The sequence below is a fragment of the Borostomias antarcticus genome, assembly GCF_949987555.1.
Source record: "Borostomias antarcticus genome assembly, chromosome: 1".
Lineage (NCBI taxonomy): Eukaryota > Metazoa > Chordata > Actinopteri > Stomiiformes > Stomiidae > Borostomias > Borostomias antarcticus.
In genome coordinates, this window is record NC_140234.1 from 48,525,610 (window position 1) to 48,597,698 (window position 72,089).

Consider the following 72,089-nt stretch of genomic DNA (forward strand, 5'->3'; position numbering starts at 1 on the left):
AAACTGGACCTCCGCAACGCCTACCACCTGGTGCGCATATGGGAAGGAGACGAGTGGAAGACGGGTTTCAGCACTCACCTAGGGCACCTCGAATACCTGGTCATGCCCTTCGGCCTCACGAATGCCCCGGCCGTCTTCCAAACGTTGGTCAACGACGTGCTCCGGGACATGCTGAACATTTTCCTGGTGGTTTACCTGGACGATATCTTTGTGTTTTCCAGGACGGAGGAGGAACACCGCCAACACATCCGTCTGGTCCTCCAAAGGCTGCTGGAGAACCGGTTGTTCATGAAGGCCGAGAAGTGCGTGTTCCATTCCGCCTCCGTGGAGTTTCTAGGCCACATCGTGGAGAAGGGGCACGTCCGGGCTGATCCCAAGAAGATCCAAGCGGTGGAGGAGCCTCAGCCCACTGACCGGACCCAGCTCTGGCGTTTCCTAGGCTTTGCAAATTTCTCTCGGCGCTTCATCCGGGGGTTCAGCCGGGAAGCCGCCTCCCTCACCGCTCTCTCTCCACCATTCGCCCCTTCTCCTGAGCATTCTCGACCTTGAAGACCCTGTTCACGAAGGCCCCAGTGCTCGCTCACCCCGACCCGTCCAGGCAGTTCATAGTGGAGGTGGACGTGTCGGACACGGACGTCAGGGCCATCCTCTCCCAGTGGTCAGAAGAGGACCAGAAGGTCTACCCCTGCACTTTCCTCTCCTGACGTTTCTCGCCTGCTGAACACAACTACGACATCGGCAACAGGGAGCTGCTGGCGGTCCATGCCGCCCTGGAGTAGTGGCGGCATTGGTTGGAGGGGGCGAAGACTCTTGACGTTTGTGGTTTGGTCCACCCTAACCTACCGCCCGGGCTCCAAGAACGCCAGGGCGGATGCCCTCTCCCACCTGGGCCCTGAGGGGTCCCCCGATACCCCTGAACCCCCGGACACCATCCTTCCACCGGCCTGGGTGGTGGGTGTTGTCATCTGGGCAATTGAGACGGTGGTGAGAAGAGCCCAGCCCGACCCGGGCAATGGTCCCCGGAATCGCCTGTTCATGCCTGCCGCTGTTCGGCCCCAGGTGCTGGAGTGAGGTCACAACAGTCGCTTCGTCTGCCATCCTGGCGCTCACCGAACCGCGGCCTTCATCCGCAGGCGTTTCTGGTGGCCATCCTTGGAGGCGGACACCAGAGAGTTCGTAGCGGCCTGCGACATCGTCCTCCGGCAGGTCTCCTACGTCCCCTCCCAGTCAGCCATGGTCACACATGGCCTTGGATTTTGTGACAGGACTCCCCCTATCGCAAGGTAATGAAAAATGACATAATCCCGCACACATTTTTTCTCTGCTTTTAATCTGCCAACGTTTCGGTTAGAAACTTGAAAATCTGTCCTGATGAAGGTCTAACCGAAACGTTGGCAGATTAAAAGCAGAGAAAAAGTGTGTGCTGGAGTATGTCATTTTTCATTTGAAACTTGTAAGGGGATTTACTCCCAGCACCACAACATTGTGAGAGTGTGCATGTTGGTATTTTCACAATGATGCTATCCTGACCATTGTTGACCGCTTCTCTAAAGCCGCCCATTATGTCGCCCTCCCCAAGCTCCCGACAGCGGCTGAACCAACAACCCGTGTCCTGGAGCAAGTATTTGCCCTGGGTGGAGTATGCATGTAACACCCTGGAGAGTTCCACTACTGGTTTGTCTACTTTTGAGTGTTCCCTGGACTACCAACCCCATTGTTCCCCAGCCAAGAGGTGGAGGTGGAGGTGGTGGTCCCGTCCAGCAGGGCCCATCTCTGTCGTTGCCGACACATCTGAAGGGCATCTGGGCAGTCCCAGTGGGCGGCCAACCAATGGAGAACGCCGGCCCCGGCCTACCAAACAGGACAGAGGGTATGGCTGCTGGCCCGGGACCTGCCCCTCCCCACTACGTCCCAAAAGATGGCCCCCTGCTACGTTGGGCCCTACATCAGCATCATGTTTTCTTCATTAAGAATATGTAAGGATGAGGTTAAAAAAACAAAACCATTTGAACATTCGAAATGGGTTTTAAATGGATGTTAGACGGGGAGATACATTCAGAGAATGTTAAGAGGTGCACATCAACAGGAGGAGAGAGGAGGTGGGAGGGAAGATTTAAACAGATATTAATGAGTAACCAGTCTTCCAGAGTATTGACCCCGATTCAGAGAAGAAGCTTCTACAGGTTCACAGGTTCATACAGCTTGTCAGCCTGTTTTTATGGTTTTGGCCTCTGAAGCAAGCCAGGCATCTACAGCTTCTGGAGACCGTGTGGATGTCTGAAAATGACACAACTACAAAAGCATGTATTTGGTTTGGAAGGTAAATTGAAACAACTTCCCTTTTGTTGACTTTATGGGAACTTGTTCCAGATGAAGTATGATGTCTTCATACAGTATGCAGGTATCAGTGCATTATTAAATAGATTCACCAGATTCAGAATTTGAATAGAAAAGTAATTATTTTAATTGACATTAGGCTTTGAAAACAAGTGAAAGACTTTTCCCCAGACATGCATGACAAAATGTGTTTTAAAAAGAACACGCTGGAAGCATCAAACTGTTTAAATATTTTGTTTTTTGTTTATTTTGTGACACCTGCAGAAAAAACACAAATGGCAGGTGGCACAAATGGAAGCCAACTAAAAGGCCAGGTGGTAATATTTCCTTTTCAAGTCCAATGCCAACTATTCCATCAGGCTAACAATTTAGATGAACTATCCCTTATAGTTAATGGATCATTCACAAACGGTTAGTCAATGACTTATTATGATGTGTTAAACGTTTGTTAATCATCTAATCAGATCTAATCATCTAAATTGATGAACTAATTCATAATCTAAACTGATCAACTAACCAGTGATCTATTATGTGTATTTATAAGGGATGTAAATCATTAATTGCCTATTAACAAATGTTTAACACATCATTAATAACTCATTAACTAAACATTGCGAATGATCCATTAACTATTGATAAGGGGTAGTTATTCTAAAGTGTTACCTAGTGAAATAAAGCATACAATGAGTTTTCAAGTCATCCACCCAGACCATGTATGATGCTCACATGCAAAGGAAGAAAGTTGGTGTCAGTGAAGGGTATAAACACACACACACACTCACATGAGCAAGCACACAAACACACACACACACACACACTTGTTCTCACCAGCCCACCAAAGGGAAGAAATGTTACATAACTTCAGTAATGGACCCCAGTATGGTCAAAATCACAGTGTAATTCCGTAAGGAGGTGTGATCCAAGCAGCAGTGGTAGAGATCACAGCCAGGGGAGTGCCCAGCAGATGTTGGCTGAATCTGCCATCACTGGCCATGCACACTACAGCACACCAGAGGTTGCATCCGAGGGACCATCAAAATGCATCAAACATCTGAGCATCTGAGTATTTCACTAATCATAGGTCTGGGTGGCTGATGGATATGGAGCCAATAGCTTCAATTGTTGCTGAAGCATAACAATCCTAGCAATGCCACTGTTATGTGGTCGGACTATGGGGTTTGTATGGATAATGGTATATTGTATTCTGAGGACTTGCATTAGAGACAATGAATGGCCTAAATGCAGGGTCAGTGGTGGCCCAAGTCTCATACCGTCCATACCTGTCTTCCTCCCTCTCCATCTCTCGTTCATACTGAAACCAGTCAGCCGGTAACGTGATTAGGGTAAAGCATCGTGTGGCACATGATCTGGCCTTGTCAAATTGTGTCTCTAATTATAAAACCAAGTGGCGTACGCATTTTATTCTCCTGCTCAAATGAGTAAACTGCATTTTCTCCGTAATACACGGCAGGAAGGTTAACCTTCCAGCCCAACACAGTTCTATATGCATTCACTGACATACACATACACACAGTAATACCACAGAGAACATCTGTACACCAAAATAATGCAAGTTATGTGCTCCATCTTAAATATATTGTGGGTAAATCAACAGAGGCTCACTACACATTGAACTGCCAACTTTGGACTGTACTGTAGTTCCCAATGTACAACAAGTTCATTATTCCATCCAAGTCATGCATAAGCTGGATATTAACAGTATATCCTTTCTTTCAAAGATAACTTTGTTTGTTTTGTGTGGAAAGCAGCCAACTATGTTGCATAACACCTTTCCATAAGCAAGCTAGGTCAATGTTTCCTAATAACAAGTCAATGTGACAAAACAGAGATTCAGGGGCATGTTCGCATTTGAATAGCAATGTAGTAATAGCCTTCACGGTTCTGTTGTGGATTTTAGGTAGTTCGATATAAGAGCTGTCCACAAAATTCCACTGTTGCTTGATATAATATTATGAGGAGGAATCTACTGTACGGTGCAATGTGCACATCATTCTAGGGCAGATAGTAGGATAGTAGGCTAAGTGTAGAGACGGCTGAGGAACACACCACACAGCTCTTTATTTATTTTGTCTCTCTTTTTTTACACCACTGACGTTGTGTTCATGCCATGCTGGGTTTACTCACCCCCTCACAGCATAATTTTGGTATACAGTACAGTAGGCTAGCTGTTTGCTGGTCCTCCTGGACCATAAATTATTGGTGACATTTATACTGATGTTGTAATGTTATGCTTTGTGGCATGGAAGTTCTCCAATAAATGCCACTCCCTCTGGTCTAACCTCCTAATCTTGAGGCCCTGGGGTGGCCTGCGGTGAGTTTTACTCCACCTTTTTGACTTGCTCCCAGACTTATTTTGGCAGGTAAGAGGCAGCTGGCTGGAATGTTTACAAATATGGAACCAGGTTTGGTTTGAACTTTACTCTCTTGTAGAGCGAGGACTAGGATTGCATTGCATATCCTCCATTTAGACCAAAGCATAACGTTGCTCTGTACTGTAATCACAGATTAGGCCCTTTGTTTCTCATCTTCTTATTGGCAGTTACTAGAACTGTGCATATCTGGGATGTGTAAATGTGATAAATTAATCGTTTGCAGAGAGTTTTTACAATCACAGTCATTTTTGGCTTTGGTGAAAATAAACTGAGACAGTACGGCGCGAGGACAAGTAAAGCACCTTTCGCTCTGACAGAAACTCGTCACGTGAAAAAGTAGTGACGGGGCGGGTTTAAATGACGTACCTACACATCAGCCAATCACAGTCTCTGTTATGAGGCTTCTCATTCGATAATAAACACTCTGACCTGTCGTGCTGGGGTTCAGTGAAGCGAGGCGAGCGAATGCGAGTTAGGCCGAAGGAGTGTGGGTGGGTTTCTGCGTGATTTGGATATATTCGCCCTCAAATATATACACAACGCCTGAATATTGTATTCTGTAAGAGATAGGAAACTTCAAAGTGTAGCCGCAAGGTTTCCAGCGGTGGAGCGCAACGTTCAGCCTAGCGTGCTAGCTGGCTAGCTAACGGGAGCTAGCTAGCCTTACATATACTCGTCTTTGCTAGCAACTGACCTCAACAACACGGGGCACGTTGGAGTACTGATAAGCGAGCTAGCTATCCATTCCTTCTCACCAGCAGCCCCCTTCCCCAACCCTGGTGTCTTGTGTACGGTCCTGAGAATATGAGACAGAATGAGCCAGAGAGACACCCTGGTTCATCTGTTTGCTGGAGGGTGAGTAGAACTTACTGCACAATTCACGGGAAACCATTCCCAGTTCGCATATGCTTGCTTGCAACTAGCTAGCGAGGAAGATGACAAGCGGTGTTACTATGAATCAGCTAGCAACGCATCCCCACAGTATTTGATTGCCGATGTAAGCTAGCTTGCTAGCTACATAACACAAGTCACTGCAGAGTTAGCTAGCAAACAAGCTACTGTAGCTAGTGATAGTTGACAAAGGCTAGCTAGCTAGCAAGCGAGCAGTAAATTCTGCAAGATAGCTAGAGCTAGATATCGTGCTCATGCATGTGTGGTGCTCAATGTCAAAAGTGACGACGCCTCCAGTTGCTAGCTTTTTACGTGGTTTGGTCGAATGAAAACCTATCGTCGGTGCACCGTGGTAGTACTGTTAGCTGGCTAGCAAGTATAATGTTAACGTTAGTGTCTCGAGCCAATTGAACGCCTGTATAACGTTACATAGTTAGCTAGCTAATGTCAGACACCCTTAACACTGTGGCTAGCTAGCTTGCGAAGACCCCAATTCAAATATCCAGCTATGCTAATCAAATATCAAGTTGCCGTTACTGAATAACTCTCGTTTCTGGCTCGGGTGGTCCGTCGTCTTATCTGATCAATAACGAACACGGGGATTGAAACTCATTCCCCCAGTCAGACGTTGGCGGTCACACAAACCAAACTGTGTCCGTTATCCAGCCTAAAACTTGCGGAAGCAAATCCGGCGTCAAGTCACAAGCTAGTTATGTGGTTTTCTTGGTTGGGAATGGAAAGACCTAGCCATTCCCTTCCCACACTTATAATCTAGTACAATGCATCTTCTCTCTAAGGAGAATAATGTATTTGTATGTTGTCCCTGAAATAAACTTCTAAATAAATCAAACTGTTAAAGTACAAAAGACTGTAGCAGACCTATTTCTGAAGTTAAACCATGTTGATGAAATACAAATAAACAAAAACGAACACACCTTTTTGGTACTGAGCCATTTATACACCTGTTATAACTACCCCCATCTCCATGGCAGGTAAGCCTTCGTGGTACTTACTCTGAGGTCGTTAAGTGACAAGATAGATTAGTGTATCCCTGTATGCACTAGGGAAGTGTGATGTGGTGGTGTTGTCTGCTCCTCTATGTGAATGCAAATCATACCTTGCATCTCCTTTATTTGTTTGTGCAGAATTAGCAATAACTGGTCTCATTTGCCACAGATCAAAAATGACTTAATAGTTGCTGCTGGTGTAAGCAGTGTACTGGGAACCTGTCTTCCTATTTAAGTAGGCTACATTATCAGTGGGTTTTTGAGCTGTGCTTGTAGTTATGGACAGTGGACACATGGTTTAGTGCTGTGATCTGTACACAATGCAGGATAGAGCTTCACAGGTACATACAATTCCAATGACGGTAGGTATTGTTTTGAGTAAAAACACAGTAGGCCTATATAAACTCATGTGGGTGTGCAAAGCAGTGACAGTATTAGCTAGATATGATGGTAGCCTGTTACTAGGTTACTGGTCCTTGTTGAGAAGAAAGGCTGAGCGCCTTCCATTGTTTGCCTTTTCCTAACCTACATGAAGGCATGTGTTGGTATGCTGGTGTTTCAGCACACAGACACACGTTTACCAGTTCAATGTACCTCTGCCTGCCTCTGCTTGCAGTGGGTATCTCTAACTCTCTCTCTCTCTCTCTCTCTCTCTCTCTCTCTCTCAGCCTCAACCTAAATAGAGGTATTGATCAATCATCAACTCTCTTATCAAAGATAACTGGTGATGCCCTCTCTTTTGATTGACACAGGGCTCACCCAAGTTCTCCATCTCCATTCTGTAACTATGGGCTAGGCTGATCTTAGAGCGGCTTGACATTAGAGATACCAGCACTATTACTGTCATTGTCTTATTATCTTATCTTTGGTACCTTATCTCTTCTTCTGTGGCAGATTATTGGCTGGGCCTCTGATTGGACTCAAATTGGCATACTGTAGTCAGTCTCTAAGGCAACTACCTAGTTACCTTCGTATGCTTCAAGACACATTTAACTCTTAACTACCTTAAAAACGTAAGAAGAGACACACATCAAGGGGTCAACACAGTGCACACACGCACACACACATGCACTGCAAGAACACATTAATGTCCTCAAAGAGGCAATGTATTGTACAGCACACATTAAAACACAGACATATAAAAGCAACAAAAACAACAGTAATCCAAAATCATATATAGCCGCCATCATAAATATCACCACAGTTCAGTTCAGGCAAAGTGCATGTCAGCCTAAGCTAAGCCTAAGTGAAGTGTGCCAGCCTATATCAGCGCCTCATGAGCTGCTACTGTTCTACGAGCCTGACATCCTCTGAATTCCGCATGGCATACTTCCCTGATGGAACACACAGGCACCATTCTCACCCACATGTTCTGTTTGTGTGGCAGCGCACTGCCTGTGCAAACAGGAGCCATTTTGTGCTGACACCTCAGAAGGAAAGCACACAAAAATCTACCACTGTACCTCACCTCAGTCTAACCTAGTTGTTTGTGTGTGTGTGCTGTTTTTTCCTCTCTTACCCTCTTTCTCCCCTCCATCTCTCTCGCTTTCTCCGCCAGGTGTGGGGGAACGGTGGGAGCCATCCTGACCTGTCCCCTGGAGGTGGTGAAGACCCGTCTACAGTCGTCCTCCATCACGCTTTATGTGTCTGAGGTGCAGCTCAGCACCGTCAACGGGCCGAGTGTGGCCCGCATGACACCCCCGGGACCCCTGCACTTCCTCAAGTGTGTACTCACTTCACAGTGTATCCGCTACTGAGATAATGTTCAGATGTTTTTTTTTCACAGTTTAGTACATTTACTCAGCAGGTAGCTCTGTTTACTCTTACGTTTCTTTTCTCATGAGAGTTGCCTGACAGACAGTTTCAATTCACTTTCTTACAAGGCCCTTCAGTTTCAAAGATTTAGATCTAGGCACGCTGTCCACCGTCTATTGATGACACAGCTTGAATACAAAAAAACGTAGAGCTGTACTTCAGTCCAATGTAGGCCTAAATCATACTCTGATGTAAACAATCACTGCTGTCCCTGGAATGTTCGTGATTGGTGGCCAATGTTGGCTTTTTTCACAAGAAACTGTCAGGGGCCCCAACGCTTTTTATGTAGAACTACTTCATATGATCGTGAACATGGGAGATGTTCAGGCAGAGAGTCCAAAGGAGCTTGTATATTCTGGGTACATACACCTCTCCTCCCTTCCCAGTGAGGTCTAGCTGCAGGGTGTCTCCCTCCCTCTCCTTCTCTCTCTGTTGCCAGCGTCATTTTTTTTCTGGCACATGTCGCCCTGGCAGACCCTCCAGGACTGGCACGCTCTGCAACCCAACTCCACCAGCTCACCCAGAGGAACATCTGCAAACTTTAGCCTAGCCAGGAAACCTCCAAACAACATTGTATCCAACTCATCGTCTTTTGGAGACTGTTTTTCGCCGTTTGTTCACTTTTGTTGGACTTTCCCTCAGGATATAGCTGAGGTTTTATGTACAGTCATTTCGTAAAAAGAATACACACCACCCTTCTGGATTAGAAGGGAATGGTGCAGTCTCTCCTGACGTTGTTAAAGCAAGGCTGTACTGGGATGCACTGTCAATGGTGGCACTACGCCATCCACTTAATCCCTTGATTGAATTAGCTTGTTTGGTGTGAACTTAACTAAATGATATTTTAGCAATAAACTGAGAAAATGTAGTAATTGAACACATGGATGATTAAGAATTGTAGTGCATAGCCATTAATGCCACTGAAAGACTTCTAGATAGTATTCTAGATGCAGTCTCCATTTTAACCACAACTCTGAAGAGGAATGTAGTCTGTTGCGTAGCTTTGTCTTCCAGCAGTCACTTATTGTTGGACAGTTGATGTTCTTGGTTGGAGAGTCAGTGTTGTTCTTGTTGTCTTTCAGGTTGATTCTGGAGAAGGAAGGACCCCGTTCTCTATTCAGGGGTTTGGGGCCTAACTTGATAGGCGTGGCCCCCTCCAGGTGAGCACCTCCGCACTTCATGATTACTGAATAAGATTATATCGTCACTCTCAAACAGATCAAGTTGTAAGCGTGTGAACGGTCAATCATGAGTCAGCCAGCATATAGCCCTACAAAGTTTTGCACTCACTCTAAGTTAATACTCACACACCCACTTAAGTCTGGCAGTCTGCACACCCACTTAAGTCTGGCAGTCTGCAGTTGAAGTGTACACTTGCAGCAGTATGTAAGCTGACATGAGCTACTGTTCTATTATCTGTCAAGGACACCAAAGGACAACGTCAGTACTCTACTTGTGACCTTAGGCCTATATGCGCATGCATGCACGCACACACACATACACACACACACACACACACACGTTCCCCCCGCCTTTAGGTGATGAAAGGCGTTGAAGTACTTAACCTCTCTCGTTGTCCATAGTAAAGTATTGTGGGGTAATGATAGAACCAGGTAATTATTGACTGAAATAGGCAAATCATGATATGAGCAAACCATTAGCCTATTTCTGACCAGATAAAGTTCCGTGTTGAGGTAAATATTACATCCAGGTGTTGAACTAAGCGGAACAATAGACCAATGGTATTGGTCTATATCTTATGCTACAAACTGACACACGGATAGACAGACCCACACGTCATGTATAGAAGCAGCTGCACCTCTTAAAAATTCCAGGATCTTGAAAACCCAATGGTTGGAAATGCATTATCTTTCCACTTCCATCGGAGGAGAGGTTCCTACCATGGGACTAGGGATGTGCGCAGCGACTATTTTCACTGACGACTAGATGGTGGTTTTGTAACCGACTATACGACTAGTCTTACTCTAACTCGTATTGTATTGTTTTATTTTTATATGGACCTGTGTCTGCAATAAAGTTGATCTATCTAATAGTGGTGTAAGGGAATATAGCCCAGTTGATCCGTGATCCTGTTCATCGATGATCCATATGGATCGCCCCCCACGGTTTGGCATGGGCCGCAGATTAATTGCAAAATTTAACTAAGTAACTAAAATCTCGATGCCGCAGTGAAATGATAGGCATGACAGATGCTCGTGGTGCGTTTTACTCAGTGCAACGATTAGTTTATTATGCAAAAAGCCCTTGTGTGTTCACATGGAGGGTGCATGTGGAATCCCAATTGCACTTCACATTGCGTTGTTTTCGCGTTTGGAAATACATGGGAGTGAATGCAGCTATGGCTCATTCACCTCCATGTATTTCCAAACGCGAAAACAATGGCAGTTTGGAAATACATGGGAGTGAATGCAGCTATGGCTCATTCACCACCGCCTGACTAGTGTGGATTGAACATGCGCCCTACGTGACCACGTCGCCTACATCCTTTTTTGTTTTATTATTTTTTATAAACCTATCCGCGGACCACGTGCGAACCGTAGAGATTTTCTGTAACTAGATGTCAGAACCATCTAGCCTAGATCTGCACCCCCCACCTCTTGTCCTCCCAACGTTTATTTCCATTCTCTCCCTCCTCATCTCTTCTTTCTCTTCCTCTTCTGTCGTTTTTTTTCATTATTATTTTTAGACCTGTCACTTCTTTCATCCAGTCTCCTGCCATAGAAGCGCAGCATCAGAGATCAGACCTGGGCTCTCTGCTCAGCCTCTTTCCCTCTTCTTCTCACTGCTCAACACACCATCTATACCAGGGGTGTCCAAACTTTTTTCACAGAGGGCCACATACGGAAAAAAGTACAAAGGGCTGGGCCACTCAATAAAGGCATTATATATATATATATATATATATATATATATACAGTAGGACCCCACTTATCCGAACCCAACGGGACCGAAGGTCGTTCGTATCTCTGAAATGTCCGGATGACTGAAACTTATGTTAAAATGCACCAAATTCAATAAGTGGTATACTTGTTTCATATAGACTCCTAATAGACCAATAAATACCCTAATTACTTGTGAAAAAGCATCAAAATTGCAATCAAATAGCCAACTAAACTCATATAGCCTAGCCTATAATAGACCTACAGTAGCCTATAATAAAATAGCCGAATTTCCACTTGAGTGCGTGCTTTGATCAAATACAGTACTTTATTCTCAAATGAGGCGCTGCATCGATATGCTACTGTATTCGCAGAACAAAATGGTATAGCCTAAAAACAACCCAACATTAGAACAATTAGAGCAAATGATAATCAATAAATAAATAAATGAAATGACAGACAAGTTGTCGTGTCTTAGGCTATTGTAGCCTAAAAGAAAGTCTCTAAAACAACCGATGTAGCCTAACGTGGGCTGTAGGCTATTATTTAACAAATACAGTAGGTCTAGTAGGCTACATGCCCACAACACGTCTGTGTTCCTGAAGTCCATTAACTAGGAACGAAAAATGACTCGATGCTGCTTCAGGTTGCTGACGCGCTTTCTGGCTACCAAGGAATGCAGCTCTCGCGCAGCAGACTCATTTGCGTTTTGTGCTCGACATAAGAGTAACAAAGAAATGAAACGTGACAGTAGGCTACAGCCTACAGGCAACATGTAGGTCTACATACAGTTCTGTTTTTTTTCACAGTAGGATACAGTACTGTAATGAAAATCCCACCAGTAACCAGATAGCAGGCTAAAAAAAGGTGATATATTAAAATTGGCAAAATCAATCAAATGTAGGTATATTTCAAGCTTGTTATGCAAATATGTTATTGGGCTTGTTAACAGATTGATGTTTGTTGGAAAATGTTATCAACTTAAATTGACTGAATTTATCAATTAATTTGACTTATTTACACATGAATACTGTGTAATGCTGTGTTTTTAACTCGCCTATAATGGGAACAATGTTGCACTCAGTGGGAGCAGTGATGCTGTGCTTTGGACTGAAGGATGGCTGGCAGGTCAGGAGGAAATTTAGTGGTTGAGATGCGCAGGACATCACAGAGATGGCTGTCGGTCATTTTGGTTCTCAGTTTGCTTTTGTTCAGAGTTAATAGTGAAAATGTTTGCTCACATATGTATGTGGAGCCAAACAGACTCATCATTCTTTTTGCATGGTGTCTCATCAGAGGAAACTTGTCCTTTTCCAAGCTCCGGTAGAAGTCAGGTAGGGAGAGAAGCTGATGTTGATTTTTCAGAGAATCATCACACTGCATTTCGATAAGTTCTAACTGCAGACTCTCTTCCACTTCTTCTGCATCCACCAGGAAGGGAGTCGAGAACAGCTTGATCTCTTTCTCAATGATGGAGAAATCTTGGAAGCGCCGACTAAATTCTGTTATGAGAGATGTGATCACAGACACATTTCCCTTTTTTAGCAGAAATATTGGCCTCTGGAAAAGCACGTCTGATTTCGGACAGCGTGGGGAAGTGCGCAACATTGAAGTTACATAGCTGTGTCTCAAAGAGACGGAGTTTCACACAGAATGCTTTCATCTGCGCATAAAGTTGTGGCACAAGCTGGTCTTTGCCTTGTAGGCTCTTGTTCAGTGAGTTAAGATGACCAGTAAAATCAACAAAAAATGCTAGGTCGGCCAACCATAGAGGGTCACTCAGCTCATGAAGAGGTCGGTTCTTTAACTTCTTTTCTTTCAAAAACTGGTCGATTTCGGACTTCAGGGCATAAAACCGCTGCAGCACGGAGCCGCGACTTAGCCAGCGCACTTCACAATGGTACAATAGGTCCCCGTATTCAGCATCGACGTCAGATAGGAAAGCTTGAAATTCTCTGTGGTAAAGCCCTCGGGCTCGAATTACGTTTACCGTTTTCACAACAGTGTTCATCACATCACCAAGTTGGACTGTCTTGGCACAGAGGGCTTCTTGGTGGATGATACAGTGCATTTTCACAACCTCACCTCCACTCTCCTGCACCTTGGCGCACAGCATAGCGGTCATTCCTTTGCGCTCTCCGGTCATAGCTGGAGCTCCATCCGTTGTCACTCTTGTCAACTGCATCTGACACAGCTTCAATATCCTTATCCGTTGTTGTGCCCTTTAGACTCCTAAGATCAAGCAGCTCCTCCGTGATGCCAAAGTTATCATAAACTCCCCGCAAAAAAATTAACAGCTGTGCGGTGTCTGTGGCATCTGTGCTCTCATCACATGCAATCGAGTAAAAATCAAAAGCACAAGCTTTATCTGACAGTTGGTGTTTTACGTTAGCTGACAAGTCTTCGATTCGGCGCACAACTGTGTTTCTGGACATGCTCACGCTGCTGAATTCCTGCAGTTTTTCCGGGCAAATTATTCCTGCAACTTTAGTGAGGCACTGTTTAACGAAGTCGCCATCTGAGAAAGGTTTCCCGTGCTGGGCAATGAGTTGAGCTACCTCGTAGCTAGCTATTGTGTCATTTTCTTGTGCTTTGTTAGCACGGACAAAATACTGTTGTTGAGATAGCAGGCTAGTTGCCATTTGCTTAACTTTCTGTTCTCGTTCGGCGCCAGTGTAGGACGCGTAGGTTTGATGTTTGGTTTCATAGTGTCGTCGGACATTATACTATTTCATCACTGCAACAGTTTCGTTGCAAATCAAGCAGACACACTTCCCTTTCACTTCTTTGAAAAAGTATTCATTTTCCCACCGTGTCTGAAATTTTTTGCACTCGCTCGCTACCTTGCGTTTCTTTGATTCTGCCATTTTTGGTCACCGCTGGTACTTTTTGGGGGGATTAATCTTGTTTTGTGGAGACGCTGCCTTGTTCAAGCTTGCTCCGCCTAGTGTTAGAACTAAGAAGTGCAGTACAGTCAAGCACACGTTTCATGTTTGGGCCATAGTCCATTATATTTTTTTAATTTGCTGCGGGCCAATTAAAAATGGACAGCGGGCCGCAGTTGGCCCGCGGGCCGTAGTTTGGACACCCCTGATCTATACCCACCCTCCTCTATCACTGCTCAACACACCATCTATACCCACAGACCTCCTCTATCACTGCTCAACACACCATCTATACCCACAGACCTCCTCTATCACTGCTCAACACACCATCTATACCCACAGACCTCCTCTATCACTACTGAATAATGGTGCAACGGATCATCGTTGATCCGTGATTGTAAGGAAAGCAGAAGCACTTTAAATTAAAAGAAAAAAAACTGTACACATCAGAAATGTGTTTAATAAATGCTATGGTGTTGTTTCCAAAGTACAAATCTTCTTCCTCTTTAAATTTTGTGTTTTAAAACTGTGTTTAATACCGTGATATACCGTACCGTGGACCTTGATACCATGATGTTACCGTACCGTGAGTTTTTGATACCGTTACATGCTTAGTAACAAATCTAAGGGTGGAGTGGTAGACCGAATCTAGGGACCTCAGGATTGCAGCAGAGGCATGCCTATAGATTGTATCACCATTAGGGCTGCACGATTATGACAAAACATAATAATTGCGATTATTTGCTTCAAAATGGTAATTGCGATTAATGTTTAATATATAATATTAATATATAATAACCAAATTGCTCCCAAATCACAGACGTTGATCCTTTCTTGTTATTAACTCGCTGACCTCGTTTTCGCTCATTTTTTTCACTACTCACGGCTGCAGGTACTCGTGACACTTGTCTTGACCTACTACTATCTGTCTTCCCAGTAAAATTGCTGCGCACAGCGCATTCAGCGGGTACGCATGTGATTGGTCAGACAGCATAAGCGCCTGTGATTCGTCCGTGTATTCCTAGCACACTCAATTCAAAGCAAAATGATTAATCACAATAATTGCGGCCTTTTGCGATTAGTTAATCGCGGAGGTCATAATCGCGATTTCGATTAATTCATGATTAATTGTGCAGCCCTAATCACCATAGTCCATCATCTTCTTCATCCGCTTATCCAGGGTCGGGTCGCGGAGGCAGCAGCTCCAGCAGGGAGCCCCAGACATCCCTTTCCCTAGCAGCATCAACCAGCTCTGCCTGGGGAATCTTTAGCCGCTCACAGGCCAGTGCGGAGATGTAGTCCCGCCACCTGGTCCTGGGTCTACCCCGCGGCCTCCTCCCAGCCGGACACGCCTGGAACACCTCCCTAGGGAGGCGCCCAGGAGGCATCCTCACTAGATGCCCGAACCACCTCAGCTGGCTCCTTTCGACGCAAAGGAGCAGCGGCTCTACTCCGAGTCTCTCCCGGATGACTGAACTTCTCACCCGATCTCTCAGGGAGACCCCAGCCACCCTCCGGAGAAAACTCATTTCGGCCGCTTGTATCCGTGATCTCGTTCTTTCGGTCATGACCCATCCTTCATGACCATAGGTGAGGGTGGGGACGAAGATAGACCGGTAGATCGAGAGCTTTGCCTTTTGGCTCAGCTCTCTTTTCGTCACAACAGTGCGGTATAGCGACTGCAGAACCGCACCAGCTGCTCCGATTCTCCGGCCAAACTCCCTCTCCATGGTTCCCTCACTCGTGAACAAGACCCCCAGATACTTGAACTCCTTCACTTGGGGTAAGGACTCATTTCCTACTCGGAGCGGACAGGCCACCGGTTTCCTGCTGAGAACCATGGCCTCAGATTTAGAAGTGCTTATTCTCATCCCAGCCGCTTCACACTCAGTTGCGAACCTATCCAGAGAGTGCTGGAGGTCGCAGGCAGCTGATGCCATCAGGACCACATCATCTGCAAAAAGCAGTGACGTGATCCCCAGCTCACCGAACTGCAAACCCACCTCCCCCCGGCTACGCCTCGATATCCTGTCCATGAAAATCACAAACAGGATTGGTGACAAAGCGCAGCCCTGGCGGAGGCCAACACCCACCGGAAAGGCAGACGACTTACTGCCGAGGACCCGGACACAGCTCTCGCTCTGGGTGTACAGGGATTGGATGGCCCTAAGTAGGGACCCCCTCACCCCATACTCCCGCATAACTCTCCACAAGACCTCTCGGGGGACCCGGTCGTAAGCCTTCTCCAAGTCCACAAAACACATGTAGACAGGTTGGGCAAACTCCCAAGCCCCCTCCAAGATCCTTGCGAGAGTGAAGAGCTGGTCGGTAGTTCCACGGCCAGGACGAAATCCGCATTGTTCCTCTTCGATCTGAGGTTCGACTATCGGCCGGACCCTCCTTTCCAGCACCTTGGAGTAAACTTTCCCTGGGAGGCTGAGTAATGTGATGCCTCTATAATTCGCACACACCCTCTGGTCCCCTTTTTTGAATATTGGGACCACCACCCCAGTCTGCCACTCCTTCGGCACTGACCCAGACTTCCACGCAGTGTTACAGAGGCGTGTCAACCAAGACAGCCCCTCTACACCCAGCGCCTTCAGCATTTCTGGACGGATCTCATCAGTCCCTGGGGCTCTGCCACTGTGGAGTTGTTTGACTACCTCAGTGACCTCCTCCAAGGACATTGACGACCCCCCATCATCTTCCAGCTCTGCCTCGATCGTAGAGGGTGGATTAGTCGGGTTCAGGAGTTCCTCAAAGTGCTCCTTCCAACGCTCAACAACCTCCTCAGTTGAGGTCAGCAGTGTCCCCTCCTTGCTGTATACAGCTTGGATGGTCCCCCGCTTTCCCTTCCTGAGGTGTCTGATGGTCTTCCAGAAACACTTTGGTGCCGACCGAAAGTCCTTCTCCATGGTTTCTCCGAACTCCTCCCACACCCGCTGCTTTGCCTTGGTCACGGCCAAAGCCGCAGCCCTCCGGGCCAGTCGATACCCTGCAACTGTTTCTGGGGTCTCCCGGGCTAACATAACCCGGAAGGCCTCCTTCTTCAGTCGGACGGCTTCCCTCACCACCGCTGTCCACCACGGTGTCCGAGGGTTACCGCCCCTTGAGGTACCTATGGCCCTCAGGCCACAGCTCCCAGCCGCAGCTTCAGCAATGGAGGCTTTGAACACCGACCACTCATGCTCGATGTCCCCAACCTCCACAGGGATGCCTGAGAAGCTCCGCCGGAGGTGGCAATTGAAATCTCTCCGGACAGGCTCTTCCTCCAGACGTTCCCAGTTCACCCTCACTACACGCTTGGGTTTTCCAGGTCTGTCCAGAAGTTTCCCCCGCCATCGAAACCAGCTCACCACCAGATGGTGATCAGTGGACAGCTCTGCCCCTCTCTTTACCCGAGTGTCCAAAACGCATGGCCTCAGATCAGATGATACGATAACGAAATCGATCATCGACCTTCGGCCTAAGGTGTTCTGATGCCAGGTGTACTTGTGGGCATCCTTGTGTTCGAACATGGTGTTTGTTATGGACAAACCGTGACTAGCACAGAAGTCCAACAACAGAACACCACTCGGGTTCAGATCGTGGTGGCCATGCCTCCCAATCACGCCCCTCCAAGTTTCTCCATCATTGCCTACGTGCGCATTGAAGTCCCCCAGTAGGACACTGGAGTCCCCTGCAGGAGCCCCCAAAAGGACTCCACTCAGGGTCTGCAGGAAGGCTGAGTACTCTGAACTGCTGTTCGGTGCATAAGCACAAACCACAGTCAGAGTCCCCCCCCCCACAGTCCTAAGGCGCAGGGAGGCGACCCTCTCGTCCACTGGGGTGAACTCCAGCACAGAGGCGCTCAGCTGGGGGCTAGCTAGTATAGCCACACCTGCCTTGCGCCTCATACCGTGAGCAACTCCGGAGAAGAACAGGGTCCAACCCCTATCCAGGAGTTTGGTTCCGGCGCCGGTGCTGTGCGTGGAGGTTAGCCCCACCAGGTGTAATTGGTGTCGCTCCACCTCCCTCACAAGCTCCGGCTCCTTCCCCCCCAGCGAGGTCACGTTCCATGTCCCCAGAGCCAGCCTTTGCCGCCCGGGTCCGGTCCGTCGGTGTCCCCCGCCTTCACCGCCACCTAGTTGGCAGCGCACCCGACCCCGACAATTTCTCCCGCGGGTGGTGGGTCCACGGGGTCACCATAGTCCAATACCGATAAAAACACTGCCTGAACAACTCTCTTCCTACAGAGCATAGGATAGCTTGAACGATTTCTGTACAAAACTCCTACCCTCTGCCGCAGCTTCGCTGCCAGGTTATCTACATGACACTTGAAAGAGAGTTTGTCATCTAGCCATAGACCAAGATATTTATATTCAGTGACTCTCTCAATACGCAAGCCATTAGCCGTTGACAGATGGATCATATCATAATCAATGGACCTAGCTTTAGAGAACAGCATATATTTAGTTTTGTTGGAATTAAGCACTAGTTTAAGATTAGTGAGAGCTTCTTGAAGCACATTAAAGTAAAGAAAGCTGTAGATTCTCAATGGCCACCCGAACGGAGTCCGCAATACAGTAGACAATAGTGTCATCAGCATATAGATGAACATGGCAACCAGTGAGTGAAGACACAATGTCATTAATATAGATGGTAAAAAGGACAGGACCCAACACTGAACCTTGGGGCACACCTTTAGCAAGGGATAAAAAATGTGATTGAATTTTGCCCGATTTCACACATTGACACCTAGATGAGAGATAATCATGGAACCAGTCACAAGCACCTCTATCTAAACCAATGCTAGATAGCCTATTTAAAAGTAGATGATGATCGACTGTATCGAACGCTTTTGAAAGGTCTACAAACAGGGCAGCACAGTGTTTTTTCTTGTCTAGTGCTGAGATGATATCATTAGTGACAAGAGTGATAGCTGAGATGGTTCTGTGATTGTATCTGAACTCAGATTGGTGAGATCTTAAAACTGAGTAGTATGAGAGAAAAGATTTCAATTGGGTATTTACCAGCGTTTCCAGGACTTTAGCCAAACAAGGTAGCCTAGAGATAGGGCGATAGTTATACAATATATCCCTATAACTCCCTTTGTGCAGGGGAATCACCCAGGCAGACCTCCAAACCAAAGGAAATATACCCAACGTGATAGAGAGATTAAAAATGTGTGACAGCGGCTCACGAATGACTGGGGCAGCCAGTTTTATAAAAAAAAGTATCTAAATTATCCTCACCTATAGAGCCCTTAGGGTCTATGGATTGCAGGATTTGTGGGGTTCATATTGGTGTAAAAGGCTGAAAGGAAAAGTGAGAGGTCTGATCTGGGGAGGGGATATACTCTGAGACAGCGTCCAAGAGAAGCGGCCCAATATGTAGCCTATCGAATAAATGTCCAGCCTCAGTGAAATGCTTGTTAAAAGCAAGACAGATTTCTTTTGAGTCAGATATCATACAGTCACCATCATTAATATGTGAGGGCACTGAACTAAGGGATTTGCTTTTAGTCAGGTTCACAACACCCCAGAACTTGGGGTAGGTTTGAATAGGAATTAGAGACTAAATCCAGGAAGTAGTTTGATTTAGCTTTCCTCACTGCAGTTGTACATTTATTTCTTAGTTGTCTAAAAGATGGGGATCCCCTGTGCGTCTAGCACGAGACCAGGCAGAGTTCCTATCATTAAACAGGGTGGAAAGCTCGTGAGAAAACCACGGTACAACTCTGTCTTTGATCGTAGACCGCTTAAAGGGGGCGTGTTTGTCAACAAAATAGTTAAAGGTTTTTACAAAAGAGTCAAGGGCAACCTGCACATCCCCAGACTCCAACAGACAGAGGCTACTGCAGTGAGCAATGTCATTTAAAAAGGCTTCGGCATTGAAGGACTTAAAATATTTCCTTAAGACAGTGTGTGGCCTAGTTTTCACCAATTTTGTACACCTAACACATGCCGTGGGACAATGATCACTTATACCCAGATCGAAAACATCACAAGCTGAAATCCTGTCACTTTTGTTAGTAAAGAACTAAAGATTAAGTCAATAAGGGTTGATTTTGCATGTTTTTTAGGATATGTAGTCGTATAAATGACTTTTTGCACACATCCCTAAGTGGGACCATTTGCTCCAATGAGTTTTGAGAAAGGGGCAAGGAAACAACTGTGCACCATGATCTAGAGATGATGCCACAACTAGATAAACACCACGCAGCTGAGGCTGTTAATCATTCACGGTCATCATCTCACCTCCAGTCCAGACCATCTGTCCAGCCGGACGCATGACACTAATGTACCCCAGCTCCAGAGGTTTTAATGCTGTTACATAAACAGGAGGGTAAAGCCTAGGAGACCAGGGTCTCTGGATGATTGTGCTAGCTAAGCGGATCAGTGGCCAATCAAGTTGCCTGAGTAGCACTGTATGTACACCAGCCAGATTGCTAGCTAGCTCGCTCACCGTGAGCTGTAGGCTGGAGGAAGAGTTAGCTAAGTTAGCAAATGCTGCTAACTATCCCTACCTGATTATAATGATAGTGGGTAAGGGGTAACTAATGGAGGTGGTTAGCAGCTAATGCTACGGCTAACGTATGCTAGCACTAAGCAGATGTGGAGTGCTTTGTTGACAGGCGGCGTGAAGAGTCACTGATGCAGATTGCCATTTAGGGGGGCCACCAGGGTGGTGAAGCCATAGACGATACATGAACCTGAATAATCTTTTGGCACACACACACACACACGCCCACACACAATGTGACTCATGGTCTCTTAGTGTCAAGTTTGAAGTGTTGAAGTTCGATGTGAACAGTCACGTTGGATGAAACCCATCTGACAGGTGGTGGAGGCACAAACTAACCAAGTTACCAGATTGTTTAATTATTCAGAAGCAGGCATTGCCAATGAGTATAAACTAACAATAAAACTGTGGGACCTTATGGCGTGTAAGGCTCTTTCTCCTTGTCGTCTAATTAGGCCTACTTGAACACAGACTAGTCTGGTTGTTCTTGCTGCTCATTCTCAGGCTAATTAACTCCAATAGGGTTAGGGTAAGCTAGCAATAGCTAGCATCACCCTGACAACAAAGATCCTGTGTTTCCCTGAGAATTGTGTAATTAATTAGCTTCATTTGCTACTGGAATAAAAGGCTGAGTCTTATGGCGGCCTTACACCAACCGATTTCTCACCCGATTTCACTGTCGCAAACTAATGTCCAATGTCAGAATAAGATCATGAGTTTTCCTAGCGTTGTAGCACGCTCCTGTCATCTCGATCGTTTGGTGTAAGGTGCAGTCCGAGCTGCCTTAAAGGAAAATGCTCGTTTTTGACAACCTGGACCTTATTTACGACATATTATAAGAAGTTTGACTCACCGAGATCACTTTGGTGTAGTTCGGAGGCCTGTAGAAGAAATTTAAAATCCAGCGCGAGCCAGTATATCCATGTAATGGCGGCGCACGGGGCACTGAGAATGCAGTTTCTCAAAATCCATTTTCGGCCGCTAAACGGTTGTTTTCATCAATCAGATTTGATGAATCGACAGTTGAGATTCCTCAACGCGAGCCATTGTTTCGGTTTTCAAATACGTGGTCTGTAGCCTCTGTAATATGATCTTTACACGCCTCTCCCCCACTTGCTCCAGCACGCATGCGCACAGGCCAGCGCGCAGACTGGCTATTCTCCGGCTCACATTCTCTGCGCTACGATCGTAGTTGGTGCCGAGAATATTGTCGTCGTCATTCGTCAGCAACAATCCGATCGTAGCGCAGAGAATGTGAGCCGGAGAATAGCCAGTCTGCGCGCTGGCCTGTGCGCATGCGTGCTGGAGCAAGTGGGGAAAGGCGTGTAAAGATCATATTACAGAGGCTACAGACCACGTATTTGAAAACCGAAACAATGGCTCGCGTTGAGGAATCTCAACTGTCGATTCATCAAATCTGATTGATGAAAACAACCGTTTAGCGGCCGAAAATGGATTTTGAGAAACTGCATTCTCAGTGCCCCGTGCGCCGCCATTACATGGATATACTGGCTCGCGCTGGATTTTAAATTTCTTCTACAGGCCTCCGAACAACACAAAAGTGATCTCGGTGAGTCAAACTTCTTATAATATGTCGTAAATAAGGTCCAGGTTGTCAAAAACGAGCATTTTCCTTTAAGTCAGTCTTTTTCTCGTCTTGACGTTCCAATACAAACAAACATGTTTAATATTATTGGAAGTTTTTTGGCTCATGCAAATGACCCTGCATGATCCCAGTCTTTGACTAAAAACTTGACATTGTCTTGAGATGTGAGAGGGTGTCGGATTTAGTCTTTTTGAAATATGTTTGAAATCTTCTAGTGTATGGCATTAGGCCTTAATATTAGAGGATGGTGATTTCTTTTTACACCAGTTGCGAGATTATTTAGTTTTGCATTGAAGCAACAACCATGTTTTTTACATCATGTCTGCTCCAAGTTTGTCCTCTAGATGTGACTTTTCTCTCTTCTTACAGAGCCATCTACTTTGCTGCGTACTCCAGTGCCAAAGAGAAACTGAATGGAGTGTTTGAGCCTGACTCCACGCAGGTCCACATGGTCTCGGCCGGATTAGCGGGTAAGCACATATACCCAGCATGCAATCTGACTAGCAGCACCCTAAGCTTTTTATTGTAGGCTTTTTGATGTTGGCTTACCTGTGTGTGTGTGTGTGTGTGTGTGCTGTGACATTGCGATATTTGGTATTTCATACTACCACTTGTGACCACTTCTAGTGTGTGGGTCAGAAATGCCAGTGGATTGGTCCTATGCCCAGCCAGTGCTGGTAAGTCCAGATCAACCAGAGCTCTCCTTGTTGTGGAATTTCCAAACTAGTTATGTAGATGACCCATCACCTTCCCTTACCCCCCTATCAATAGACCCGCTAAGCCTTTTGCTGCCACTGAAATAGTTCAAAGTTGTTTAAAGGAACACGGTACTGTACTGGCAAAGCTAGTTTCTGACTCCTGTTGTTTTGAAAATACGGTGTACTTTTGCCCCCCCGGGCACACACAGGCTTATCCTGTTCTCAATTACATCTCCCTGAGCGATACATGCACTCAACTGAAACCACATGTTAAATCCAACATACAGTGGCAACTCTGAGCAGAGCAATATGAGCAATAGATTGTTTCTCAGAGTGATCCCTATACATTATCTAACCTTTTTAGCAAACAGCTGGGCCTACTCTGCTTGTGCACTACGCTTTCTGTTATCCCATGCTTGTCATTCCCTGTCTACAAAAGTCTCCTTGTGTCTTTGTAGACTTTTACAGAACAGTGTCATCCTGATCCTAGTGGAAGCCAATACGTCACAGAGACTTCCCCTGTAGAATGTAGGTTAGTCAGACAAACTGTACTGTACCACCAAGGAGTGTGTGTGTGTGTGTGTGTGTGTGTGTGTGTGTGTGTGTGTGTGTGTGTGTGTGTGTGTGTGTGTGTGTGTTCGTGCGCGCGTGCAGGCTAGACAGCGTCATCTTAACACCCTACCCCCCTTTTATGCTCCATGACTCAGACCTTCCAGCAGGTGCTCAAATCTCCCTATACCCCCTCTAGTGTCCAACCCCACACACTACAACCTCTGCCCCAGTATGAGCCTCGCTCCAGGCGGGCCTGTGTGAGATATGACGGAGTGGAAGGTCAATAAGAAACTCCATTTAGAAGTGATGGGGTGTTGACAGGCTAGTGAGAAACCCAGTCTGTTTGCCTTCAGCGGATAGATTTGCAACGCCTGCAGAGAAGTGCTGTCTGCCCAGGCTAAGAATAGACCAGGACCAGGGGGACGATGACCCCGGGGATCAAGTGGGGTCGTGGGAGATATTGCTCACATGTAAACAACACAAACACACACACACACACACACGTCTTGACCCCACGGATGTCCTTTGACTTGACATGTAGCCTTTGCTGTCATATGTTTATTTTTCCAAGCCCTCTCTCACTCTCTGGGGATCAACAAAAAAACCTCTGGAGGTCCACAATTTTTGGGGATTAAAGGAGTAGTAAAGGGAAAATGCATGTTTAGCCCTGTTTTAAGGTTACTTATGATCATATACAATGATTCAGATCAAAACGTTGACAAAGCTAGCATTTTCGAGAAAGTTGATAATTGCTCTACCACCATTTTGGTCATACAATGGATGTGGATGGGCATCTTGAAAAATCATTCAAAAACATGTTAAACTCTCGATTTCAAAGACAAGAAGCTCACCGAGGGTGTAATTGGTGTCCGTTGGTGTTCTGGCATCAAATTCGCTGCAAAGTATGAATCCTGTAGGGTTTTATTGATCATTTTATGAAATCAATTGACTTGTATTGAAGCAACCGTTGTTGATGTGTAGATCAATCCGCAGAGGGGATTCAGGAAGCGGAACTACTTACGGTAGCTATTGTTATTGTTTATGTTGCTAGGCTACCTAGTTTGTGGAAGTTTACACGCATGTGCTGCGACTAAATAGTTCTATGCTAAATATTTAAAAAAGCCTTTCCAGATGAACTAGAATCTTACTTTATGGCGAATTATATGTTAGAACGCCAACGAACACCTAGGTGAGTTTCTTGTCTTTGAAATCGAGAGTTTAACATGTTTTTGAATGATTTTTCAAGATGCCCATCTACATCCATTGTATGACCAAAACAGTGGTAGAGTAATTATCAACTTTCTCGAAAATGCTAGCTTTGTCAACGTTTTGATCTGAACCATTGCATATGATCATAAGTAACCTTACAACAGGGCTAAACATGCATTTTCACTACTCCTTTAATAGAAAAAATGGAAAAGAGAATGTATTCCCTTTTAAATCCCATAAATGTCTTGTTTATTCCCATTAATTCGAAGTTTATATTCCCGGAATTTTGCAACCCTATCTGGAATACTATGGTTACCAAGACCTGAGAACATCCCAGTATCACTTCTAGAGGACTTTTTTTTTAATCTTTATATATAAATTCCTTCTTCTGACTTGAGGTTGCTTTTCCTCTTCTGCATTTCTCCCTGTTCTATGATAATGATATGCAGTTAAAGGGGTAGGCCTGCCTTAACGTGAAGGGTGAAATGTTAGATGGGGGTTGGATTCTTCACTGGTAAAAGGTTGCATGCTGGTCAGTGTGCTACACACAAGCCTGTGTCTGTTTTAGGCTTTTACTCAACCGTAGCTTCTCCTCTGGCAAGGGCATGAGACCCCCACACCAGCAGGGGTCTCTAGCTGCATCTGTGAGGAGTAACTTGGTCTCCGTGAGTACTCATCACAGATCTGTACTACTTCTTTATCTCTCTCTCTCTCTCTCTCTCTCCTCACTCTCTCTCTTCCTCTCATTTTTTATCCCTCTGTCCCTCTTTTTTATTCTGCTCCCCTCTAGGTCTTTGGAATACAGAATTGTTGTTGTTTTTCCACTTGAACACTTCCAGCATTTTAGAAACATACAGCATGTCTTTCACTGTACATATCTCTCTGTGGTAGGATATCAAACTCCATACAAGACTAAAGCCAGTCTTCTATGTGTAGAGGGGATAGATGTCCCTAAGTCAACTTTGCATCACATGCATTTACTCCGATGTAATGTTACCTTCATTCATTCACCACCACGAATGCAGCTTAAAGAAGGAAACATTCATATCTATTGTTTTAGGACAGACTGTAGAGTAGTCGTCGGCTTATCTGTTTATGCTACTGGCTGCTTGGTACCCTTAGACACCCATGGTAGTACCTGGGTTAGATGTTCCTCAGGTTCCTCCGGAGGTGTTCTCCAGTGTTCTTATTCCCGTCCCTCTCTTCGCAGGGTTCACGGCCATAACAGCCACCAATCCCATCTGGCTCATTAAGACGCGACTGCAGCTGGACGCCAGGTAAGCAGACACGCCCCTCATGACGGGCTCTCGCCCAGACCCAGATGTGATGCTGGTCTATTCCACACTAGGCATTTTCCAGGGTTTGTTCCTGACAGAAAAAAAACGGGGCTCTACGATCAGGTCAGCCTTAGTCGCCTTCATGTTGGCCAGATGTGAAATATGTGGAAGGGAAAAATACTATCCCTAGCCCAGGGGTGGGTGAGATTTCTTTCTCGTACTTTCTTTACGTGGGTCCAGCCCTTTTCATACCTCCACAAGTGTCTTGGGGAGCAGAGGTCAGGTGACATTGAACTGCTGCTGTGGTGTCGCCTCAGTCGAACCCTTTTCCTGAGCGAGTCTGCCTCCTACTTCCAGGAGTCGAGGTGAGCGGAGGATGAACGCCTTCGAGTGCGTGCAGCGGGTGTACCGGTCAGATGGCCTGCGGGGCTTCTACCGGGGAATGTCAGCGTCCTACGCCGGCATCTCAGAGACTGTGATCCACTTTGTGATCTACGAGAGCATCAAACGGCGCCTCATAGAGGCCAAGGCCGCGCACCACATGGAGGACGACGAGGAGACGTCCAAGGACGCGTCAGACTTCGTGGGGATGATGCTTGCCGCCGCCACCTCCAAGACCTGTGCCACTACCATCGCTTACCCTCACGGTGAGAGCAAGGGCTTCTGGGAAGGGGATTGAGGGGGAGGGGGATAGTTGCATAACAGCAGTCTTACCAGTAGCCTCACCTATTTTCATAAGAATGACCAAGTTTGCCGTTTTACCACTCTTTGCCGAGAGCGTGATAGTGGTGGCGGGAAACAACGCGAGAGTAAGGCTTTCCCTCCCCCCTTCTCCCTCTCATGCAGAAGTGATCCGCACCCGACTACGAGAGGAAGGCACCAAGTACCGTTCCTTCTTCCAGACTCTGACCACGGTGCCCAAGGAGGAGGGCTACCGGGCCCTGTACCGCGGGCTCATCACGCACCTGGTGCGGCAGATCCCCAACACGGCCATCATGATGTGCACCTACGAGCTGGTGGTCTACCTACTAAACGGTTAACACACATCCATTGGCCGTACTATCTTCACACACCACACACACACACACACACCCATCCCAAACAATACCTATAACTCCAGAATGAACGCCCCTCGACCCTCCACAACCACCACTCAGGAGGCGGCAAGAGGCGGGCCTCGAGTGGACCGATGCACAGAGACACCCCTCCCACCTGGACAACCGGAAGAGGCTGCAGAGAGACTGCTTCTGCTTCCAGTGCCCCTGTCCTACTCAAACGATGTGAAATGTCCAGACGTAGCTTGGGTTTTTGTTGTTGTTTTATGGGTGTGGCTCGGTTGTCCAAAAGCACCTTGCTTTTCAGCTAGTCAAGACACAGGGGAGGGGTTGGTAGGCAGGGTATTGCATGTTTGATTGGGGACGGGGGTGTATGGTTTTTAAACGGTGTTTGAACAAAATTGTCGGTAGGAAAAGTCTTAGGACCCCACTTCTATTGACTCTATCCCACTTTCTCCCCCTCTCACTCTTTGATGGTTTCTCCTAAAGCTGCTTGACTAATGGAGCATTTGGGAGAACACTCAGAGCTATTTTAGAGGTTTATAACAATACTAATAAGAGGGAGGTAACCCCACTCACTATTAATTAAGTGGAACTGAATATGTGATGTTTGAAGAAGAACTGGATGCTGTATTCACGGCGGAAGGTTCAGTTGTAAACATTGTACTTGATCAAAACTTTTGGCTTGGGGAGATTTTTGAAGATGTTGTGCATTCCCTACCACCTCCTCTGTACCAGTGGAGAAGCGTAGTCCACATACTGAAGTTGTAGTGGTCCCAAACTGAACTTCCTTATTTGTCCCAGCTTAATATGTAAAAGGTCCCAGTTGAGGAGACAGTAATGTTTGATGTGGTCTCTGTGTGTCAAAGGAGTAGCGTGTGCTAGAGGTTTGTTGAGGGCTAACTCGTAACTGAAAGGGGCTGTGTCTCGCGTGATGATGCAAACTAATGCACAACGGCAGCGTGAGGATCGGGGAGGAAGCTTGGTCAGATCCTGGATTCTGTTTCTAAGGTGTACAGAGTTTGAACCACAACCATACAGAACCACACATGGTTTTGGTCCACTTTAGTTGCGTTTGGAAACGTATGTGGTCCTTGCTTCCCCACCACACACACATAATTGCCCACAGGGTCTAACCCTATCCTTTTGAGACTCTAATGCTGAAACCCGATGAAGGCATTGAAACCATACTGAAATGTGTACTTGAAGCTCATCCATATGCAGCAGTTTCTACTGTTCAGGCCTAGTAAGAGTTGACAGCCCTTTGTATATGTGGGACGGTCTGTCAGATAACTCATCAGGATGTGACAGTATTTGAAACTGACCTTTGACCTACAGTATGTGTCTGTATGGATATTATGGTATGGAGGACTGAGCTTGAGTACCAATCAGAATCCTCTCATTCACAACACCATGACTGACCAGAATCCTCCATTCTAACCACTTGAATGTAAAAAAAAAGAAAGAAAAAATATAAGAAAACTAAAGACACTGGGAGTGAAACAACGACCAACCTTGTGAATAAAATAAAACAAATATTAACTGAATAAATGAATAAAAAAGTTAACCAATTTAACCTAGTCATAATGATAGTGATATTTAATGATATATATTGATGATATATGTATACTCAAGATGTGACATCATTGTATATTTCTGCTCAGTTTTTGGGAAACAATTTGTCTGCATTTTTTGGGCCGACAGGAGGATAGGGGGCTGGCCCTGTAACCCCCCCCCCCCCCCAAAGTATGCCCCTCCTCCCAAGACAACATCAGACTTTTTTTTTTTTACATCAGAATCCAGGCAAGTGTTATTAGCGAGGACAATGTTCAGTCAAGTGTTCACTTTGGTAAATTGTGTTTTGTTGTACAGTTCAGCCCGTGTGTGGGACTAGCTAGGACGATGCTGTGTGGATGTGTGTGAAACATGTACACCAGAAGGATTACCCCATGTGGCCTGTCCCCTTACCTTATGCACTGTACATGCAGGTAAAATAGAAAAAAAGTTGTTCAGAAGAAACTGGCTGCATTTCCACAGAAGAAAATGTTTCATTTTGAAACTGATTTAATGTCTTTTTTCTGTTCTGGTTTGTTTTGTTTATCTTTGTTGTTAATGTGCTTTTTTATTTTTTTTGTTTGGCTTCTGGTTTTCCAATGCCCATGCCTTGGAACTAAAAGATTCTTGCTCTACTGTTTTGGCCTACTTTCATTTTTTGGTCATTTCATTCCTTTCATCTTTTTTTGTCATTTTGAAACTGTGATAATGAAATATCTCATAGTCTGTGTTGTTTACATGTGACCTCGTAACCATGGAGACGCCCTCACCTACTGACCTTTCTCCCCTCACATGACATGTGCACAAAGACCCTCTCCACCGTATGCAAGCTTCACCGTAAACACAAGCCTACACTTTGAACTGGTGACCAGGAACTCAAATTGATAGCAGGTTTACATTCTCTTAAAGGTCCCATATTATACTTATTTATAACAAGTTGGTTGAAAATCAAACCCAAACAACTGGGATTCTAGCATACCTCTTTACCTCTCTCTTTCAGACCCGTTTCCTGTTTCTGTAGCTTTAGATGTCAATGAGCTGCTGCTCCCCACCCCCATCCTGTCGGTGCCTCTAGAACTTCAGACTGTGCAAATTCAGCAGGGCATTTGAGTGATTAGTTAACAAGGAGGAAAACAGGAGGCAAATCTGAATGGCTTGTTAAATCCCGTCTTCTGAATTTGGCTGCCCATTAAAAACAGACTGGGTCTTCTTTTTTCAGTGTTAGTAGGCTTATCAAGAAGCCCAAATGTATGTGCTCAAGCACTAAAAAGTGAGTTTATTCATAATAGGGGACCTTTAATAAAATGATCCTATTAAGTAATCATTACTGTTTTGAAATCAGTACCAAATTCCCCCAAATACTGAATCTGAATAGAAGCATTACATGTATAAATGTTAGGCTTTGATCAGGTCTCAGTGCACTGCACTCATGCACGTGTCCTCTAGACCAGAAGGGCCTTGTGTACTTGTTTACTGTATGATAATGTGGCTCTACAGTGAAATGAAATATGGGCATTTCCCTGTCATCTTCACTGTAAACATGACACTTACAACATGAAGGATACAAACATGGGTAACCTAGCCTAGCATACTCAAAAGTGTGTTCTCACCAATGATGTTTCTATCTGCAGTTTATGCATCTTTTAAATGGGGCTATATATAACATTTACGTAGACATATCATTTAAAAAAAATACTCTTAACAATGTTTGTGAGCCAATAATATCACTACTCCTGATCTCTCCGACCTGATCTCTCCCGACACAGGTACCATGTGGTACCAGCGTCGTAATACTATTGGCTCACAATCCTTGTTAGTGGTGGGAACCAAACTTCACATCTAAGACAGAGATAAACACAAAATGTATTTCGGACCTGTCAACATTTTTTTAATAATAAATTCATAATCGACTAGAATGGCAGTCGAAATGTTCTATCTGGCAACGTTAACAAAAATAATTTGTGGATCCGCTCTAAAATTGAATGGGTTCTTTCTTGGCCAATGCTACAACCCGCCACCACGTTTCATGAAAATTGGTCTGGTAGCTTTTGCGTAATCCTGCTCTAACAGACAAACGGCACCAAAAACATCACCTCCTCCCTGGACTTTGTCCTGGGCTGAGGTAATTAGGCCAAACTATTTCTATTGTCCAAGTTCCAGATGGTTTTCAAAGAGAGAGGGCTGTTAGGGTGGGTCAATAAAATAAGGACTTGTGAAAGGCAGAGGGCATCAGGTTAAAATAGGAATATCTAGTTGTGAATGAAAAGGATACTTGTGTCATCCGACCTATGATAAATAAAGTGTGTATTCCAGAATAATCTGAACCCCAGAGTCAAGTCACGTCCAATGTATGTATAAAGCACATTAAAAACAACTCACATTGACCAAAGTGCTGTACAAATCGGAGCATAGGCAAAAGATAGTTCAGCTACAGAGCTGCTGCTGTGTAGCCTATTTTGAAGAAGGGGTTCGCCCTTTCGCTTACCCACAGTGGATTGGCAAGGGAAACCACCTGAGTTTTCCACATTTTGAGAGGCTTGAATAACCTTTTCCCTGATATTGGCTGGAGAATACAGTTTGGTTGTAAAAGCTCTCCGATAAGATTGTGTTACATGTGCCTGTTCTGCAGACGTGGAGCCCGCTGTTGTATCAGTATCCTGAAGTTCACTGAGGTTCCCACCCTCCTGGCATGTTAATGCCCTCACTCACCTGTCTGAGCACATGCCTAGCACCAGGCATTCTGAGGACCCCGAGAAAGGTGTCTGGGCAGTTCCTGTCAGAAAGTGCTCATTGGAAAAGCATTTTTTACTAGAAGGGCACGTGCAATCCTGCATAATCCTGCTACAAACACACGGCACCGAAAACATAACCTCACCCTGGGCGGTCTTTTTTGGGGGGAGGGGGCAATACTTTTGTTCTGCAGCTTTCTAAAAGCCTTGTGGATGTTCTTTTTTTATGATCCGTCTACATAAAATGTTATCTATAGCACATTTTAAGTGTAGGCCTGTTGTCGTGTGCATTGTATTAGTTTAGGTGACATGCCTCACATGGTTCACTACTTGCCCCTGAATGTCTGCAGTGATTGTGTGTGTCAGTCTGAGAGAGCTCTTAATTCTTGTCCATATCTATTTCACGTGAGACCGTAGGAGTATGCACTCAGTCCATTCACCGCTAACAGTGTTTATTTCATCTTTGTTTCTCATTTTAGTTTTTTTTTCTCTTTCCATGATGTGTCACAAAGCCTACTGGACGTGTGGCTTATTCTATGCATTCTCACACCCCTGGTTTTGTAAAACAGAAAACAATAAACATGGAAAGAGTGCAAGTATTTGCAGTATGGTGTCCTTTTGTCACTGTGTCTGAAAGAAATGTGATATTTGGATTGTTGTTTAAAAACCCTGATGCCTATTGGTTTCATGAAATTGTTATTCTTTCTATTTCCATTAGATGGCAGCATTGGCTCTTAAGCAGTTGGGGGTAACTGAAGTAGAGCTGGCTCCAATACCTACATGTAGTAAGATGTAACCTCACCACACCCTACTCAAAGGTTTAACAACAAACTCACGACCAATATGTACACTGGTCCACATTTGTTACAAAGGTACTCTCACAGTGAATAGCAACACAGAGAAGCGGTAACACAAGCCAGACTCCCATAGGGCTTCTTATCTCAAAGTTAAACAAGCATGCTCGATTCCAATTGCCTCTGTACATTCTTTTAGCAAAGACGACGGCAAGACATGCCCTCAGACATTTCATATAGCTGTGGAAAGCTTTTATAGGTATGAGTTTGGTAACTGGAATTGTTCCACCCAGCCCCTAGGCCTGCTAGGACCCTCAGCCAGATATCCAATCCGATTTCCAGTAAGTGCTTTGAGGTACTGGCTAGGGTTCATTTTGGAAATAGACATTTGGGAAACACAGCACAACTACAGCAAAAGCAGATGCACAGCAACAGCTTGTTTAGACTGTATTGTTAATATTCTGAACAGGAGTAGAACGAAGGGAGGCCACTGTGTGTGTGTGTGTGTGTGTGTGTGTGTGTGTGTGTGTGTGTGTGTGTGTGTGTGTGTGTGTGTGTGCGTGTGTGTGTGTGTGTGTGTGTGTGTGTGTATGTGTGTGTGTATTCTATGTATGTGTGTGTGTGTGTGTGTGTGTTGGTTCAAGTGCGTGTGCTTGCGAGAGAGATATAGAGTGAAAAATACTGTTTTGTGTTGTGGAGTTTTCCATTGACAACCAGGGGCCTCATTTATCAAAGAGCGTGTAAATTCTGGTGTAAAAGAGGGCGTACGACGAAAACGCGGAAAATGCACAATGTAGCGTACGACGAGAATATTTACACGCTTTTCGGATCTATCAAAAATGTCGTATGCCCTTTTCTGCACGAGAAATCCGAGACCGGCGGAGAATAGAGTGTACGCGCACGCGCCCCGTGTTCCGCCCTCTCCACGCCCAAATCCAACCATATATGGTCAAAACTATGACAGCGTGTCGGGGATACCCCGGAAGGAACCGACATAATATAGCGTGGAGCAAAGGCAAGACAATTACGTTTATGGAAAAACGCGGAAAGAAGAGAAAGTTTTCGGAGACGGAGGTGCATGTGCTTGTTGGTGAGGTCCACGCGAGGAAAGAAAATCATCTTCGGAAGGTAAGCTATTTGTACGAGCCTACATTTGTCTGATCGCTCCTACAGTTTAGGTAGTCTAGTACTGTATTTCGTGCATCCTGTATGTGGCGTAGGCTACACGGACATGCTGTATTATGTGGCAGTGAGGAAAGCAAACATTCCACACATTCTGTGGTAGGCTATGATCGATTCAGGACCAAAAACAGGGAACGATAACACAGATGACCACTTCATAATGTTAGACCACATTATTAAGACTCTCATCTAAATCACCCGGTAAATCACACTTAAGCATTTATTTGGCTGCCAACAGAAAAACATATCAATTGAATATGGCTACACAATAAAATGTTTAATGCATAATCAAGTTAACAGACAAACTCAAAGAAAATGACTGAAATTGTTTCTCCAGACTCTGACGTGGGGTGGGACTCAGAGGAGGGGGAGTCTGCAGTGGTCCTTGACCTGACGGTCGTGCCCCCGCCGGTTGCAGCCTCTACATCCAGCGCCACGACCTCCAGTGCCTCCACCTCCAGCGCACCGGCCTCCACCTCCAGTGCCATCTCCAGCGCCTCCGTCTCCACCGCCCACGCCTCCACCTCCGGCTGCCAGCGTCCCTGCCTCAAGGGTCCCTGAGGGCTGGGCTTCCTATCAGACGCTGTGCTGGAGGCTCATGACCCTAGAGGCCCAGAGGAAAATGACAGAAGGGATTGGGGCAGTTGTGGGGCAGTTGTTCAGCAGTTGGTGGAGGTCACCACACTACACCACCAGAGCCAACAGGACATCCTCACTGCACTTCATTCCCTCACACATGCTGTCACGGACCTCACACAGTCACTCACTACCACACTCACGGACCTCACACATTCACTCACAAACGCACTCACACACCTCACACAGTCACCCACCAACAGACAATAAAATGGTAGAAATGTGAACCTTACTTGTTTGTGTCTTCATAGCTGGCGCATGACCTCAGTGTGGGCCCTTTGGCCCCGCTGGTAAACCTCATGACGGGGAGGGGGCTGAGGGCTTGGGTCCTCATTTTGTGGTGGGGTCTTGACTGGTTCTCATTCTTATCAGCTTTGAATATACATCTTGGCAAACATAACAGAATGATGTACAAGGAGGGGACAGATACCTAGTGAAAGTACTATTGGTTGCTAGTAAAAATACAATAATGAGGGCTTGGTATAAGGTGGAACCCCCAACCAAGGAGCAGTGGTGGGTGTTGTGGAGGAGATTTATGAGATTTATTTATGCATTGAGGATGCAGGAAGGAAGGTTTGAAGGGAGATGGGAAAAATGGATGGATTATAGAAGGAAGTGTGATGATACCACTAATATTACAATTGTCATATTTGAGTAAGAAAAAAAAGCTGCATGGATGGAAGTACCCATAAGCTGTTATTGTAAGTTTTTATGTTTTATTGTATTGTCGTTGTATGGATGGAAAATGCTAATAAAGATGAAAGTAAATAAGACAAAGAATATGTATCTTGGCTATGCATACACCAACAAGCCAGCCGTCACGCGCAGCGCCTGCCTCCAGTCTCGCCCCTACCCTGCTGTGCGCCAGGGTGAATGAGTCGTGTGTGGAGCCAGGCCACCGTGCCACTACACTTGTGATGAGCATGTCGGCGTCACATATGATTTGGGTATTTATAGTGTGCACATTTTTGCGATTCACATAGACGTATTCATTCAATGATGGTGCCCTTGTGTGGGTGCAGTCGCCATCGCCGTCACCTCTTTGGAGTTCTATCGAGTAGCGCCGGATTCATTTAGGCTCGCATTACGCACAGGAGGACTGTCATTTATATGCTTACCAAAGAGCAAACAGGTCCACATGATCACATATTAATGACAATCTAATTGGTCAATTATTGCCGTTTGATGGAGTGCCTGCATTAGGTGTGCGCATAGGTTAAGTTTGGGGAACAAATCCATATCGAACCATGAATGAGCCGGTTAGAGGACACGTCTAATCTTGCATTGCGATATATGTTTGTGCTGAATTGGCCTAGTAGCCTACATGATTGTGCGTTCATGAACTGTCGCTCTTATTCTCTCCGTCAAACATAGTAATTCACCGACGCACCACCTGCGTCGCCAGTTCCCCCTGTGTTCAAAGAGGGCGTAGAACACCGTGTAAATCGGTACGCCAACTGGAGAGGTGTCCTACAAAAGCGCGGAGAAAGGCGACTAAATTTTCGCCCTTACGGCTTGATAAATCGCAATGTGGGGGGGGCAAATGGCGTACGCCTGAACTCGCGAAAAAGACCGTGTAAAAGAAGGCGTACCTCAATGATAAATGAGGCCCCAGGGGCCTCATTTATCAAAGAGCGTGTAAATTCTGGTGTAAAAGAGGGCGTACGACGAAAACGCGGAAAATGCACAATGTAGCGTACGACGAGAATATTTACACGCTTTTCGGATCTATCAAAAAAGTCGTATGCCCTTTTCTGCACGAGAAATCCGAGACGGGCGGAGAATAGAGTGTACGCGCACGCGCCTCGTGTTCCGCCCTCTCCACGCCCAAATCCAACCATATATGGTCAAAACTATGACGGCACAACGGGGATACCCCGGAAGGAACCGACATCATTAGGACAGACAAGACGTTTATGGAAAAACGCGGAATGAAGAGAAACTTTTCGGAGACGGAGGTGCATGTGCTTGTTGGTGAGGTCCACGCGAGGAAGACAATCCTCTTCGGAATGTATTAATAGCCTACCTTTGTCTGTTTGCTCCTACAGCTTAGTAGCCTACTTTAGCTACGTATTGTGCATCTAGGATTTGGCATACACGGACATAGCCTACTGTAACATGTGGCTGTGAGGAAAGAGAACATTCTGTGGTAGGCTATGATTAAATTAGGACCAAACACAGGGAACAATAACGCAGATGACCACTTCATAATGTTAGAACACATTAAACATTTTCCCCTCTGGGAAATTAAGACTCATCTAAATCACCCGGTAAATCACAGCATTTAATTGACTGCCAACAGAAAAACATATCAAATGAATATGGCTGCACAATGAAATGTTTAATGCATAATCAAGTTCACAGACAAACTCAAGGAACATGATTGAAATTGTTTCTCCAGACTCTGACGTGGGGTGGGACTCAGAGGAGGGGGAGTCTGCAGTGGTCCTGGACCTGACGGTCATGCCCCCGCGAGTTGTACCCTCCACCTCCAGCGCGCCGGCCTCCACCTTCTTATCAGCTTTGAATATATATCTTGGCAAACATAACACGGGATGATGTACAAGGAGGGGACAGATACCTAGTGAAAGTACTATTGGTTGCTAGTAAAAAGACAATAACGAGGGCTTGGTATAAGGTGGAACGCCCAACCAAGGAGCAGTGGCTGGGTGTTGTGGAGGAGATGTATGTTAGGGAGAGGTTCACGCATGCATTGAGGATGCAGGAAGGAAAGTTTGAAGGGAGATGGGAAAAATGGATGGATTATAGAAGGAAGTGTGATGATACCACTAATATTAAAATTGTCATATTTGAGTAAGAAAAAAAAGCTGCATGGATGGATGTACCCATAAGCTGTTATTGTAGGTTTTTATGTTTTATTGTATTGTCGTTGTATGGATGGAAAATGCTAATAAAGATTCAAAGTAAATAAGACAAAGAATATGGATCTTGGTTATGGACACACCAACAAGCCAGCCATCACGCGCAGCGCCTGCCTCCAGTCTAGTCCCTACCCTGCTGAGCGCCGGATTCATTTAGGCTCGCATTACGCACAGGAGGACTGTCATTTATATGCTTACCAAAGAGCAAACAGGTCCACATGATCACATATTAATGACAATCTAATTGGTCAATTATTGCCGTTTGATGGAGTGCCTGCATTAAATGTGTGACATATAGCGCGGAAGGGTTTGGGACAGCGCATAGGTACAGTTTGGGGAACAAATCCATATCGAACCATGAATGAGCCGGTTAGAGGACACGTCTAATCTTGCATTGCGATATATGTTTGTGCTGAATTGGCCTAGTAGCCTACATGATTGTGCGTTCATGAACTGTCGCTCTTATTATCTCCATCAAACATAGTAATTCACCGACGCACCACCGGCGTCGCCAGTTCCCCCTGTGTTCAAGAAGGGCGTAGAACACCGTGTAAATCGGTACGCCAACTGGAGAGGTGTCCTACAAAAGCGCGGAGAAAGGCGACTAAATTTTCGCCCTTACGGCTTGATAAATCGCAATGTGGGGGGGGCAAATGGCGTACGCCTGAACTCGCGAAAAAGACCGTGTAAAAGAAGGCGTACCAACAGGCATGATTATATCAAAACAGGCAGGATTATATCAAAACAGGCAGGATTATATCAAAACAGGCAGGGTTATATCAAAACCGGCTTGGTGATGATTCTCTGGGGGTTGTGTTTTTGTTCCACTGGCTAAATAAAGAAAGTGTTGTCCACAGTCACGGAGCTCTTGTGTGCTACGGTATAAGATACTCTGAGAGCGAACGTGTGAGCTGGGGAGGAGAGGAGACCCCGGACAGTGACGCTTTTCACCTCATTGTCTGATCAATAATACATTAAAAACTTCTACCTCGCCCTTTTTGTTTTCCTCTCTCTTTACTTACCTGTTTCTTACTAGATGGGTCAACATACGAAAAATAATCACCTGACCTGACCCCTCAAAATTTGATACAGAAGGGTTTTCAATTGATTTGGGTACTTTTAGGCATGCTTAAAAACACACTGAAAACATTGAGTAGAGTCTAACTTCTGGAAAGGGGTCATTTTCAAGATTGCTGCTGAGAGGTTAAAAGGGCTGTATCTCAATCACTACAGTCACCCTTGAAAGGTGGTTTTGGTGTCTAACCCTAGATTTTAGGGCTCAAGGAATATGATTGAATCATTGACATTGCCATCGGTTAATTATTTATTGGCAAATCCAAGATGGTGTCCCAAGAGAGCAGCAGTGACATCACTGACATAGACTTTTTTTCCTGTTGAAAATCAATGTTACAAATATGATCACAGAGCGAAATGCTAACCCTGAGATCTCATTCAGGGCGAAACAGCGCAAGCTATAGGTTTATTGCTTGCTCAACAAACAAGCAACTGATCTTTGAACCAGGAAGGTCTTCCGAAAGGCTAGTAAGCCAGAACGAGCGCATGTGATCTGTGATCATATAAGAGATGCAGTCCTACATAGACTGTAGATTCTGTACCAGAGTGCCACTTCCTTGATGGAGGTTCACTCCTTCACTGAATACCATGGAAGCACAGAGAAAGCTATGGTGAAATAGTGCAGTCGTAGGCTGACTTCACCATCTGGCTTGAAACACTGACTTATCTGGATGATAAGTGATTAACTCAAAGAAAGGGAAGGGGCCACTGTGGTCAATCACCTCTACATTCTGATGTAGACCTAGTAAAGGCTGCAGAGGAACCATCTCTTCTACACACCACTGACTGGAGAATATACCCATGTCTTTGTCTTACTCCTTTCTTGTGCAGAGGGAGGTAGCACGGGCCTTTATTTCAGATCCAGTCCAAAGCTGATGGCAGTTTTAAAGTGTATGACACATCAACAATCGACGTCTACATCAACCGTCTAAAAGAAATCCTTGGGCATGACGTGTTGCCGTGACTGGTTGCAAGTTGCGACACAACTTCTCTAATTTTCGGTGTTGGCAAAAAGACTGCTTTCCAGAAGTTTGTAAAAGGAGACCCTGTCCTTCTGTCTTGTGCCAACTCATTCACCGTCCCAAACCATACCACAGAGGTGAGCGATGACCTTGTGTGCCAAGTAATGGCTGTCCTCTTTGGTGGCAAATGCACAGATTCCCTTGCAACAATGCAAGATATAACACCTTCAGCAAGAAGGTTGTCTCTGCTTCGTCGCTTCTAACGTCCAAATGTCTGCCCACAACTGAATCTGCTACCAAACGTCACTGTCGTAGAGCGTACTACTAGATCATGGTCTGGATCGGAAAAGAAGAGCATATGGATGCCATGAACTTGTCCCACTTACGTCAAAAATGAATTCCAGTCTCTCAAAGGTCATTGCTTGTAACTGCTCCACTGCCTGCAAGAGACTCCGCTGCCCTTGTAGAAGATATGGACTACCATGTACTACTGTCTGTGGACCATGCCAACTTCAAGATTGTGACAACCCACATAAGTTTCAGAGGAGCTGGAGGATGATGATGACTAGCAACTCCAGAACCTACAACCAGTCCATAAATAAAAAGCAATCCAGATCTAATGACCCCACTCACTCCTTTCACCCATCATTCCAGTTGTTGCCATCTGGCAGGAGAGTCACCGTCCCACTAGCCAGGAAGAATGGATCCAAAAAATGATTTTTGCCCAAAAAGGTACATATACAATAAGTCCCTCAACCACCCCCCCCCCCCCCCCCCCAAAAAAGTCTAAGAACAGTAGTTTTTTTTATTGTCTGTTTCATAGTTTTGCCAGAGTGCCAAATTTCCATTACATGTAAGTTTAATTGACAATAAAGTTTTTCTTATATTATCTATCTCCATCTCACAGTCTTCCCATTTTAAGAAGATATATGTCTTGTATACACATACATTAAGCCCACAGATTTACCACACACTCCTTTAAGAGCGATACATGTTTAAGCTTCGTCTGAACCCAGCTAACTCTTTCACTGGAATTACTCCAGGGAGGGTGAAATGAGGGACCTACAGAAAAATAATTTATCTCTCTCTCTCTCTCTCTCTCACACACACACACACACACACACACACACACACACACACACACACACACACACACACACACACACACGTGGACACAAACAGTGGATACAAACACAACATTAGCCCACAAATGATTAAAATGAAAGTAAGTTCAACAACATGGGAGCAACCTACTCCTCTCTTAGTGTGTTAACGAGCAGATCTACCACCCTCATGATGACTTTGTGCTGTTTGTTTGTGAATAGTGTTCCATCTAGGACGCACCACACTCACACATCACGCTGCACACACATATACACATACACACATTCACCTACACATTACACTCTGCATACTCACTGCATATACACTGACTGCACTACTTACATTGTTCTCTTCTTTAGCTTATCCTTTTTATTTGCACTAGCTTTTTGCACTGTCATGTCTCGCCCTTGCACCCTGTCCAAATTCCTCATATGTTGTAAAACTGCATGGCAATTAACAGATTCTGATTCGGATCTGGGTCTATCCTCACAACTGGATTTCGTGAGACCCAGAGAGGAAAACTGCATTGTGAGACAAGGGGATTGGAGGGAGAGAAAGAGAAACAGAATAAGGAAAGACAGGCGTAGGAGAGAGGCCCATGAGGAATGTGTCTGTCTGCGGAGTTGAAGACATTTCAGTGAGTGTCACTGTGGACATTTATGGGCTTCCCTGAAATATGTGGAAAGACTAAGAAACACACACACGCACACAAGCACACACACAGCATGAGGGGTATGACTCATCAGCACCAACTGGATGTTTAGATCAGGCAAGCAGGCAGACCAATGGGTGGGCAGAAGACAGGCAGTTATGTGTTGTTGTTGTTATTGTTATTATTATTATTATTATTATTATTATTATTTTAGGCAGGCAGACATGCAGGTCATGGGCAAGCAGATAGGCAGGCAGGCAGGCACATATGCATTTAGATAGGCAGACAAACAGACAGAAGGACAGACACACTGACACAGGCAGTTACACAGACAGACAGACAGACAGGCACATACACAGACATACAGTACACACACACACACACACACACACACAGTGATTGTGGTGTATGTGTGTGTGAGAGAGAGAGAGAGAGAGAGAGTGAGGTAGAAAGAGAGAGAAAGGATGAGATGAGATTGAAAACGAGAGAGAAAGGACGAGAGAGAAATGTTAAATTTTCCTGTGGATCATATAACAGGAAATAAAACTGCTGAGCCGATAGCTCTGTTACTCATGCTTGTCAACAGTTTAGAGACTGATCCATCTGCCAGTCTCTTACAGACTCACACACACTCACTCACTCACTCACTCACTCACTCGCATGCACACACACACACACACACACACACACACACACACACACACACACACAGTCCGAGCACAACCAAAGACTGAGGCCTATGCACAGCTGAGCTAAATTAAATAAACCCCAAAATATTTTTTTTGATTAAATTCAGATGTGTAGAAAGACACATGTAATCAAAAGGACTGTCCACTGAATTACTTGTGATATATTGTTGGTACTATTCCACACAATTTAGATATAATTTAGTCCAGGAGCCAATAGTGATATTTTCATGAATTGGTACCACCTAAGGCGACCAAACAATTTAGGTATTTTTGTCTTCATGGTCTTTGTAAGACCATTGGGTTTCCAAAAGTATTGTCCAGAAGTCAAAATAAATTATACATGCAGGGTTTTGTCATTGTATATGGGGTAGTGATTACTATCATTAAACAAGATAGGCAGGGTTATCATACCAAAATACAAACTAGAAACATGTAGGAAGACAAAAAAAAAGTGGTCACCTTAGGTGGCACCAAAATCTGAATTGGCCCCTGGACTAATTAGGCTAATAGGCTACGGGTGAGATTGTAGGCTATAGGTCCGCGCATGGTGCTATACGCCCATACATCAATTTGTACTGAAAACTGCTTATCCTTGGTAGGGTCTAATAGCCTACCAATGCTTATGTGAGACCCTCAGTCCTACCAGTTAACCATGCTAAGTTAACCATGCTTTCGTTTTCTCTCTATCTTCACCAGCCGCTACGAGATTGCCTCGTCGATCCCAAAGGTGTCAGTGTTGCGAGCAATTGCTCTCGTATCGTAGCATCGCTCCCGGAAAGCGACAGACTTTAGGACAGCAAACAGGGAGTAGGCCGCGCGGGTGCCCCCCCTACCGTCACCTATTCATTCCTGATCCTGTCCAAGAGCTACGTGGCCAATCAGCGCGTGGCAGGGACACATGAATGGTGATATCCAAGGAATGGCTCGCGGAACAAAGAAGCCGTCCGTCGCGAATTCCTGTCTTCGTCGATAGATTGAGTTGGACACAGTTTATTTAGGATTTTATTCGGCCAAGCTTGCAACAGATAGAGTGAAACCAAAAGAATAGATTAGGACCCAAATAAAAGTCCCAACCGCTTTGTTTTGCTCCAGATCAGAGGAGGAAACTTGGCGTGGCGAGAGCATAGTGTTCGCTCATCTCAAGGAGAAGGCGAGGCGTTTTTTGGTACATTGTTACATTGTTACATTGGAACGTAAGTCAAACATTTCCTCGCATGCGTGACTTTGTTGGTAGCCTACTGCATCGAAAATAATCGTGTTGAAACAATATTTGTTCAGTGTGCTTGGTATTCAAGAGGTTCAGCAAACTTGTCAGTGTTAACAACTTTGTCGCTTTGTGTTGGGGTGTAATCTCTGATGTTATGAAAGCGCTCACGAAGTGAAGCCACGGGAGAAGGCTGATTTAGTTATTGAAAACGAAGCGGGATCAAACGATCTCGCCTCGGAGAGCAGGCTCAGTAACTCGAAAAGCGAACATGTTTCCTCATGTCAAATTCATAAATCAATTTGCAGTGGCTTGCATATTGGTAAATGTAATAAGATAAAAACAGATGATGCTTCATTGGTGTGTAACCACATTCCTCTTTGTAGACTGCACCATAATTCATAAGCATTTCATTTACAAATGCAACGGCTAATGTTTTATAAGCACAGCTGCTGTACCTCATGGGATAGCTACTGAGGCTAATTTGGCTCCAGGCTTGTTGGTTATAGGCTATGACTTGGTAACTTTCTGACCAGACGAGTTGTTTCCATATGGGTGCTTCCATTGCAGAATTGGGTCATCCAATTTGGCTTTTAAGCTATTCTCACCATTGACTCAGCATGATTTGACGTCACACTTCCGTGACCGCAGGCAGGTGAGCAAACAGGCCATTCATTTATCTACACTGGGAGGTTTGATATTACCCATTTTGTTTTAGTGAATCTTTAGGAGTTTGCTCGCCATTTAACACGTGGTTTAAATGCTTTATTCCCCAGAGTAGCCTGTAACTACACCATCTGTCTTGCCCCCCGGGGCATTGGTAGATAGGCTTGGGCTACTCTCCAGATCAAGTGGTGTGACGGATCTATCGTGGGCGGACTGCGACCAGATGGATAAACAGTGGAGACTTTCACTAATATTCTTTTTTTTTTCTTCTTTTTTTTTTTAAAGCAGGTTGTGCTCGATCATGCTTGAATGCATTCTTATTTAATCTTAATATCTTTCTTTGATCTTCTGACCTCTTTAGAAAACATGAAAATAGTGATGGCACTTGAATAATCAATACTTCCCTACAGTTGGCATAAGCCTATTCAGCTTTTTCCATGGTTTTCCTTTGGTGCCATCAATTCCCCCTACACCAAGTCATCACCATCTGGGATTTGAACCCATGACCTCATTGGCACCAGGTGACTTTTGTGACCCCAGAGCCACTTGGGTGGTGGGTGTCATCCATAGTGAGTGTTATCCAGCACATGGTTTTGAACAGAAGTGCCTCTCAACACACAGCCTCTCATAAGACCATCTTTTTTTTTCTTCTTTTTTTTTTATTTATTGTTTAGAGGATAACCCCTTGAGATGCATCATCTTGTTTTCAAGGGGGTCCTCGGGACACAGGACAAAGAAAATACAACACATGCACATTCACACTCGCTAAAGCTCTTGATCTTGATCTAAAGATCTTAATCTAGAAATCTCACATTCTGTTTCTGAGAAATTGAATGTGACCTCATGAGATCAAGATGGTCTCACAAGGCTACCCAACACACCAGCTAGAATACCAACCTTGGTTTGTCTGTCCGTGGTGTTTGTGTGAAGATTTAAGAGCATTTGAATCAGGATGCTAGGGTACATTTCTCAGACTCCTTCCTCAACTGTAATTGAATGAGAAGGAAGGATTCTCTTTGGGTTTGGAGGATGGTTTCTGTGTAACTGATGGGGTGGTGTGGGCTAATATCAAAGACTGTTTAGAACGGCTTATAAAGGGTGGGCTTAATGTGAGCAGGCTCCAAGTCCTAGAGGGATTTTGATGGAGTGTTCAGTGTTCCCACAACACACCCCATGCCCCATTGAGCAGGATGGAAGTTTAGAGATGGTGGGTAGAACAACTGGTGATGTGTGGCCTCTACTTTCACATCATGTGTGCATACAATTTGTTGAGAAAATGGGGCACTCTTACAATATTGCAACAATATCTTCAAAGAAAGTGCTTTTCTTGCACATTGTATTCCTATATTTTTAATGAGTTGGGTGTGTGTGCATGCATGCACATGTGGGTGTGCGTGTGAGAGAGACTACTGCCAATGTTCTGTGATGATATGAAGTGATGAATCTTGTCTTCCCCATCCCACTCCAACTGCGTTTTGCGTATGATTTCTGCAACCCCCCGGCTGTCAGAACAGAGATTTGTCATAGACCGGAATGTTCCTTCTTTGGGTAACACAGGGAGCGTTGGCAGTCAGTGCCTTGTTTCAGCTCCCCTACACATTTCATCACCAAGGAGAAGCAGGCAGACTGTCTGACGCTGTCTGGTGAGGCCAGAGAAGAAGTTCCTTTTGGGCTCATGTTGATGATGTGCTTATTGCCATGACAACTCGCCGCCTGCGATAGTTGGGGAGGTTTATGGTGACAAATGAGGCGGTGAATGATCGCCGTGTCACCGGGGCGCCTGCGCCGGGTGACAATCAGTCCCTCTGACAGCTGGGGGTGACACAAGGTGTTTAATGATCTCTCACACACACATTTCACACTCTCTTCCTCTGCCTTGCTGTTGTCATTCACCTCTGTCTCACTCAGTCTCTCTTGTGCCATTAAGACTTTATCAGCAGGATTTAAGCCTTATATAGATGAATGGGTTTAAATGAATTGACTTTGATTCACCTCAAAGGACTGCTGGACTAATGGAGACCGTAGGAGAGGGGAGACCTATTAACCGTCACCGGGACATCGGTTTCAGGACCAGTCTAATCAGAACGCCACAAATCATGTCTCTTCCCAATAGGGATGGAGGCAGGGCTGGCAAGCAGCATTCCCTTGCTCGCTCTCTCCCTCCCCCTCCCTCTCCTTCTCTCTCTCTCTCTCTCAGCCTGCTTGTCTGGTCGTGACAGAAGTGATGAATGTATTTTCATCTTGGCGCACGCACCGACAGTGCTGCGTCAGCTAGCAGTCACCCAGTCGTGACATGCGTCCACTCCCGCGGGGGCGCGTCTTGGTCTCTATAACCCCCCCCCCCCCGCGCAGCAGCAGCACGCACATGTAGGACACAAACACGCTCTTACAGGCTCCCCCTATTGTCTGTTGTCTGGCACCCTCCCATGCGTACCTCCCCCACACACCCAGACACACACTCCACCCCGCTTCAGCGCGCAGGCATGCCGCCGCCGTGCGAGTTGCTGAGTCAGTAGAATGGTAATGTTTCAAAATCCCATTAGCAGTGATCTTGGTAGCACTCAGTGCTGGGGCTTTATGGGACGGCAGGCTGGTTTAAGGGCGAGCGAGGCCCTCCCCTTCCTACCATGCAGCAGAATCTAATCACATTAGCTGGTTGAATCATTCGATCCCCATCAATAATTCCCGTTGATTAACTATTTGAGTATGCATCTTCATGTACTGTCCAAGGGCACTGAAACCGTTGAGACTCCATTTTGCGGAACTGATGGTCTGAATCAATCCACGAGTGGGGTTTGCCCTTTTCTAAGTATTGAGTGCACAAATGTTAGAGCGTTGGACTTTGTTGCACAAAGGATGCCTATTTGTGTTTGTTTTACTTGTATTACTCTGCCACACCCATTCCATGCAAATAAGGTAAATCGGTGTCCAATAGGAGTTATTAGAGGTATGTAAGTGACCAGCAGTGTCTTAAGAGGATGCTGGTCAAGACGGGTCTTCATTTACATATCATTTCCCCTAGCGTTCTCACTCACTGCCGTCTGTTAGGTTCACAGTAGCCATTTTGTGTCCAAATCCTCGCCATACATTGCAGACACTATGGCCTAGATCGCCGCCACTGCTGTAGCTTGTGGGCCATTTCCTGGCTTCGCTGTCACTGAAATGCATTCGTGTTTGTACCACCAACAAATGTGCAGCATGCTGTGCTGAATCATGCTAACTGATGGACTAGAAAATGGACCACTCATGCTGACGTGTGCTACAGGCCTTGGGCAGCACGGTCTGCTGCGGCCATTGTGTGAGCGGGCCTCTAGTTGTTATCGAGTGATATGTGATACCGTGTAGCCGTGGTGATGGGAGAGTAGGACCCCATCATTTACGAGAGAGGGAGAGGGAGAGAGATTGGAGGGGGGGGGGGGGGGGAGAGAGATATATCTTTCCCTGGAAGGGAGATGGAGAGACTGCCACCCACATGTTTCTATATTGATACCATAGCTTCAGCATACATTAAGTAGCAGCGGGGTATCTGTAAACGGGTATGTCCACATATGCATGCATTGCATTGTTGTCTTTCAGGTTATCTTTTTCCATTGAACTCCATTTAGCCCCGTTTATTGTACGTCAGTCAACCCCGTTTATTGTGTCTCTCTTATCAACTCTACATTTACTGTCAAACCAGCCGACGACTGGATGAAGGGAAGCGTGTGTGAATTTGTATGTCTGTCTGCGTGTGTGTGCGCGCGCGTGTCAGTCGTCAGACTCTCTGATGTTAATCGCGATGTAGCCGGTGGCGTGTTGGCTGTTTCCTCCTAACCCCCCCTCTCCCTGAAGCACGGCAGACGAGACGGGACAGGACATGCAAAAGACCACTGATGCAGCTTTGCATGGCGAGTCTGAAGACGAGACAGCAGAGGCACAATGGAAAACCCACGGAGGGGGGGGGGGCAGACAGGATAAGAGAAAACAGACAGAGATGGAGAGAATGGGAAAAGGGGGGCAGGAGAGAGAGGGAGAGGATAGGAAAGAAAGGGAGGGCAGAGAGACAGAGAGATAGGAGGGCTGACTAAGAGGTTTTAGACAGAAGTAAGTCTCAGTCCATGTGGCATCTGATAATTCTTGGTTTCAAAAGTAGTCCGCTATTGCCCAATGGAGACCAGTCAGTATCATAGTGATGGGGAACAGCTTTTGGTAGCATTGTTTAGTGCCATCACCTGTTGTGCCCAGTTAGCGGGTCCCAGCAGGATAAATATACTGCTACACTGCATAGTAAATGAGGTCGGGGGTCAAATGTTGTTGGACCATCAAACATAATGGATCTGTCCTCTTATTTGCCGCCCCTCTGTCTGACCTTGTTTTCCTGTCCGTCTATGTGGACCTTTCTTCTCCGGGCCGGCGATAAATCATGCACCTGGAAACAGGAAGTGTCCCCCCGTTTCAGTGAAACATCCTCCTCCGGCACCCCTCCCCTCCTTCCACCAGCTGCCACCTCCTCGTCCTCGTCCCCGTCTCCTCGTCCCCGTCTCCTCGTCCCCTCCCCTCGTCTCCTCCCCTCTTATCTCTTGTTTTACCGCTGGCATGCAAAGCGCCGTACCTGAGACCGGTGTCAGACAGAGGGCAGCGTCTAAAGTGACGTGTAAACGCTCACTGAACACACACACACGCTAGTGGCGAACCCCGTCACCCCGCCCGCTCCGCTCAGCCATAGGCCGTGTTTGTTCAGAGCGCTGTTACGCTTCAAATCACTTCCCCCTCGGAAGGCGGAGAGAGTGGCAGGGAGGGGCCGGCGGCGGGCAGACGGGGAGCGGGGGCACAGGGACCCGCTGGGGGTCCTCGGGGAGTGGGGACCCCGCTGGGGGTCCTCGGGGAGCGGGGGACGGTGACTCCTCGGGGTGGCGGGGGGGACACGGACCCGCGGGGGGTCCTCGGGGAGCAGGGGGACGGTGACTCCTCGGGGGAGCGGGGGGACGGGGACCCGCTGGGGGGCATCGGGGAGCGGGGGGACGGTGACCCGCTGTCGGTCCTCGGGGAGCGGGGGGACGGTGACCCGCTGGGGGTCCTCGGGGAGCGGGGGGACGGTGACCCGCTCGGGGTCCTCAGGGAGCGGGGAGACGGTGACCCGTTGTCGGTCCTCGGGGAGCGGGGGGACTGTGACCCCGCTGGGGGTCCTCGGGGAGCGAGGGGACGGGGGACCCTCTGGGGGTCCTCGGGGAGCGGGGGGACGGTGACCCGCTGGGGGTCCTCGGAGAGCGGGGACAGGAGGAGAGAGGGCTTTGTTTTCACAACCCTAAGGGACAGAGAAGAGTTGTGTCGAAGAGGTTGTTTGGGAAAAGGCTGAAAGTGCCTTACACCCCCGAAAGCGTGTGTGTGTGTGTGTGTGTGTGTGCGCGCACGTTTGTGTGTGTGAGAGATCATGGCTGAGTTCTCCCGCTACGCTATGGTTGCCAGGCAGCCCTAGCCGCAGTCTGGCCCTTCCCAGCAGGTGCGACCGGGCTGTCAGTTTCAGAGTACTGCTGACCTCTGTGTGACCGCAGTTAAGGACCGTTTCTAAGAAAACCCGGAGGAACAAGAGCTCTGTGAACACACACACACACACACACTGGTCCGGGTGTTCAGTCAATCGCAGGGCACAACCAGGATTAGTAATGCTGAGATGGAAAATGTTCTCTATGGACCTGACTGAGCTTGAGCAAACAAACACCGGCGCATGCACACACACACATGCACTCACATGCGCACACAGAGCGATAGGCGCTCCAGTTTCAGCCGATCTCTGCGTAAGCCGTTGTTATTCGCCCAGCTCCGCATGCATAATTGAATTGTGTTGTGTGTGCAGTGATCTGCCCATGCCCAGAGCCCTGTCGTCCAGCTGCTGCACCCAGGGCCTGGACTCCTGCTGTCTGCCTGACTCCTGCCCGCCCCACTACCTTATGGATCTCTGTTCTCAGCAGTCGGTCCTGTCCGTGGACGGTAGCAGCAGTGCAGGCTAGACAGCATTTTAGCCCTATGAGGTATTTACATTAAGGTATTTTAAGGCTGCCCTGGCGAAGTTCTATTAATCTCCAAGACATAGCTTGTGCTGCGTTGCAGTACTGAATCCTCAGTGTGCGTGCGTGTGACCCGGTTTTGAGCATCAGGGCCACGTCACCGCCTGTGGAACGGCATCCCTCAGTCCCCGGCGTGACCGTGGTCCAGCTCAGATGACGGCAGAGTGACGGGTCCCTGGGGCTTGACAAAGACAGCCCACGTGACGCAAAAGAGCTGCGAGCGTCAAAGAGGGGCCTGCAAACCCATATTTGTCACACAAGTTGTTTTTTTCTCTCTTTTTTTGTGTTTAATTTTTAATTGGAGAGCCCGTCAAAGGCCCCAGCTGAGCAACTCATAAATTATATAACCTAAAAAGACACTTTGCTTAGCGGCAGCTAATGATGTTCCCTTTTCCCTGGTGCGCTACTGAGCTGTAAACCGCCAGGCCAACTCCACCACGTCAGCCTAATGTAGCTGCCAAACTGACATGGCTCTCCTGAACTGCCAGCATGCTGTCCAATTAGGCTCAATGTCATCAAATCCCCATCCAGTTTGATCTTGTGAACAGAGGGAATTTGATAGCGTCAGTCAGTCAAGTCTTGCTGTGAGATCCTTATTTCCTAATACTTTAGGTTGCAAATTCTATTTTCAGAGGAAATGTGTGACTGTGGGAACCAGATGGAGGTTTTCAACAGTTTATTTGCCGTTATGTGCCATGTATGGTTATCCTTCACGCCAAGATCACAAGACGTGATTCTGGGTCACAAACAAGACATGCTTCTAGGTCACAAAACAAGGCTCTTTGATGATCCTGGACCTGAGGGAGACAGATAGGGGGTCCATTACATCTCAGGTCCTTTGTGGAGCCACCTCAGTATTGCTTACACTGAACAGTCATTCCAAATGTGCAAGCAGCACAGGAAATGAATAATTCAAGTCTTCTTTATTTACAAATGTCTCTCTTTAAAAAAAAAAAAAAAAAAAATCTCCTCAGAACAAACAAATGATAAAAGGATAATTGGATAGGATTTCTTGTCCGACCAAGAGGAAGAGCAGAGGACTGCATTTGGCTGTATGATGTACTGGTGTGTGCCGGCCGCCTGGCACAGCCAGTCTACCGGCAGCTTGTACTGTAGAATCTGTTTCCTGGGGGACTTAAAGGGGCACTTAACCCCGATTAGCATTAAGCATTGTATCATTCCAAAATGTGCAGCATGTTACAATTAATGTGGTTTTCATTCCCTCAGTGTTTCCTGGGGCTATTTTTCTCACTTTCAAAAAACTCTACAAATGATGCGTTTGATGTCAATTATAGAGATTTGGTCCTTCCTGCTCAGAACTATAACTTCAAGTTCTGCATTTTTATGTGCCCGCCCACACCTAAAAGGTGGGGCGGCACCCACGCTCCGGCAAGACAACCACAACACCCTGTGGACGAAAACAGACGGGACCGTTTATGACCATGGCAGAAGGCAAATGTCCGGCTGATATGCATGAAAAGGATTTTAAAAGTCTACTTCTGGAATTGGACATGCGTGGCTGTGGCTATTTGTGTGAACCGGGATACAGGGAGGGTTAGGCTATTTTAGGATCGAGAAGGTGAACTGGAAACGCCAAGCCACCCGGGAGAAACGGATGGTTAAGCATGAAGTTAGCATTTTATTACTACTAAATATACTTTAGAATTTATAATAGGTCTATTGGACTCGGTTTTTCAGTGAACCGAGGTGAACGTTCGTGGCTAACATGTTGTCTATGAACGGAGAGCCCTTCTGTGATCAATGATTTTCTGGCTGATGGCCTTTATTTTGGAACTAGTCTAGTAGTAGTAGTAGTAGTAGTTCAATTCATTCAAGACTTCTCAGACTGTTTGCAAACATCTGTGGCGAACAGAACAAACTGCACAGTTGTCTGTGAGTCGAGCTTTTTACTTGCAGGTTGGCCATCTCAACCCGTTGGTTGCAGTCCCTTCTGTGTTCCGGCCTTAAGAGATGAGCCCGTCCTAAATCATGGGGTACAGGGGTAGGCCCCGTCAGGCCCCCCTCACGCCTCCTGGCTAAGCGTCCTGGCAGCTTAATGTGTGGTGCTGAGACACGCCACATCCCTGATTATTATCTAAGGCTTCTCTTTGTTGCTTCAAGATGACCCCAAATGATGAGTCCATGAAGCTCTGCTAATGAACACAAAAATAAGGGGGGAGCGCGTGGAGCCCCCGGGGGTACCCTATTAAACAGTTATCTGAAATGTTGGCTGCTAATTAGCATATTTAAAAGTAGGCTTACCACTGATTAATTAAAAAATTACTTGATCACATTGCCTAACCCTCAGAACATAGATATAGACACTATTTGTCAATTTTGCTTGCCTGGTTACAGTTATTGTTACAGTTAAATAGTTATTGAAGAAATTGTTAAAGAAGGCCTCGAAATTGGCAATTTGGCGGCCATTTTGATATGCAAATTAGAAGGTTAAAAACTCAAGATCTTGCTTGGGAACACATTTTTATTTATTTTTTGGATTCAGCACCCATGAATTATGATTAATAAACTGGTACCCGACTTTTACCCCCAAATGCTCCACACTTTTTATAGAAGGCCTATTTTCTGAAATCTCTCTCGACAAACAGCCCAGTCAGGTGGAACTGAAATGGGTAGGTGCACCTTTAGGCAACCTTTCACCATACCTCAAGACTTGTTAGCGCCATGGCATTGGGCTAGCAGACGACTGGAGCTGAAACCATAAGCACTACCCTTAAAATGCCAGGCTCAAATGTCTGTGGTGTTGGGAGGCTAGCAAAAAAATGTTCTGTCTATTGTGCCTTCTTTTCTGGTATTTCTTATTTTCTGTTTGGCCCATTCCTTCGGTGCCATGTACCTGATCAGCGCCCCATGTATTCAGGATGTTTTCTGTTCTTTTTTTATTTGATTAGATTCTGCCCCCCCTTGTCTGCAGGCTCCTGCCGCCCGTGTTTGTGTTTTGTGGCGGGTATTTTTGGAGCTAATTTCCTGCGTGTCTCTCCAGGGGGTGGGCAGATAGACGGAGGGATGCAGAGGATTAGGAAGAGGGAGAGAGAGAGAGATGCAGGGGGTTAGGGAGAGAGGGAGAGATGCAGGGGGTTAGGAAGAGGGAGGGAGAGAGAGATGCAGGGGGTTAGGGAGAGGGGGAGAGATGCAGGGGGTTAGGAAGAGGGAGAGAGAGAGATGCAGGGGGTTAGGAAGAGGGAGAGAGGGAGAGAGAGATACAGGGGGTTAGGGAGAGAGGGAGAGATGCAGGGGGTTAGGAAGAGGGAGAGAGGGAGAGAGAGAGAGATGCACCCAGGGCTCCTGACTTGGTGATTTATATCCATGCTGCACCGGGGTGGCACTTCTGCTCTTTATTCAGAGACTTAATGTTTTTGCCGACAGAGGCTCTATTCAGCCTGCGATCGTATACAAGTCAGAGCCTTGGAGGGGAGAAAGCCTTGGACTGTATTGAAGACTAGGGAACAGAGAGAGAGAGTGCTAAAAAGGGAAGCTGTTGTTTTTCCAGTAACTCGTGCTGATAAATGACTTGCACTGTCATTAAAAATGTCAAAATCATTAAAAACGATCCACAGCCTCCACCTCTGGCAAACAATCTCACCCCTCGCACCGCTGGCACTCATATCATGCTAAATTGCCTTTTCCCAAGTGTGTTTGAACGAAATTGAAGTGGGGGGCCTCAATCGCATGGCAATGATTGTCTTTTTTAATTGGCGACCACGATTAAAACCAGAAGGTGACAATTCTCATTACCTACCTCGAAATTGTTTGCGCACAGCGGCAGCCATATTAGAGATAAAAAGACCCTGAAAATACCCATTGACTACCGACTAGTAATCCAGTCACACAGTGTACCCACTTATTATCCTCTACTATGTGGTTATAGTATACCCACTTCTTCAGACACCACTACACCACTGGCTGCTGATGAAAACAGTAGACACCTTTTGTGTGACAGAACATATGGGCATGCATATGTACTTCATCAAGGACACAGGCTTGACAGAACAGGGAATATGGCTTTCAGAAAAGGACGCACTGTTCTCAAGGTGTCATATGGGGACTTTGCTGGATTTATTGCAGCCGAGAGAAAGTCAGAATGGGATTTTGTACTTTTCAGCCTGTGCGTATGTGAGTATTGATTTGAGTCTCGAGTCAGGGTCACCTCGGTGTGCGTGTCATTTGTCGGCTGGTGTGCGGGTAATTGGTGGATTGGTGTTGACCTGTGTCCTTGTGTGTACTTGCCTTCGGGGTCAGCTGAGTTGGAATAGATGACTCCGCCTCCCCTTCCTCCCTAATCAGTGGATCAGCCATGATGACGCTCCTAGGCTGAGGCAAGGGCACTGCCTTACTACCCTACACTTCCCTATATGCTCATCCTCGCCATCGCCCCAGCCCCGTGCACTTCCCCCTGCCAGTCACATGACCAATCTCCACCAAGCCTTCATAATACAGTACGCCAAGAACCACATAATTGGATTGCAGTGCTATATCTGTGGACATACCCATAACAGGCCTGTATTACAACCCTCAGGCATCCCACCTCCAGGCCTGTATTACAACCCTCAGGCATCCCACCTCCCCATATCGAAGCCGCCTTTGACGCAGTAATGTGCATTTAGAAATAAAGAGCCCTTACTTGGCGCTTGTGGTCTCGGTCGCCATGGCAACTTTAGCACTTACGCTTCAGGGCTCTCAAAAGAATATTCTTGAATGGTTATTGATTTCTCCTGTTTGCAGAAGTCCTTCTCCATTCACACCAAGATCATTAAAATGATTACTGCAAGACAGCAGTTTTCAAACCTGCCTCTTCAGACCACTTCTCTCTCTGCCACGACCAGTTGCTTTAGCATACAGTATCTATATCAGCGACCCTTGACCTCCTTAAAGGACGACACGTCTGCTCTTTCCACTGTGCTCCGAATCTCCCTAATGAGCTTCTGCTGGTCGTACAAGCTCCCATTGACAGCCAGTCACTATTTACGACCTTGTATTTATTTTCCTTCCAGCCCTGCCCAACGGCCTCCCCTTTCACTGAAAGCTTTTATTTAGTGCCCAATACCCCACCCCGCCCAATACCCCACCCCGCCAAATACCCCTCCCCTGCCCAATACCCCCACCCCGCCCAATACCCCACCCCGCCCAATACCCCACCCCGCCCAATACCCCACCCCCGCCGAATACCACACCCCCGCCCAATACCACACCCCCGCCCAATACCCCACTCCTGCCCAAAACCCCACCCCTGCCAAATACCCCACCCTGTCCAATACCCCAGCCCTGCCCAATGGCCTCCTAACCCACTGAGCGCTTTTATTTAGCGCCCAATACCCCACCCCGTCCAATACCCCACCCCCGCCCAATACCCCACCCTCGCCCAATACCACACTCGGCAACATTCTCTCCATTCCTCATCCCGGCGTAATGTCTGGCGGGCGGGCTGACGGCGTGCAGGGAGAGCTGGGGAAGGGAGAAGGCTGTGTGATGTATTAATCAGGCCTGACGTCTCATCCTCTCTCATCTCATCAAGTGGTCCCCGATTTGCACCCCGGGAACATCTGGAGACACGGCAGGTGGATAAACTCCTCCATTAAACCCCCCCCGCTGCCCACCCAAGCAGGCAGGAGGCGGCGGCAGCGCCCTCATTGGTGCAGAGACACTCTGAAAACTTTCGCACATTCCGGTGTGTGTGTTGTGTGGGTGTTGTGTGTGTGTGTGGGTGTTGTGTGTGTGTGGGTGGGTGGGTGGGTGGGTGTGTGTTGTGTGTGGGTGTGTGTACTGAGGGTTGATCTCAGGCATTTTTACCAGGTGCTCATGAATTGAAGTTACTGTGCCAGTGAGCTCATTGCATGGAGGTGCAGAGATACTAGGGTGTGTGTGCGTGGGAGAGAGAGCACGTGTATGTTTCTGTGTCCACATTCAGACTGCGCTCCCGCAGGGAGGGGAGAGGGACGTCTCTCTCCAGCAGGGAACAGAGATTAGAGTAATGAGAGTGGAATATAGTCAGTTAGGTGTGTGTTTAGGTGTGTGTTTAGGTGTGTGTTTAGGTGTGTGTTTAGGCGTATTTAGGCGTGTGTTTAGGCGTGCGTGCATGCGTCTCTCCCTAGGCTGAGAGTTGAGAAGAGGGGTTTGCCTCAAAATGTGCTGAACATAAAGATTGCAAGGCCTAATGAACGCTCGGAGCAGAGAACCGCCCCTACTTCCCTTCATCTATCCTCTCCTCCTCTGCTCTCCTCTCTCTTTCCCTAGCCTCTCTCTCTCTCTCCCTCTCTCTCTCTCTCTCTCTCTCCCTCTCTCTCTCTCTCTCCCTCCCACTCTCTCTCTCTCTCTCTCTGTCTCTCTCTCTCCCTCCCACTCTCTCTCGTTTAGTCCTAGGTTTGTTGTGATTGGACTGTCACTACCTCAGACAGAATTCATCCATGTGTACTGTGGACACGGTACTCCAGTTGTAATCTGCCGCTATAAGACAACGCTTATATGGGTTGTGTCATAGTTGCTGTTCTGTGATTTTGCCAGGGATTGTCCCACGCTTGTACCGTATTCAAATGCCTTTCATTAGATTAGTGAACAGTATTTACATTTCAGAACAAGGCTGCATGACTAAATCGTTTACTCAACAAAATGTTCCTACCCTCCAGTTTACCCTGCTCTCTCTCCCTCCCCCACCCTCCCTGTCTCTCTCTCTCCCTCCCTGTCTCTCTCCCTCCTTCTCTCTCTCCCCCTCCCTCGCTCCCTGTCTCCCTCCGTCCCTGTCTCTCTCTCTCTCTCTCTCTCTCTCTCTCTCTGTCTCTCTCTCTCTCTCCAGGAAGTGGGCAGAGCCGCGTCGGTGTGACCTGTGACCACGTGTGACTTGGCGGAGATGTGGTTTTCTCCAGACGCCAGTCCCCAGATGGATTAATAGGTGAGGCTCTGCTCAATCCCGCACCTTCCTGCCAAACCTCATCACATTCTTCACATCAATATCGCCACGTTAGGCCCACTGATCTTCCTGGGGCGAGAAGGCTTGGGAGATGCGTCTTGAGATCTTTCTCACAACGCCACTTGTGATCGTTGATGGGCTAATTATAGTTTCATTTGAGTAGTTGGCCCCATTTGGATGACCTAGAGTGGGACACCTGATCGGAGCGTTGGGCTTGGTTACCTGCTGGCCCAGAGGTAACCAGATCCAAGACCGTGTTGAATAATTCAGCAGAGCTGAGCCCAAGCCAGCTGAAAGCCACTGTGGACCCAGAGAGATCGGGGTTAGGTTTCAGCCCTAGGCACTGTGCATGCGTGCGTGCGTGCGCGCGCGCGCGCGCACACACACACACACACACACACAACATAAATACACACTCACACACATGCAGGCACAAGAGCTAGGCTAGGCTACACCACTAGTCTATCTAGTGTAAAGGCCTGTGTTTGTATTTCCTTGTGCTTTTTCCATGTATGCAGCATTGTGCGTTATTGCACACACTGATGGGGAGCTCGCGTCAGTCAAATGAGCCAACACCATCATGTTCCACCCAGTCTATTTCCTGGATGCTCCAAAAAACTGTTTTTGGAGCTCCTTTTTGGTGTCTGCAGTTTTATAGGGCCATAATAGCCAACTCTCTATATCTCAGCCATTTGAGGTAGTTAAAGGTAGTTAAACCATAGAACTGCAATTTTGGAAGCCGATGCTCAGGAAGTCCCTGTGTTCATCAGCCCAATAGCCCGGCATGCGCTGGGAACAACGCACCCATGTTAACTAGCGCGTCTCCGTACGCGAAACGGGGCGAATGAAATCCAATGGAGACCGGCGACATATGTATCGCACGCCGCCGCTGTATCCTTTTGATTTAATCGCAGATGGTCGGATGGTGCTTCGCGTTGCCAAGACGCAAGCCGAAAAACTGACTGGTGCACATTGCGTCATTGCCGGGCTGTTGAGGAGAGTACCGGTACGGTCCGACCAGTGGAAATGGACCATCTGGCCCCAGAGTCGAGTGGAAGGGCCCCCGTCGGACGGGCCCTCGCCTGGCCTAATGGATGCCGGCGGGCGTGTTATTGAACAGGACAGGATCCATAGCCGACAAGGCGAGACAGACGGCGAAGAGCGGTTCAGAACGCTGCGCGTGCCGTAGCTTCATCAGAGCTCGATGCATACTAATTGCTCCTGTGGGAGGAAGAGAGGAGAGTGTGTTGAAAACAGGGAGGATATTTTCATCTTGACTCATCAATTGTGTGTGTGTGTGTGTGTGTGTGTGTGTGTGTGTGTGTGTGTGCGAGACTGCGAGGTGGGAGAATGGCTCATCCCAAGGTGCCGCATGATCATCAATCGTCCGTGTCTCTTACTCTTGATTGATTGATTGATTGAGTGGGCGGGACAGGAAGTCATGCAGACAAGCGGTCTGCTGTTCAGCCGCCCCGTCTGGCCAGGTGGCTCTGAGCCACATCTCTTGACAGTCATCCGTCACGGTTTGTTTGTGAACGCAGGAGAGGAGTAGTGAGATCCAGATGAGCCGCTGGTTGTTGGTGAGGTAGGCGGTGCGGGGGGGGGGGGGGGGGGGGGGCGGGGGTTGATCAGGCAGTTTCGGTTTTCTTTTCCTTTTTTCTTTCTTTTCTTATCATCCTCCTCCTGGGAAGAACAGTGCACCGACCCACCCACACACGCAGGTACGCGCGCACGTGTGTGTGTGGTCGTCCGATTTCTAATCTCATTCCTAATCAGATTTTCCATCCTTCCTTATGTGTTGACCTCTTGAAGCATGTTCTGTTTCTCTTTGGCTGTTCTCATTTCTCTTCACCTCTCTCTCTCTCTCCCTCTCTCTGTCCCTCTCTCTTTCTCCCTCTCTCTGTCCCTCCCTTTCTCTTCCTCTCTCTTCCTCTGTCTGTCTCTGTCGCTCTCTCCTTCCCTCTCCAGTCTCTCTCCATCCCACTGTCTCTTGTATTATTTGCCGTTTCCCTGACCTGTTCTCTACCTGATTCCTTGAGGACAGTTGAATGGGAGCCCCTTTTGTTCCACGCGGAAGAGGTGGTCGCCTTGGCCCCGACGCATCAAAACAAGGCAGTGAAGCGCAACATCGGGACCCTGTCTGTGTGTGTGTGTGTGCCTGTGTGTGCGTGCTTGCGTGTGTGTAGTTGAGTTAAATTGCCTTCTCACATTGGAAAGCTTAATGATCTAAATTTCTTGCTTAGTGTACCTTTGCACTGCACTTCGAGATGTTGTACTTTCTCAGATGTACTTTCTGTGTGTGTGTGTGTGTTTGTGTGTGGCGCTGTGCTCTAGTCTAGATTCTACATTTGGATGATTAAAACTCCAGATTGAGGAGAGCAATGCTGTTCTGAGGAGAGAGTTTGTGTGTGTGAGGGCATACATTTGTCTGCGGGTGTGTGTGTGTGTGGGGGGGTGGGTGGCGTGGTGTCTCTTGGTGGGAGGGCTTTCTAGTCTCTCCCAGAGGAGAAAGATGAGAGGAGAGATGGAAAGCGGAAGATGAGAGGAGAATGGTTGGAGTGGTAGGGTGAGGGGTAGAGAAGGCTTGGGGGGAGGGGGGGCTGAGGTATGTGAGGAGCAGAGGGTGGGGGGCTGAGGTATGTGAGGAGCAGAGGGTGGGGGGCTGAGGTATGTGAGGAGGAGAGGGTGGGGCTGAGGTATGTGAGGAGCAGAGGGTGGGGGGCTGGGGTATGTGAGGAGGAGAGGGTGGGGGGCTGAGGTATGTGAGGAGGAGAGGGTGGGGCTGAGGTATGTGAGGAGGAGAGGGTGGGGGGAGGGGTATGTGAGGAGGAGAGGGTGGGGGGCTGAAGTAAGTGAGGGGGGGAGGGGTATGTGAGGAGGAGAGGGTGGGGGTGTGAAGTGTGTTTTTGAAACTGAACCCAGGTTAATGGATGAAACGCGAGCTCGGCCTACAGCTGCTCAACAGACTACAGACGCAGGTACAGCGACGGGGCTGGATATACATGCTATCTGGAATGTGCACTTGAACGTGACATCACCGCGCACCGTACTTTCATCGCTTTAGCGACTCGCACTGTACCCGCGGGGGGGAGGAGGGAGGGAGGAAGAGAGGGAGAGAGAGAGAGAGGGGGTGTATGTTTGTCCCCCACGACTTCTCACTCCTCGGCGTGTGCTGCATCGTTGAGAGGTGTGTGTGTGTAAACACGGGGGACTGTTTCTGTTGACGTCATGTGCTCCCCCCAAGCTCCCTGCTTCCGTGCCTCCTCCCCGAGAGCAGAACGAGAGGTGGGGGGGGGGGGGGGGGGGGGCACTCGTTCCCTCCCTCAGTCCTCTCCTGGGCTGCATTCCGAATCGCATACTACCCTACTATATAGTATGCCAAAACAGGATGTAGTATGTCCCAATACATTGTATGCCACATGCAGTATGGCAAAAATACCAGGATGTCCTACTACATCCAGTCGTATTTTGCAGTATGCAAGCCAGCAGGCTTTTTTGACCATTCTGACCCACAATCCTGTGCTCAGCGTCACATGTGCGAGTCGTGACAGCTGTAGACGAATGTCGCGTTATGGACAGCGACGGATGTGGGCAAATTTCAAGGTGCAATGTTATGACAAGGTAGTATGTCCCAATTGGATGCCTACTGCTTGCAAAGTACGTACTTTCTAAGGGCAGCTGTAGTAGGTACTGGTAGTTAGAAGTAGAAGTATGCGATTCGGAACGCAGCCCTGTACTAGGAGGGGGGGAGCCGAGACCAGGCTGTTCCATTTGGCTCGCAAAGTCGTGATTTGGGTAGATAACTACCCGCAGTTTTAGCTGGAACGCCCCTCGCTATTCGTTTTCTGGGCTCATGAACTCGTCCCCCTACCACTCGTTCCCTACCCCCAGCTAGCTCTGCAAGATGGACAAGATGGCAGCCCCCTGTGTAACTAGGTGAAACTTTAGTAATACTGTTTTATTAGTGATACTGTTTTGTTAGTAATACTGTTTTATTAGTGATACTGTTTTTCTAGTATTTTATTAGCGGCTCTGCCCACTTCCTGGAGTGAGAGAGAGAGAGAGGGGGAGAGACGGGGAGAGAGAGCAGGGTAAGAGAGAGCAGGGTAAATTGGAGGGTAGGAACAGCGTCTCTTGTCTCACTAAATCAGTCGTTCACCAAGTATTCCACAACTGTTATCCGAGGACATGTTCGCGACCTCTCTTGTATGCGCAAAATACAGCGTAGTGCGTTATTATGGATGTATGGTTGTTATCTACTGGTTCGGCAAACAAAGCTAGCTAGCGTCCATCTTTGTTCCAAGCTGCTGCTGTTGTCTACTTTACCGTGGTTACCTCGTGGGTGACGTCGTTCTCCGTCTCTCCCACCTCACCACTTCCCAGACAAATGGAACGCAGCATGTTTCCTCACGGTGGCATCACAGATGACTCAAACACACGCGCACACACACACACACACACTGTGTCTGTCTCTCTCTCACTCTCCCCTCCCTCTCTCCATCTCTCAATCCTGTCTGTGTGCGGAGCACCCTCAAACTGGGCTGTTTTGGCAACCTGTTTCTCCCTGCTGCTTCATTGATTGGGTTTCGTGTTGTCATGACGGTGTCAGGGGTGAATGCCGAGAGCTGTGTGACTCTTTATCCATTTTCACGGTAAGAGATCCTCTCTGTCTCTCCACCTCCATTAGTCTCTCTTTTCTCCCATCCCTCTATTATAACCTCTTATTTCCAAGAAAGAGTGATCTGCTCTCTCCTGCACGCTCTCTTCTGTGCGAGTCTCTCTATCCTACATTGACTTGCTGTGGCAACTCGAGCTCTCGAGCTATTTTTCTACCTCATCATTAAGTTTTGTGTCATTCCTGTTCCATTGAGCGGAAGCGGAGTGTGAGTCAGTCATGCTGATGGCGGTGTGTTGGTCAGTGTTCTATCTCGCTTGACATCTCGTCTGAGTTCGCCGCCCGCAGACAGGCTAGTGCGATCTCCAGTCACCTCCTCCCAGACGGGCTAGTGCGATCTCCAGTCACCTCCTCCCAGACGGGCTAGTGCGATCTCCAGTCACCTCCTCCCAGACGGGCTAGTGCGATCTCCAGTCACCTCCTCCCAGGCGGGCTAGTGCGATCTCCAGTCACCTCCTCCCAGACGGGCTAGTGCGATCTCCAGTCACCTCCTCCCAGGCGGGCTAGTGCGATCTCCAGTCACCTCCTCCCAGACGGGCTAGTGCGATCTCCAGTCACCTCCTCCCAGACGGGCTAGTGCGATCTCCAGTCACCTCCTCCCAGACGGGCTAGTGCGATCTCCAGTCACCTCCTCCCAGACGGGCTAGTGCGATCTCCAGTCACCTCCTCCCAGACGGGCTAGTGCGATCTCCAGTCACCTCCTCCCAGGCGGGCTAGTGCGATCTCCAGTCACCTCCCCGCCGTCCGTCCAGACGACCCTGTAATGGCGCAGCGTTGCGCGTCGACAAAGTGACATGACAGAACCGCGCACACCAATAGTAATATCATAACCCCGCTGTCATCAACCGGACACCCGCCCCCCCTTTCCCAGCGCGCGGCTCGGCCCAGTCGTACCTAGAGGGGCTGAGCTCCAATAGAAGTCTCATCCATCTGACTGGCAGTCAGTGGGCGGTGACACTGAACACACCTGGATGGAACAGGTGGAGCAGCAAGTTAAGTCTGAGTGACGGACACCTGCAGCTCTACCTCGGACAGGAGGGAAGGAGGGATGGGGAGGAAGGGGATAGGAGGGAAGCAGGTTTGGGAGGGAGAGCAGAACGGGGAATGGAAAGGATAGTAGAACATGGCATCTTTGTTTTTTACTTGTTCATCTTGTGTGTGAGACAGCCAGCTGGTTTTGTCATTGCCACTTGAATATCCCATGCGATGCAGTGTGTCCCTCTTCACTGGTCTGAGTTTGTCTGCTGTTTCCGTTTTGAGGTGTTGTGTGTGGTGTGTGTGTTGTGTGTGTGTGTGTGTTGTGTGTGTGTGGGATGCACCGATTGCAAAATTCTGGGCCGATGCCGATGTTTAAAATAACAATCCGGCCAATGCTGATGGCCAATGTTTTGTTTATTTTATGAAATTTTTATTCCATTTTGTGCCAGGGAAACAAAGAAATTGTTTGTGTGAAAGTGTTTGGTTCCAAAATGCCAATTTTTATTTCACTTTAATTTGAAAGCAAACTACACGTGCGTTTGCGGCGTTACGTCACGGATCTTCTCCGAATCTGCAGCTGGGTAGGCTACATTTTGCAACAAAAAAAGACGTAATTGTTGCGACATAACATCGCCCATTACCATCGGTGAATGTCATTTTATTTGCAGATGGGCCGATGGCAGTCAACAAGGCCAACATCGATGCCGATGTTCGGCCGTTGCATAGTGTGTGCGTGCGTGCGTGCGTGCGTGCGTGCGTGAGAGAGAGAGAGAGAGAGAGTGTGTGTGAGAGTGTGAGTGAGTGATCACTGGCCCTCCTTGTATTGCAGGCTCCCCCCCTAACAACCGGGCCGGCTGCTGGATATGTTCAGAGGGGGGTTCCAGGAAGCGCTGTTTAGGAAACCATCCACTTAATTGAACTCAGGCTTGGAGGTTCAGGCTTCCTGGAACACCCCGCCGGTGGGTTCATTCTGTCTGCCGCCTTTGGCTATAAAAAGATTTCATCTTCACTTTGTGATCACTTGACTTCTTTGATCTCATCTGCTATCTGTCATCCTCATTCTCTCTCTCTCTCTCTCTCTCTCTCTCTCTCTCTTTTGCTTTCTCTTCGTATCTCTTTCCATCTCTCCTCTTCCATCTCTCTTTCTTGCTCTCTCTGCCTCTCTTTGCGCTCTCTCTGCCTCTCTTTGCTCTCTCTCTGCCTCTCTTTGCTCTCTCTCTGCCTCTCTTCCTTCTCTTTCCTTTTGGGTCATCTCTCCGTCACTCGGCACCTTCCTCCTGCAACTTCCTCTCCTTTCACATACACTCCACACCTCTCCTAGTCCCCTCCTCCTCCTCCCCCCTCCCTGGCTCACCCCATTCCTCTCCTCCACTCATCCTCTCATCACTCCACACCTCTCCTAGTCCCCTCCTCCTCCTCCCCCCTCCCTGGCTCACCCCATTCCTCTCCTCCACTCATCCTCTCATCACTCCAGTCCTTACTGTCGCTTCCCCATCTCAGCCTATACACAGAATGGACCTGACTGTAAACATATATATTATAGATTATATTTGTACTAAAAAACCCACTAGGGGTAAACACAGTGCATACTTATTCCGTGTGTGTGTGTGTGTGTGTGTGTGTGTGTTTCACTGTTGAGTATGAAGCCCTCCTGGCATGTCAGGGACATCAGCAGGAGAGTAATGGACACTCTTATTCCATGTGGCACGTTCACGCGCTATCGATTCCCTCGCCCCCCCCCCCCGCCACCCGCCCTGTCTTTTCCGCCGCCGTCGTTTGTCATCTAATTGTCGGCCCCCGAGGGGGATCTGACGATGCGTCTCAGCCCATAGGCACACTCCGCTCATTAACAAACATCGGCCACTTCAGTCAGCAAGGAAGCCATTAGGGCCTTGCGTGTTTTTGTATGCTAGGTGTTTGTTTTTCTCTCCACACACACGGTGTGCGTACACACACACACCCACACACACACACACCCACACACACACCCACACCCAAGTCTCTGTATATGATTATGCTGTGGGATAAATAGCCCCCTTCATTCCTGCACAAATGGGCTCCATGCATCATTTAAATAGAAACTTCTAATTATATTAATACGTACATGATGAACGTTCTGTATTGGGAGCCATGAGGCAACACTTCATAAATGAGGCCTGAGGTTTGATCTACTACTCATGCAGACATGCACCCACGCACGCACGCACACACACACTCAAGCACGCTCACACAAACGCCTACAGACGTTAGTTAGTCTCTGTTTTATGCGGGCGTTAAAGCAACAGCTGGCCCCTCTCCTCCTCTCCCATCTCTCCTCTCTCCCTCCCTCCTCTGTCTCTCTCTCCCTCCCTCCTCTCTGTCTCTGTGTCTCTCTCCCTCCCTCCTCTCTGTCTCCGTGTCTCTCTCCCATCTCTCCTCTCTGTCTCTCTCTCTCCCGTTCTTTCCCCCAGCCTGTGTGACTGTCCCATGCTTCATTTGTACCCCTCCCAGCTTTTGTTTGGGTACAGGGGATTACCTCTCACCCCTTTTTGTACACACACACACACACACACACACACACACACACACCACTGGGTGATAGCCAATCCGTGTGTACTCCCCTCCCCTGTTCACTGGAAGAGCCGAACTGTGCCTTTCCCTCGAAGACGGGGAGAGGGGAGCTGAGCTGCTGTTACGGGAACAAGAGATTTGGATCGGCTGGACTGGAAAACCACGCACACGGGGGAATGGGTTTATGGGAAATGTAGGCAGAACATATTACAAAAGACATTGTATCGTGGGTCCAGGTTACGTATGGTAACTGTTATTTCCAAAGTTCTTTGGAAATTAGTTTTTCTTTCGTTGGGCATGATCGTGTAGAGAGAAGATTGATAAGGAGGCTGAAGTCCTGCCAGTCCTGGTACAGGAAGTGGAGGATGAAGGCTCCAAGGAATGCAGTATTTGAATTCACAACCAGAATACAGTGATTTTGACTTTTCATCGCGCGTGTGTGTGCGTGCGTGTTACTACATTTATTGCATGGGGTGTTACATGACCAGGGGCTTCTGTTTGGGGGGGGGTGATGAGTGTGTAAATGTGTGGTGGCAAGAGACAGAGACCACATTTGTGAGCTGGTGCAGTCTCCTTTTTTCTGTGCAAAGTTTGTTTGAAAGCACTTGCGTCTGGACACACACACACACATACACACTCACCCTTGAGAGGCTGGTGTACTTGGAGGCAGATGAACGTCTTCACATCTTTGAGTCAGAGGAGTAGTTAATCCTCTCCCTTTCTTCCCCTCCTCCAGAACAGTTGGCTGCTGCAAAGGCTGCCTCAGGCTACTACATAGTTCTCTCTCTCTCTCTCTCTCTCTCTCTCTCTCTCTCTCTCTCTCTCTCTCTCTCTCTCTCAGGGCGGATTTCTGTGCTCTCTAAGCACCAAATATAATCTCATACTGAGTTGTTTGTGAGGAAGGGAAGGCTCTAACGTTGTGACTGCATTGTGTGCCGTGCCACCGAAGGTTGGTCATTAGTTCTTGGAGAAGAGAGTGCACTGCCCTCCGCTAGATGAAGTGTTCGAGAGTGCACTGCCCTCCGCTAGATGAAGTGTTCAGGACTCTGTTTAATGGTGTTTGCAGTGAGAGAGAGAAAGGTAGGAAGGACTACATTGTGATGAGGACTAGTTAATTGCGCTGTCCTTGACATCCACACTTGAGATGTCATCGGCTGAGCCTAACATAAGAGATTGGCGCAATCCACTCAAAAACTTACTACTAACTGATGCAGGGCTCAAGAAGCACAGAAAACGTTCAATCGCTGTAAGTAAATGGTAAATTTACTCATTGCACATTTATCCAAAGCACTTTACAAAGGCCTCTCCACGCACACATTCACACACCAATGGTGGCAGCTGCCATGCTAGGTGCTAGCCTGCTCAATTTGGAGTTGTCTTGCCCAAAGACAATTCGACATGTGGACAGGAGGAGGCGGGATTCAAACCGCCGACCCTACGATCACCGCCCCGCCCTATTCCTGAGCCACAGCCGCCCCTATATATATACACACACACACACACACATACATACACATATACATATACAGCCGCTGAATACTGTCAGGCCTAACTTACTGAACATGCGAGTCCTCTTGGATGAGGAAGCCCGCCTCTGCCTGTCTGTGTGGCGTCCGTCAGGTCGACTGCTCAGATGGTTAACGCTCTGCCCTCCTCTCTCCCTGCTCCAGGTGCTGGGCTCCCCTGACCGAGGCGCCGGCGTGTGTGTGAGACCGCCCCCTCCACCCGGCACCTTCTGGCCACGGAGCACATGAGGTAACGTCGGGAAGCCCCGCCCCCATCACCACCCTCGCTCCACCCTCCCCCACCCCCCCCCATCCCCCTCCCCCTCCCCACACCCCGTTTCCAGAGATGGGTCAAAAGATCTCGGGCAGCATCAAGTCGGTGGACGCGCGCGGCGAGCCCTCCTACCGGCCGGTGCGCCGCGAGCTGCGCGGCCCCGACTTCTGCCGCCCCCCGCGCCTCGACCTGCTCCTGGACATGCCCGCGGCCAGCTCCGAGATGCAGCTGCGGCACGCCTGGAACCCCGAGGACCGCTCGCTCAACGTCTTCGTCAAGGAGGAGGACAAGCTGACCTTCCACCGCCACCCCGTGGCCCAGAGCACGGACTGCATCCGCGGCCACGTGGGCTACACGCGCGGCCTCCACGTCTGGCGCATCCACTGGCCGGCGCGGCAGCGGGGTACGCACGCCGTGGTGGGCGTGGCCACGGCTGAGGCGGGGCTGCACTCGGTGGGCTACACGGCGCTCGTGGGCTCGGACGCCGAGTCGTGGGGCTGGGACCTGGGCCGGAACCGCCTCTACCACGACGGGAAGAACCGCCCGGCGTCCGCCTCGGCGCCCACCTACCCGTGCTTCCTGGAGGCGGACGAGTCGTTCGTGCTGCCGGACGCGCTGCTGGTGGTGCTGGACATGGACGAAGGCACGCTGAGCTTCATGGTGGACGGTCAGTACCTGGGCGTGGCCTTCCGGGGGCTGAAGGGCAGGAAGCTGTACCCCATCGTCAGCGCCGTGTGGGGCCACTGCGAGGTGTCCATCCGCTACGTCAACGGCCTGGATCGTAAGTACCACCGCGCACCGCACTGCTCACGGACGGACAGACGCGTCGTGTCCCATCTTGTCTGTGCCCAGGGGGCCGGGCTCATAATTCAGGCCGGGAAATGTAGCCCCAGTCAGGCCCCTCTTTGAAAGCCGGGGTCTGACCAGTGGTCTTCGATCGGCGATCGGCAATCGTTTTGTAAACTTAAAACGAGCGACCTTCTCGCTTTCCGATTATAAATCATAAATTGTCGGTGAGTTGTTGCCGGGGGTGGGGGGGGTGCTGACTGATCATTTTTATTTTTTGGGCGGGGTTCTTCTAGGCCAGTTAGCACGCCAGTCCACCGGGAAAACTCCCGATGGCCACCCTTTCCCCCCTTTTCTCTCTCTCTCTCTCTATCCCCCCTGCTCTCTCTCTCTCTATCCCTGCTAATTGACACGTTGTGCCCCCTCTCTCTCTCTCCCTCTCTATCTCTTTCTATCCCTCTTTCTCTCTGTCCCTCTCTCTTCATCCCTCTCTCTCTCCCTGATATCTCTCTCACCCTATTTATATCTACTATCCCCTCATGAAGCCGTCATCCTGTCCTAAACCTGCCCCCCCCTAGTCATCACCCGCCCCTCTCTCTCTCTATCTCTCTCTCTCTCTATCCCTCTCTCTCTCTCTATACCTCTCTCTCTCCCCTGCTCTCTATCTCTGTACCCCCCCCCCACCCCCTGCTCTATTTCCTGACTGATGTCCTCAGGTGCTCTGCTGTGTATTTTGTGCATCTACGCATACACACACTCCCCCAGGATGTTGGGCAATGACTATGCATCCTATAAAATGCTTGCGACTCATATGCCCCCCCCCCCCCCCCCCCTTCCCCCCCACACGTACACACACACTGGACCTCGCTCCAAATCGAATGTCATTGTAGCGCGTGTGTATGTGCATGTATGTATATATTAGCACACATTATCTCTACCGGGCTATCGCGTTCGAGAAACGAGACCTACCCGACGATTAAATCTAAGCGTCTTTTCTTTCAGCTTTCATCTGCCTCCCTCCCTCCCTCTCTCTCTCTGGTCATAACCAGGCCTGTGTCGTTGGGGCTCAGGTCATCAGCACTTAAATACACAACCTTTGCTTCCTCAACACAATATATTGTGCTGAAAATGTCATAGCCAAGGTTGTATATAACTAAAGAATATAATCTCATATTATGCCTGGTTATTATCAGAGATGGGGAGGGAGTGAGATGGAAGGATGAAGGTTAGAGGAAATACATTTTAGATTAAATCCCTAGTTAGCGGGTGTGTCTTGTTATTGTTTCTTGGACGCGATAGCGTAGTAGAGGTATGTGCTTGTATGTACATGACAGAGGAAAAACAATAGAATGACTGATTGAGAGTGTATGAGTGTGCGCATGTGGAGAGAGACTGACCACCATTTGTATGGAACTGCATGTACTAGACTAGGGTGTATTAGTGAATGCAGGCTGACGGAGACAAGTGTAACGTAAAGCAGCCTTAAGATGGAGCGATGCTGTAATATACTGCTAGAGAGAGGACGCTGCAGAACGAACAAGGGTGGGTGGACCTGCTGCAGACTGAGTGACAGGACACAGGCTTGGCCAATGTCTCTTGACTGACAGAGACATAGACAGAGGCTTGGTGCTGGGCACTAGACATTCTGGGCGCTAGACACGGTTACATGTCTACACAGGACGCGTGTGTGTTTATTAACCCTAAATTTCACCTGTACATGTATGGTACATGTCTCCCTATAGAGTGTTGACAGCTACAGAGATCAAATCCAAGATGGCAGAGAAATTGGCATTTAAGAACCAGGCCAGGTCAAGCTTGTTTCTGTGCGGGACTGGTAGGACGGTAATGTCCGATAAATAAAGATGGGTCTTGTCACCTGGACACATCAGTTCCAATGCTTCCAATGCTAATCCAGCACAATGAGAGCAGGATAGCCAGTAAGCTCATGGGCTCACAACAACTAGCAGCAGCTTCCTTAACATTAATGGTAGCGGTCAGTGGCTAAAGCAGTTACACTGATGATTCCTGTAATGTTAGCTATTTTGCTGCAATGGGTTCAACTTCTGTTTCTGGATAAAGGTCATGACTTGCTGTTTTGCACTTCCCTTTAGGTGGTGAATAAGTAGACCCAGGACACAGTGGGTTATTTAGACATCTACTAGGATCTTGATATTATACTGATATGAAGATATGAAAGTAAAGTATTTGCCCTTAGAAGTAAATTGTAATTAAAATGGTTCTTAGCTAAGTAACCTAAGTGTAAGCAGACTTGAAAGGTCAATTGTAATATCATGAATGAACAATTGTAAACATAGTACTCAACAGAATAGGTAATACTCAAGTCTTGATTGAAACTTTTCCTAAATGCTTTATTAAACATACAGACTTAAACTAGCCATAAGTTGTTATTTTGCATGTGCTCTCAGGACATGTTGTGGTTGTGACCATCTTTGTAAGAGAGGCATGTAATGCACATGTATACAGTAGTACAGAGTCAGTTGTCTATTGTATAGACAAGGTGTTCAATTGCTCAAGTGTTGTCAGGTGTTGGTTCGAGTGTTCGAGTGTACCGTGGTGCGTAGTCAGTTGTGTATTGTATAGACAAGGTGCAAGGTGTCACGTGTTCACTTGTTGGTCCAGGGGGTGGCATGTGTGCCATTGTTATAATTATTGAAGGCCTATGTATAGTACAACCAGAGTACTATAAACAACTGACTCTGAACCACTGTACACTCGAACCAACACTTCACAACACTTGAGCAATTGAACACCTTGTCAATACAATAGAGAACTTACTCTGCACTACTGTACAGTATACTTGACATGTTATGTAATTGCACTGCCTGTATCATGGACACAGTCACAGCCATCCATGATCAGATACTGCTGTCTGGCCATGTCCTGTCTGGGTGGGGCTTGCACCTGAAGACCATCTTTGGGGGGACTGGACATCAGCGTTGTACAGCAGCGGACACCTGACTGGTGTTGCATCATGGTGTTCTCTGGCCTCAACCACACCAGGCATCCTAGCATCAAAGCTGCAACAGAACAGAAGGGAGATAGTGCATTAAAATATTGGCCAAAAATAACATTTATATAAAGCCTTTTTTGTGTCGCATAGACATACAGTACATTTAATCTGCATAATAACATGATATGGTGGTGAATAAAAACAGTGGTCAGAGCAGATTCCTGGTGCCACAGCACAGGTGGTGTTGTAGTCCTATCCCCAACTGAAAATATTGATCTAGTGATTAGTCAACCCATTGCTAAATCACAAACTACTAAGCTATCCCATAGGAATGAGCCTATAACCACACCAGCTGGGCAAGCTGACTGAATTGTCCTGCTCGATTGCTGTGCAACATATCAACTCGCCAAATGTATTTCACAACACTGGTTATTCTACTCACGAGACAGTCCCAGTCAGCTGACGTTGCTTGCTGTCAGATAAACATGAAACTTCACTTACCTAAGCAAACGGGTCTATTTATTGCAAATGCTGGGTTTTGAAGCCTTGGCGCTACCAATAAATAACTAATTTAGACACGTTTTGTCCGAGTGAAATTATTTTTCAGAGAGTCTTCTGTGGTGGTGGCAGTGCTTTGAAGCTTCAACCCAGCATTTGTTAAAATAGACACTTTTGCTTAGGTAAGTGAAGTTTCATGTTTATCTGACACTTATCTGACCACATATGAGCGCCTCTCCTAACTAGGCCGACACCGATTTATTTTGACGGCAAAGTGAATGGACCAGCAAAGGACTTGTCTGGCATGAGCGAGCGGAATGCGACAACGGGACTGAGAAGGGCTACATTTCAACCAGACATTCGTGAAACCAGGTAGTCAAAATAACTTACCCGATATAAAATAGGGCACCGCAAACGCGGGCTTTTTTGATGATGTCCTCAGTCCAGTCCGTATGCTGCTTAATGCCGATTTCTTCTGTCTTCCTCTGCTACTGTTTCAAGAATGCGCACGCATACTTGTGCTGACTAGGCTGTAAAAGGGTCTATAATAAACAAATATGACCCATGCTCGTTACATAACTTCTATAACATCCAGTGACAAAATATGTCATGGTACCTTGGTATGTCCACACCAAGGATTGAACTCACAACCTTCGCGGTGATATGCAGCGCACATGGAGGTATAATATAAACAGTGCACTATCCACTCGGCCACCGCTGACCTGGGAAATCTGTGGAGTCTTTTTGTTTTGATGTTCTGGGACCACTGCCTCTTGTGGTAGCAACATAGAACTGCAGGTCAACAACGACAACAGGGAAGGACAGACAAATAGGATTCCCTCTTCTTGGTGTGTCGGCTTACAGCCAACACAAAAATGGGGATAACATTTTCAAGTGCTTATATCCTTTTACAACTAATGTAGGGATTTGAAACTGAGTGAGCATGGGTAGCCTACTACCATGCTGTATCATGTCAAAGCATATGCTGATATAGCGGAAAAAAACGGGGCATTAGAAATTTTACCATTTTGGCAAATTGAGAAACTAATACTAATAGCGCTAACTCATCTTCTCATGAACGCTTGACTGGATTCAGTCCCGATCGCACGTGTATTCCTGGGTAGCCTAATTCTCCCCATCAAGCGTAACAAGGACAAGTCGTTTTGTTAAAAATGCTGTGATTTGTGGCATTATAAAGTCACTTTATGCTAAAGTTTTGACCATAAACTCATCTCTCTCGCTTTTCTCTTAATCTGTGACCAGCAGCTCTATAGCTCACTGGGTCAGTTTTCTCTCTATCTGTGACTAGCAGCTCTATAGCTCACTGGGTCAGTTGGTTAGTTGATCAGTTAATTAGTTGGTTGGTTGGTCCACAAAAATTGGGTCTGGCTGCACATGCACATATGTGATTGCAGCTATTGCGAATTTGTGCTTGTTTTTAAATCTATCTCTCTTTCACACTCTCTCTTCACCCTCAACCGTACCTACACAACTCAGTACTCTCTCTCACCCCCACCCACACACACATCTCTTTGACTCCCTTTTTTTTTCTTCATTTTTCCACCATAAATGTCCAGATATCTTTTCTTGGAATTTTTGGAGCCATCACATCCTGTACTCACCAGTATTGTG

At 47.4% G+C, this 72,089-nt stretch overlaps 2 protein-coding genes across 2 annotated transcripts in view; both read left to right on the forward strand.

Annotated features, from left to right (window-relative positions):
• Positions 1–5,189: 5,189 nt before the first annotated feature.
• On the forward strand, positions 5,190–29,321 carry LOC311312832 (solute carrier family 25 member 36-A). Its single transcript, XM_084442838.1, has 7 exons — positions 5,190–5,585; positions 8,187–8,351; positions 9,526–9,603; positions 22,708–22,808; positions 26,008–26,074; positions 26,432–26,721; positions 26,921–29,321. Exons 1-7 carry the CDS (start codon positions 5,545–5,547, stop codon positions 27,112–27,114), a joined length of 936 nt encoding a protein of 311 aa, XP_084298964.1. The 5' UTR covers positions 5,190–5,544; the 3' UTR covers positions 27,115–29,321.
• A 13,021-nt stretch (positions 29,322–42,342) lies between these two features.
• LOC311311118 (SPRY domain-containing SOCS box protein 4-like) overlaps positions 42,343–72,089 on the forward strand; it is a 46,329-nt gene continuing 16,582 nt past the window's right edge. The window contains exons 1-3 of the mRNA XM_084440763.1: positions 42,343–42,580; positions 56,107–56,202; positions 66,094–66,983. Of these exons, the coding sequence (XP_084296889.1) occupies positions 66,275–66,983 (709 nt within the window). The 5' untranslated portion in view covers positions 42,343–42,580; positions 56,107–56,202; positions 66,094–66,274. The remainder of the gene's footprint in view (positions 42,581–56,106; positions 56,203–66,093; positions 66,984–72,089) is intronic.

Coding starts and splice junctions, on each gene's coding strand:
- LOC311312832 (XM_084442838.1), top strand. CDS start 5,545: ATGAGCCAGAGAGACACCCTGGTTCATCTGTTTGCTGGAGG. Junction 8,352..9,525: donor GGACCCCTGCACTTCCTCAA/GTGTGTACTCAC, acceptor GTTGTCTTTCAG/GTTGATTCTGGAGAAGGAAG. Junction 9,604..22,707: donor ATAGGCGTGGCCCCCTCCAG/GTGAGCACCTCC, acceptor CTCTTCTTACAG/AGCCATCTACTTTGCTGCGT.